Source organism: Bombina bombina, chromosome 2 (genome assembly GCF_027579735.1).
Source record: "Bombina bombina isolate aBomBom1 chromosome 2, aBomBom1.pri, whole genome shotgun sequence".
Classification (NCBI taxonomy): domain Eukaryota; kingdom Metazoa; phylum Chordata; class Amphibia; order Anura; family Bombinatoridae; genus Bombina; species Bombina bombina.
This window is the reverse complement of record NC_069500.1, coordinates 392,610,353-392,682,441: the sequence shown is the minus strand read 5'-3', so window position 1 is coordinate 392,682,441 and position 72,089 is coordinate 392,610,353. Positions and strand designations below refer to the sequence as shown.

Below are 72,089 nucleotides of genomic sequence, written 5' to 3'. Positions count from 1 at the left end.
TAATCTTTTATTGAGGTTATGCGGGAAGACAAAGGACATACATTAAATGTCACGAGAAATAAATGTCAACAGTTTTCATGAAGCACATATCAATAATATAAATAGAAAAAACAAACTGATATATAAACTATGAGCTCTTGAAACCTCCATTTTGTAGTTTTAGAAAGCTTCCATGGACAACTAATTAGCTGGCCAGTTATGACCTCTGTGATATAGAAAACATTGGTGAGGTAAGTTAGTTGTATATATGATACAAATAGCGCTTTGATCTTATAGCTGGTCAAAGTAGAGCATAACAGTGGGTAAACACCGCTTGGGAATAAGTGAGTAATAATATAGCTTACAATCAAATTCTAATGTGGATGAAGCCCACCAGGGGCCCATGGTAGCATATGGGGGGAGGGGATATTCTGTTTAAATTATCATCTATTGAAGATTAAGAGAATTCACTACCATGTTACAGGGATAACAGTCATAAACAAATATTGAAGCAAAGGTAATTTGACAACGTACATTTGAAAACTATTTATTATAACTATTATACCCTCGCCGGCGTATGATATATATTATCTCTTATGGACCTATGGTAACTTAAAATGAATAGATAAAATTCTTTATATAGAAAAACAACGGAGAAAAAGCCGCTAAGTTGAAGAAATCTGGTATAATTTATACCTCATAACTAACAGTACCAGTTACAACATTGGGAATGTAGATAGACATACACAATAGAAAAGTCAGCATACAAATACGTCAGGATATTCATTATTCACAAATAGTGTTATACTGGTTCTATGCTTTGTTTCTACATGCCTTTAATAACTCAAGTATTTCTATCAATTAGTTTTGATGTTCTCAATGTCCCATTCCTCAGATCACAACATCGTCATACGGGCATTGACTCTCTCATAGCATAGGTCAAGTTATATCAGTTCATATAAAAATGTGGAATTCCACAGATAGCGCTGTGAAAGTTTGCTGAACTGCCAATTATTAACCCACTCCGGTTCTTAACATACCAGTCCGCATAATGATCCGTGAGAATTTGCAGCTGAGGGCCCAAGATAATTTTTTTTTTTTTTTTTGAATAATTGTTTTTTTATTATTATTAAAGGTCAAAAAAGAATATACAAAAAAAAGGGGGAGAAAAAGAGCTACACAATCAATGTTACAATTATGTCATTTGGAACCAAAAAGCAAAAAGCAAACATAAAGATTAGATATACATAAAAAAAAAGAAAAAGAAAAAAATGTTCCGACATTTAGACACAAATCATAACCTTTTCAGATATTAGATATTTAACTTTTCTCCCTTTATCACAATAGTCATTAACACAAAACTTACCCTAACTCATTATTATAAACCTACAAAAAGGCAAATCATTACAACAACAGATAACAAATTCGAATAATCCAGTGTTAACTTTTAGTAATTTCAACCTTTAAATTATTAAGGAAGATGGAGCCACCTACAAATCAATTGTCAAATTCCTGACCAAATTAGAAGAAAGCTTTTTAACTTTTAAATTTTTTTAGGGGGGGCAAAGGAGGAGAGAAAAAAAAAAAAAAAAAAAGGGAGGGGAGGTTTGTATCTTAACTCAAATTCTCTAATGGTGATAGTAACTGATTCTGTATATTGGTATTTTTATAGTGTCTAACAAAATCTAACCACTTTAAAATAAATCTATTTTGTTGCCGTTCAGAATTAATTACATTATCAAATTGTTCTATTGTATATTGCCTTTGTAATAAAAAATGTTAAATTGTTTATAGTAGGTGTATTTTTTTGGTGCCAATTTTTAAGAATGAGGTATCTTCCACCCAGGATTACCGTATTACAGAAAGCTCTGTTTACCAATCTATCCGATGTATCCAATAGGAAAATTATGTGTTGTAATTCTATTATGTGTTTTGTAGCTGTCACCTTAGTTAACCAAAATTGTACACGTTTCCAAAACTGATTAATTTTTGGGCAGCTCCAAAACATGTGGGTTAAGTCAGCATCGGTTGAAGAGCAACATGGACATACCCTTAAACCTTGTGTCGACCATTTATTTATTTTAGCAGGCGTAAAGTATATCCTATGTAAAAGTTTTATATGCATTTCTCGCCAGTTTGCCGCGAGTGTGGCCTCGTCCAGGAGAGTTATGCTTTGTTTTACTTGTTCTATGTTTAAGTCTACAATCGTTGCTTGCCATTTTGAACATATCTGAGCAATATTTAGTTCCCCTGTCTTAGTAATAATCATATTATACCAATATTTAATAGAGCGTTTGCCTGCCTTAAATAATGCTAACCCCATTTTCACTCCTGGATGGCTCCATGGGAACTTATTATCTTCCATAACTTTAAGAAACCAGTGTTTCACTTGGAGGTATGCAAAAAAGTCCGCATTCTGTAAATTAAAAGACTCTTTAAGTCTCTCAAATGACATTATACTTTGTAGATCAGGCTCTCTAAGTTGTGTTATATAAGTAAGCCCTACAGTAGCCCAATTCCTAAATACTTGACTGCTAATACCAGGCGGAAAACGTGGGTCACCTCTAATAGGGAGTAGATCTGAAAAATGGGGATCACTATCTACTCTACGTCGTATGTCTTGCCATGCAATTATAATATGGTATAGTGATTGTTTATTTTTAATTCTCTTTGGAATTACTTTTTTAGGACAATGCAGGAGCGCATTTAATGAGAGGGGGTATACTAAATTTTGTTCTGCTTCCGTAAATGCAATATAGTTCCCACCCGTAACCCAATCCATTGCGATTTTTGCAAGACTTACACTATTATAAATAGCAAAGTTGGGTAGTGCCAATCCACCATATTGCCTTAGTTGTGACAGTTTATATAATGATATTCGATTCGCGCCCCTCCCCCATATAAATCGTCTCATTAATTGATCTAAACTATTAAGATTCTTTTTTGGTATAATTATAGGGATGTTTTGCATTAAGTATAATATCTTAGGTAAGACAATCATCTTAACTACGTTGATTCTTGCTGTAATTGAAAGTGGGAGATTATCCCATTTCATCATCTCAAATTTAATTTTCGCAAATAGGGGTAGGTAATTCAAACTAAACCAATCTTCTGGATTGACACTAATCTGGATTCCTAAATATGTGATATATTGCGAGGCTACTTTAAAAGGGGGTGTGTATTGGTTTTGATGATGTTTACTCAGCCAGAGAAGTTCTGATTTGGATATATTAATTGTATAGCCTGAAAAAGAGCCAAAATCTTTTATAATTTCCAAAATTTTAGGAATTTCATTCTGGGCATCCTTTAAAAGTAAAATCAAGTCGTCTGCGTAAAGTAGGAGTTTAACAGGAATTTTGCCTATCTTGATCCCCCCTAAATTATCCCTTAAAGTAACTGCAAGAGGTTCAATTGCTAAATTAAATACTAATGGTGAGATTGGACATCCCTGTCGTGTTCCAGACAAGATAGGAAAGGGTGTAGTATTTGAGCCATTAACCATCAAAATGGAAGTTGCATTGGTATATAAGGCACGAATACATTCAAGAAACTGATCTTTGAACCCAAAATTCTCCATAGAGTAGAATAAGTGGTCCCAAATAATAGAGTCAAATGCTTTATGGGCATCAACTGCCAGAATGGCAGAGTTTTGTTCACTCTTATTTTTGACATCTGCAAGGAAGTCTATTAAAAGAAAAATTTTGCGTATATTTGCTGACATATTTCTCTTAGCCATAAAGCCGACCTGATCTTCATGTATTAACGGACTCATAGTTAACTTCAATCTATCTGCTAAAATTGCAGTAAATAATTTGTAGTCGGAGTTTAACAGTGAGATTGGGAGATAGGAGTCTATTGATTCAGGATCTTTCCCTTTTTTTAGAAGTAAAATTATTTTTGAAATTGCAAAGTTAGGTGATGGGGTCTTATAGTTAATTAAATAATCATTGAATAAATCCGTAAGTACACCTATTACTTCGTTTTTAAGAATTTTATAGAATTCTGCTGGTAGGAGGTCAGGTCCAGCAGCTTTATCCAACTTAAGACTATTTATTGCGTTTAAGACTTACGATTCCTTAATTGGTGCATTAAGTTTTTCTAAGTCTTCAGCCGAAAGTTTAGGTAATGTAATTTTTTCCCAAAAATCCTGTTTATTTTTTAAATTAATATCCGCTACTGAATATAGGTCCCTAAAGTATTTGTAAAATTCTGCTTTGATTGTATCAAGATTCAATATTTTTTTCCCATTAATATTAAGTGATTTAATGTGGTGAATCGGTTTCCTAGCTTTTACAGATCTCACTAATAACTTCCCTATTTTATTTCCAAATCTATAGAATCTACTTTTATTCTTCAGTTCTTGGATGGCAATTTTTTGTGATGAAAAAACTTCCCATTCTTGTTTGGCCTTCATATAATTTTGCCAGTTGGTCTGGGTATGGGATGTAATATATGCGTTATATTTATTTTTTAAATAATTTGAAATTTCAGTCTCTCTTAAATATAACTTTTTCTTAAACCTAATAGTAAATTTTTTAATTTCTCCTCTGGCTACTGCCTTAGCAGTTTCCCAGAAGATCTCTTTCTTATGCATATAATCTTTGTTCTGTTGAACATATTCGTGCCATATAACAATGAGTCGGTTTCTAAATTCCAAGTTGTTTGCTAAATAACGTGGGAAGCCGTAGCTCTTAACTGGGTCATATCTATCTGTTTCCCACCGTGTCTCTAGTGATAGCGGGGCATGGTCTGAAATAGTAAAGTTATCTATTTGTGCTTTTATATCTAAGTTAATAATTTTGTCTGACCCTAAAAAAAAGTCTATCCGTGAGAATGTCCGATACTTTTTAGATTCACATGTAAATTCTCTACTATTAGGATATAACAATCTCCAGATATCTTTAATATTTAATGCACTAGCAAATACTTTAAGAATCCTGGAGGATTTTTTTGGGATCTGTTTAGTTTTATTTCCGATTGTCTGTAATCTATCAATATTGTTAAAAACCATGTTAAAGTCACCTGCGACTATAAGATTCGTATTTATAGAATCATGTAATTTTAGTTTTAATTTTTCCCAAAATTTTACATCTGGCACGTTTGGACCATAGACATTACATAACGTAAGCATACGTGAATTTATTATGATTTTCAAAATAATAAATCGTTCCCCTGGGTCTATCTCTTGCCCTATAATTTGATAATCTAAATTTTTGCTGATTAAGACTGCAACCCCCCTTTTACGTGTAGCACATGGAGTATAAATAACTTCATTAACCCAATTAGATTTAAGTTTCTTATGTTCTGTTTCAGTCAAGTGTGTTTCTTGTAAAAGTGCAATATCCACTCTTTTATTTCTAAGGTATGTCAGAATCCTCTTTCTTTCAATTGGGCTAGTGATCCCTCCCACATTCCAAGAAATTAGTTTTAGGGTTGCCATTTATGATTTATTCTGAAACGGCAAACCAACAACAAAACAGAAAAAAAAAAAAAAAAAAAAAAGATAATATCTGTCCTCCTTGCCCCTCCCTCTGACCTGAACCTTTATCTTTAATAAAACATAAGTATTTAAAGTAAAATGGGCTGTCCTTATTTTCAACCATTTTTTCATTTTTATACATTTCTTAACCTTAGTTATCTTGTTTATTATAAGAAAGTAAAATAAACTTATCCAGCTTGCCATACTAGTAGCTACATATGCACTAGTAGGCGAAAAGCACAAAAGTAAAAAAAAAAAAAAAAAAAAACTGTTTTTTAATGATTACCTAGATTGAAATTTATTCAGGAATGCCTTGGCTTCTGTGATTGTTTCTAGTGTGGTTGTCTCATTATCCATATAGATCTTAATTTTAGCAGGATATACTAAATGGGCAGCTAGGCCCATGTTTATCATACTTGTACAAAATGGGGCCATGCCTTTACGTTTTGCTGCCGTCTGGGCTGAATAGTCTTGGAAGATTAAAATTCTGTTATTGTCAATCTCTAGGTTTTTCATTTTTCTGAATGCTCTGAGTATTAATACTTTGTCCTGAAAGTTCAGAGGGCCCAAGATAATTGAGGTTTGACTCTAAATGTATCTGGCCAACTGAAGTCTCCTTTTATCTGTGCATCTAATGCTTGTGTAGATAGATAAAGAGCTGGTTTGCCATTTTGAGAAGGTGAAAGATCAGGCAGTCCACAGTTTTCCAAAGTGAGTAATTCAGGATAGTTAAAGTGGATGTATCCCTGCAGGATCTCAATGTCGCTAAATGACTCAGCGGAGGTTTCTCTCAGAAGCTTATGTGTGGAATCACTAATTGCAATGCTGTAGACCAGCGGCAAAGACTCATCCCGACTCCAGATCTCGGAAGATATGCTCGCCCATCCGATTCACGTGGGGAACACTCTCTGTGCGATCAAGTGCTTAACTTGCTGCTCCAAGTGGCCGGCCACATCCCCTGGAACAGGGCCGTTGCAGAGTAAAGTGGGTCCTTTAGAGACACTGGGTAACCTGACGTTAAGGCCTACCATAGTTCCCACAATCTGTTTCCCTTGTAAAAAGAGTTGTTATTTGCGAGTATGCAGATTGGCGTTTCTCATCTTGTCATGCATCAGGGTTACATATTGTGTCATAATAGTCCTTATGCTGACTGATAGGTCAGCGAACCCGGATGACATTTGTATATCGAACTCCTTCAGAGCTGCTTGGATAGCTGAAGAGACTTCCTCCTCACTTGATGCCATAACTGTTGAAGGCCATAAAAAACCTGGGTGCTTCCCATTTGGTGGTGGCGGTCGGGAGGAGAGTCTGTTATGGCAGTAGAGCAGAGGGGTCTGCTAATGATGTAGATATTATCCTGCTTGTTCAGGGCTAGTATTGGGGCAAATTGCAGAGGATTAGTCCCAATTCACCGTTATACTGGATAAATAGCTGCAGGAGCTCTCTCAAGTATGTCTTCCCTGCTTGGCTGCTGACTCCGCCCGATAATACAGTTTTAATAAAGTAAAAAATGTCTTTTTAAAAAGTTGAATGTGTATAATTGTTTCTCGCAAGAGCACGCTTTCATAGGCTTCTATGGGAGCCCCGTTCTGATGCCGTCACATGCTGGCATCATTACCTTGCACAGCAAAGGGGGTAAGTAGAGCAGCATATATGATTATATACACATATTAAAAAATAAATGTATATGCATATAATCATATACATATATATTTACATTACGGTCTATAGGAACACACAGATCCCATAGCTCCCAAAGTAAAGGCACTTTTAAGCGCTGTTGTTTTTTGTAACACCCCACTCCCACCAACTTTAGACCCTAAAACTGCCTAGTGCAGTTGTTTTTATTTTAAAAAAATGCTAAATTTTTTATAATTAAAAGCTACAATGCCCTCTAATTTGAGGGCATTTGGGGCACTTTTAGAAAATTAACCAGAGATCTAATCTCTGATTAATTTTCAGAACGCTAATTGCTACCGCAAGCTCGTAATGGCACTTGTAATGGCTGGTTAATTATTGCACTCCAGCAAATGGGCAAATTTGCCCACCTGCGAGAATGCAATAATTTAGCTCTACACTTGTAATCTAGCCCTGTGTCTTTATCTTTATGCACTGCTGGTCCTTGATGCCCGAGGAAACAGCTAGATCGGCTGAAAAACCTGTTTTTAAGAGCTGTACACAGTATTGATGCTCTACTTATTTTAAAGTGTTTTAATAAATTGTGATTCTCATATCTATGATCCGGATTGTTGATTAGCAGGTCAGCAGGGAGTAGACGACTCCACGCCTGGTATCAGTAAGCTGGGACACTGAGAGACCCCAGCAGGCTCTAATAAACACATTTTCTGCTGCTCCGCTTGCCAATTAGATTGAGCTCGCATTCTATTGGCTGTTCCGATCAGCCAATAGAATGCGAGCTCAATCTGATTGGCTTATTGGATCAGCCAATCGGATTGAACTTGAATCTGATTGGCTGATTCAATCAGCCAATCAGATTGTTCCTACCTTAATTCCGATTGGCTGATAGAATCCTATCAGCCAATCGGAATTCGAGGGACGCCATCTTGGATGACGTCATTTAAAGGAACCTTCATTCAGACTTAGGACGTCGGAAGAAGAGGATGGATCCGCGTCGGCTGCTTCAAGATAGAAGATGCTGCTTGGATAAAGATGTTTGCCGGTCCGGATCTCCTCTTCTTGCCGGATAGGATGAAGACTTCGGACCCTCTTCTGGACCTCTTCTAGCGGATAGAGGAAGACTTCGGACTATCTTCTGGACGGATCGGTGATACCCGGCGTGGTGAAGACAAGGTAGGAAGATCTTCAGGGGCTTAGTGTTAGGTTTTTTAAGGGGGGTTTGGGTTAGATTAGGGGTATGTGGGTGGTGGGTTGTAATGTTGGGGGGGTATTGTATGTTTATTTAAATGCAAAAGAGCTGTTTTCTTTGGGGCATGCCCCGCAAAAGGCCCTTTTAAGGGCTGGTAAGGTAAAAGAGCTGTTAAATTTTTATTTTAGAATAGGGTAGGGCATTTTTTTATTTTGGGGGGCTTTATCATTTTTTTAGGGGGCTTAGAGTAGGTGTAATTAGTTTAAAATTCATGTAATCTTTTTTTATTTTTTGTAATTTAGTGTTTGTTTTTTAATTTAGTTTAGTTGATTTAATTATAGATAATTGTAGATAGTTTATTTTATTAATTTATTGATAGGGTAGTGTTAGTTTAATTGTAACTTAGGTTAGGATTTATTTTACAGGTAATTTTGTAATTATTTTAACTAGGTAGCTATTAAATAGTTCTTAACTATTTACTAGCTATTGTACCTGGTTAAAATAAATACAAAGTTGCCTGTAAAATAAATATTAATCCTAAAATAGCTACAATATAATTATTATTTATATTGTAGCTATATTAGGGTTTATTTTACAGGTAAGTATTTAGATTTAAATATGATTTAAATATGAATAATTTAATTAATAAGGGTGTTAGGGTTAGGGTTAGACTTAGCTTTAGGGGTTAATACATTTATTAGAGTAGCGGTGAGGTCCGGTCGGCAGATTAGGGGTTAATACTTGAAGTTAGGTGTCAGCGATGTTAGGGAGGGCAGATTAGGGGTTAATACTATTTATTATAGGGTTTTTGAGGCGGGAGTGAGGCGGATTAGGGGTTAATACATTTATTATAGTAGCGGTGAGGTCCAGTCTGCAGATTAGGGGTTAATAATTGTAGGTAGGTGGCGGCGATGTTGGGGTCGGCAGATTAGGGGTTAATAAATATAATATAGGGGTCGGCGGTGTTAGGGGCAGCAGATTAGGGGTACATAGGGATAACGTAGGTTGCTGCGGTGTACGGAGCGGCAGATTAGGGGTTAAAAATAATATGCAGGGATCAGCGATAGCGGGGGCGGCAGATTAGGAGTTAATAAGTGTAAGGTTAGGGGTGTTTAGACTCGGAGTACATGTTAGAGTGTTAGGTGCAGACTTAGGAAGTGTTTCCCCATAGGAAACAATGGGGCTGCGTTAGGAGCTGAACGCTGCTTTTTTGCAGGTGTTAGTTTTTTTTTCAGCTCAAACTGCCCCATTGTTTCCTATGGGGGAATCGTGCACGAGCACGTTTTTGAAGCTGGCCACGTCCGTAAGCACCGCTGGTATTGAGAGTTGCAGTGGCGGTAAATATGCCTGTACGCTCCCTTTTTGGAGCCTAGCACAGCCCTTCTGTAAACTCTAAATACCAGCGTTGTTTAAAAGGTGCGGGGGGAAAAAAGCATGCATAGCTAACGCACCCCTTTGGCCGCAGAACTCTAAATCTAGGCGTTTGAAAATATTCCCCTATGTGCATTGAAATGTGATTTTTTTTTTAAAGTAAATATTCAGTATAACACTTTATTAAATATGAATATTGTGTAAATATGTTTATACATGTTTTCATCTACAACTGCAAAGGGCTCCAAAGCACTTATATATGTCTATATATGTGTACATATGTATTTATGTGTTTATATGTGTTAATATGTACAGTATATATTTATGTATCTCAATGTTAAAGCCCTTTGCCTGCTTTTTTTATTCTAACACCTTAGACCTCACATTGTTGAGCCTTTCTAACTTTTGTGTGCAATTTTTTTTTTAAATAAATTTTATTTGATGATGTTATATGAGTTTAAATGTAATTTGTAATTAACCAGAGCTCTGATGTCACAATATTAAGGGCCAGATTAGAAGTGGAGTGCTAATTAATGCTTGAGTGTAAACTGCGCAAGAAGTAAGCTTTTTGCGTTTGTTGGGATATGTTCGTATTATGAGTTGAATCAAAAAATTGATTCACTCTTGCGCTAACCTAACCTAACGAGGGCAAAAAGCCCAACTTAGAAAAATGTGTGCAAATTCATGCATTCTCCTATAGAAGTCAATGGAGCTAAAAAAGTGGGGGGAACACCCTACCTGCAAACCCGATAGCATACTCTCATGTGCCCTAACCTGACATGAATATTTTACATTCTAATGAGCTTCACATAGAAGAACATGTTCAATTTATTCATAAATACATATTTCTACATGAATCTGATGGTATTTTGGTACAATATATATATATATATATATATATATATATATATACATATATATATATATATATATATATATATATTTACATATAGGTATAGATATATACAGTTATATATAGGAATATCTACTTAAAAATACTTAGAACATATTTCCCTATGCGAAGAGCATTGGAATATAAAATATGTAAGGTACAAACACAGTTAAACACTTTATTGAATATGATTTTTCAGGTTTTCAGCTTCTTGACTGTAAAGGGCTCCAATACACAGATATATATATATATATATATATATATATATATATATATATATATATATATATATACACAGTATATACAGGGTTTAAAATTTCCCCTAGCCAACTAGCCATTGACAAGTGGAATTTTAACAGTGTCGAGTGAAAGTTAGTGAGCGGATGTCTACAAAGGGATATTATATATCCGTGAAAGGGCAAGCATTTGCTGTTCCTCTAGGGTTATAGGGACCCCATTAATGCTTAGAATGTTATTTCTGAGAGGGTAAACTCAGGTAGTGAGAGATTTGTGATGAAAAGTGAAAGTGGAGAAAAAAGAAAGCATTAAGAAAGAGAAAAAAAAGAGAGATTGAAGAGAGGGGGGAGTGGAGAAAGATAGAAAAGAGATGCTAGTTATAAAAAAAAATTCAAGGTCTACTATGTCCTCATATTAACACTCTCTGCTTTCTCTTAATTCAACAACTTCCTTTTTCTGTCCAGCTGTTGTCTTCCCCAGAACCCTAGTTGATGTTGCTAACTACTAAGCTCTTGTTTTTGTTAATTTATTACTGTATGTAGCATTATTTAATTTATGGTATAAAACAAAAACAATATTAAAAAATTACTGCACAATAAGGTGTTTCACTTTGGCTAAACATAAGAAAAGAGGGGTTGGGTTAGTGGGTGAGGTGTGGGCAGGTAGTGGGTGGGATCAAAAGTGGCGAGTAACTTAAGGCTTAAAATTGTAATCCCTGTGTGTGTATATATATATATATATATATATATATATATATATATATATATATATATATATATACGTTGATTGGAGTAGCCGTGTTAGTCCAGCGATTTAGATATCAAAATAACAAGAGTATTGCATTGAGCAATGATACTTTTTTATTGGACTAACTATACATTTATAAGTTGACAAGTTTCTTCCTTTATTAAGTCTGAAGCAATACTGACCAATTCAATGGAATGTACAGATTATATCTTAAAACGCAGAATAGCTAAGAAGACAGAAAGTGCAGGGAGAGGAGGAGGTGTCGTAAAAATCATGAGGGGGGCTTAGGTAACAGGCAGTCAGTGTCCAGTATGGGAGAACAGACAGGGGAAATATATAGCTTTACATAGAGCATATACTGACATAAAGTTATATATAAACATTGAATCAATATCCATAAAGATAAGAAATTGTATATACAGGGGGAATATAAAAGTTTAAAAAAAATATATATATTCCACATGTAAAGAATGTGGAATATACAATGTAATTGACTGAATGAAAGTACATTACAAAAATGTTTGATAATGTGTTAAGAACCCAGAGTCTGCATTTAGTCCAGAAATAAACAAGTTGAAGTGCATTATCATTTTCATTTCAAAGGATTTTCTTTCCATGGCGTTTTTGAAGTTGCCTCTGAGAATTTTGATTTTGAGGTTTTGGATGGAGTGGTCAGGTTGGGTGAAATGGTGCCCAACAGGGGTACAGTATTTTGTTTCGCAGTGATTTTTGATTGAGTGCTGTGTAAGTTCATCCGAAGGTGCAGTTCCTGGCTTGTTTCTCCAATATAGCATCCCACTTCACATGCAGTGCAATGTATCATGTATACCACATTTGCAGATATACATGAATATGCCTCTTTAATGTTATAGGATTTATTATTGTGATTTGCTGTGCTGCTTTCACAAACATGTTGACACAGTTTGCAGAGAGCTTTATAGCAGCACTTGGTTCCATTCTGAGTGTTCTTTTTCTCAAGGGGTAGCTTCCTATGGACCAGTTTCTGCTTTAGGTTAGGTGGTTGTCTGTATGCCAGGATTGGGGGTTTTGAAAATATTTTTTTGAGTGTGGGATCCTCTAAGAGTAGTGGCTGTAAGTCTTTTATGATTTTTTGTATCCCTTCCACAGCAGGGTTGTATTTGACTACTAGTGGGATACGTGATATGTTTTTCTTCTCCCTGTATTGTAGTAAGTGTTCACGTGGAGTATTGAGGGCAGAGTTAATTTTTTTATTTATAATCCTTGTTTTGTAACCTTTTTCTCTGAATGATTGGGACAATGTGATGAGGTGTTTGTCATGGTCCTTGATATCTGAGCAAATTCTGTGGTATCTTGTAGCCTGACTGTAGATTATGGATTTTTTTAATGTGATTGGGGTGGGAGCTGGAGCTGTGGAGGTAGCTGCGTCTATCTGTTGGTTTCCTGTATACAGATGAGTGCAGTTTGCCATTTGTGATGGATATTGTTGTATCCAGGAAGCTGACACAGTCTCTAGAAAAGTTAATTTGAAGCTTGATTGATGCATGAAATAGATTAAATGATTTATGAAAATGTTCAAGTTTTTTTTCTCCTTCTGTCCATATGATGAAAATATCATCTATGTAGCGAAAGTATTTGAAGGGTTTGTGAGGGTGAATGGCTAGGAATCTCTGTTCTAAGTCAGCCATGATAAGGTTTGCGTACTGTGGTGCCATTTTAGTGCCCATGGCTGTTCCCATGGTTTGTAAGTAGATGGAGTGGTTGAAGATGAAATAATTGTGAGTAAGTATAAATTCTGTATGTTTACTGACTGTAGATGCACTATATGTCTGGTTAGGGCTGTCAGAGGAAAGAAAGTTTAAGCAGGAGTCAATACCATCTTTATGTGGAATATTGCTGTACAGGGATTCCACATCCATTGTCACAAGTAAAGTATCCTCTGGCAGTTCTGTTATCCGACTGATTTTGTTAAGAAAATCAGTGGTGTCTTTTATAAAGCTAGTGGTGTTAATAACTAAGGGCTTAAGAATATTCTCCACTAGGCAAGACAATTTGCTCAGTCAGAGTGTCCATGCCTGTTATTATTGGTCTTCCTGGGTTCCCTGGTTTGTGGATTTTTGGAAGCATGTAGAATGTCCCAAAAGAAACACATATCAACAGTGATATATACTTCCTATCATCCTGCAAAAAAATGAATCTCATTCCAAATGGACTGAAAATTAAGAATCCACTTGCAAACACTCATAACTGTGAGTATGCTGAAAAACTTTGCAGACGCACCAGTGAGAAACTGAGAAATAACCTAATTCATCAACTATACAGCAAAAAGCAAAAAATAAAAGACCAAAAGCAGCTCCTACTACAAAAACTACAAGAAAATAATGGGTCCAATGAAGAAATTAAAAAAGAAATGCAACACTTCCACAAAGCACAACAAGAAAATTTTATCAAGAAGAAAAAGAATAAACTTGCATGCCTGTCACAAAACAGAATAAAACACCAAATGCAAGAAAATAGAGCTCCAGGTTACAGATCAACTACAACTTCAACAACAAATGACAAACATCCACAGACAATAACAGCACCTCATTCAAAACACAAAGGGGGGTAGTTATCAAGCCATCAACCTCAAATACGCTGGAATTCCGCAGCGTATTTGTGGCGAGGCTGATTCGCCTTAGTTATCAAAGGCTAGAGACCGGCAAAAGTAGAATTTTGTGACGTAAGCTTTGATCCGCCGGACTCAGTCCGACACAGATCGATTCTTACGTCACTCCAGATGTTCCGCACACAAGTGCGGAACAATCTGACTACTTTTGCTAGTTATCAAAAAACTAGCCGGTACCTGGTTTTCAATCCGCCGCCCTGGAGGCGGCGGATCCCATAGGAATAAATGGGAGTCTGACCATAGCGAAAGTTCGCTGCTGCCAGACATCCCATTGATTCCTAAGGGAGATGTCTACACCTAACACCCTAACATGTACCCCGAGTCTAAACAACCCTAATCTGTCCCCCCTACACTGCAGCAACTAAATAAATGTATTACCCCCTAATCCGCCGCTCCCGGAGCCCACTGTAAGCTACTCTATACATATTAACCCCTAAACTGCCGCTCCCTGACCCCGCCACAACTATAATATATGTATTAACCCCTATCCTGCCGCTCCCAGACCCCGCCGCAACCTACATTATACCTAGTAACCCCTATCCTGCCCCCCTATTCCGCCGCCCTCTATAATAAAGTTATTAACCCCTATCCTGCTGATCCCGCACCTCGCTGCAACTAAAAAAAATAGTTTAACCCCTAAACCGCCGCTCCCAGACCCCGCCACAACTATAATATATGTATTAACCCCTATCCTGCCGCTCCCAGACCCCGCCGCAACCTACATTATACCTAGTAACCCCTATCCTGCCCCCCCCTATTCTGCCGCCCTCTATAATAAAGTTATTAACCCCTATCCTGCTGATCCCGCACCTCGCCGCAACTAAATAAATAGTTTAACCCCTAAACCGCCGCTCCCGGACCCTGCCGCAACCTATATTAAATTTATTAACTTCTAATCTGCCCCCCCTACACCGTCGCCACCTATAATACATTTATTAACCCCTATCCTGCCCCCCACTACACCGCCACCACTGTAATAAATTTATTAACCCCTAAACCTAAGTCTAACACTAACCCTAACACCCCCTAACTTAAATATTAATTAAATAAATCTAAATAATATTTCTATTATTAACTAAATTAATCCTATTTAAAACTAAATACTTACCTGTAAAATAAACCCTAAGATAGCTACAATATAATTAATAATTACATTGTAGCTATTTTAGGATTTATATTTATTTTACAGGTAACTTTGTATTTATTTTAGCTAGTTAGAATAGTTATTAAATAGTTATTAACTATTTAATAACTACCTAGCTAAAAGAAATACAAAATTACCTGTAAAATAAATCCTAACCTAAGTTATAATTAAACCTAACACTACACTATCATTACATTAATTAAATAAATTACCTACAAATAACTACAATTAAATACAATTACATAAACTAACTAAAGTACAAAAAATAAAAAAAGCTAAGTTACAAAAAATAAAAAAATAGGTTACAAACATTTAAAAAATATTACAACAATTTTAAGCTAATTACACCTAATCTAAGCCCCCTAATAAAATAACAAAGCCCCCCAAAATAAAAAAATTCCCTACCCTATTCTACATTAAAAAAGTTCAAAGCTCTTTTACCTTACCAGCCCTTAAAAGGGCCTTTTGTGGGGCATGCCCCAAAGAAAACTGCTTTTTTGCCTGTAAAAGAAAAATACAACCCCCCCAACATTAAAACCCACCACCCACATACCCCTAATCTAACCGAAACCCCCCCTTAAAATAACCTAACACTAATCTCCTGAAGATCATCCTACCTTTAGCCGTCTTCACTCAGCCGAGCCACCGATGGAACTGAAGAGGAGATCCGGAGCGGCAGAAGTGATCCTCCAAGGGGCGCTGAAGAAATCTTCCATCTGATGAAGTGATCCTCCAGGCGGCGCTGAAGAAGTCTTCCATCTGGGAGATGTCATCTTCCAAGCGGCGCTGAAGAAGTCTTCTATCCAGGCGATGTCATCTTCCAAGCGGGGTCTTCAATCTACTTTCTTCAGGATCCATCTTCCTCCCGCCGACGCAGAACATCCTTCTTTCCCAACGGACTACCGACGAATGAAGGCTCCTTTAAGGGACGTTATCCAAGATGGCGTCCCTTCAATTCCGATTGGCTGATAGGATTCTATCAGCCAATCGGAATTAAGGTAGGAAAAATCTGATTGGCTGATTGAATCAGCCAATCAGATTGAGCTTGCATTCTATTGGCTGATCCGATCAGCCAATAGAATGCGAGCTCAATCTGATTGGCTGATTCAATCAGCCAATCAGATTTTTCCTACCTTAATTCCGATTGGCTGATAGAATCCTATCAGCCAATCGGAATTGAAGGGACGCCATCTTGGATGACGTCCCTTAAAGGAGCCTTCATTCGTCGGTAGTCCGTTGGGAAAGAAGGATGTTCCGCGTCGGCGGGATGAAGATGGATCCTGAAGAAAAAAGATTGAAGACCCCGCTTGGAAGATGACATTGCCCGGATAGAAGACTTCTTCAGTGTCGCTTGGAAGATGACATCGCCCAGATGGAAGACTTCTTCAGCGCCGCCTGGAGGATCACTTCATCGGATGGAAGATTTCTTCAGCGCCCCTTGGAGGATCACTTCTGCTGCTCCGGATCTCCTCTTCAGTTCCATCGGTGGCTCGGCTGAGTGAAGAAGGCTAAAGGTAGGATGATCTTCAGGGAATTAGTGTTAGGTTATTTTAAGGGGGGTTTGGGTTAGATTAGGGGTATGTGGGTGGTGGGTTTTAATGTTGGGGGGGGGTTGTATTTTTCTTTTACAGGCAAAAGAGCAATTTTCTTTGGGGCATGCCCCACAAAAGGCCCTTTTAAGGGCTGGTAAGGTAAAAGAGCTTTGAACTTTTTTTAATGTAGAATAGGGTAGGGAATTTTTTTATTTTGGGGGGCTTTGTTATTTTATTAGGGGGCTTAGATTAGGTGTAATTAGCTTAAAATTGTTGTAATATTTTTTAAATGTTTGTAACCTATTTTTTTATTTTTTGTAACTTAGATTTTTTTATTTTTTGAACTTTAGTTAGTTTATGTAATTGTATTTAATTGTAGTTATTTGTAGTTAATTTATTTAATTAACCTTTTAACGCCGTTATGCCGTTCTATTCCGTCATATTTACACTGGGCTTTAAAGCCGTTATGACGGAATAGAACGTCATATCAAACGGCTGTCCTGAAGCCTTCTGCGCTTCAAGGACTTGATCGCGGTCTGGAGGGCGTTCCTAGGGTTGTAGGGACGCCCCCCAGATGCGATCCAATAATTGAAATCTCGCGATTGTATGCACGATCGCGTAGTTTCAATTTGTCTACATCGGAACAGGTGTTCCGATGTAGACACTTTTACACTGTCACGAAAGGGTTAATGTAATGATAGTGTAGTGTTAGGTTTAATTGTAACTTATGTTAGGATTTATTTTACAGGTAATTTTGTATTTCTTTTAGCTAGGTAGTTATTAAATAGTTAATAACTATTTAATAACTATTCTAACTAGCTAAAATAAATACAAAGTTACCTGTAAAATAAATATAAATCCTAAAATAGCTACAATGTAATTATTAATTACATTGTAGCTATCTTAGGGTTTATTTTACAGGTAAGTATTTTGTTTTAAAAAGGAATAATTTATTTAAGTATAGTGTAGTGTTAGGTGTAATTGTAACTTAGGTTAGTTTTTATTTTACAGGTAAATTTCTCTTTATTTTAGCTAGGTAGCTATTAAATAGTTAATAACTATTTAATAGCTATTGTACCTAGTTAAAATAAATTGAAAGTTACCTATAAAATAAAAATAAATCCTAAGATAGCTACAACATAATTATTATTTATATTGTAGCTATATTAGGGTTTATTTTAAAGGTAAGTATTTAGTTTTAAATAGGATTAATTTAGTTAATAATAGAAATATTATTTAGATTTATTTAATTAATATTTAAGTTAGGGGGGTGTTAGGGTTAGTGTTAGACTTAGGTTTAGGGGTTAATAAATTTATTACAGTGGCGGCGGTGTAGTGGGGGGCAGGATAGGGGTTAATAAATGTATTATAGGTGGCGACGGAGTAGGGGGGGCAGATTAGGGGTTAATAAATTTAATATAGGTTGCGACAGGGTCCGGGAGCGGCGGTTTAGTGGGTAAACTATTTATTTAGTTGCGGCGAGGTGCGGGATCAGCAGGATAGGGGTTAATAACTTTATTATAGAGGGCGGCTGTATAGGGGGGGCAGGATAGGGGTTACTAGGTATAATGTAGGTTGCGGCGGTGTCCGGGAGCGGCGGTTTAGGGGTTAATACATTTATAAGAGTTGCGGAGGGGTCTAGGAGCAGCAGTTTAGGGGTTAATACATTTATAAGAGTTGCGGCGGGGTCTAGGAGCGGCGGTTTAGGGGTTAGTAACTTTATTTAGTTGCGGGGAGCGCCGGTATAGGGGGTAGAACAGTGTAGTTTAGTGTGGGTGCTTAGTGACAGGCTAGCAATAAAGCTGTAAAAAAGCCGAAGAGCAGCGAGATCGGATGAGTGATAACTCTCACAGTCCGCTGCTCATCGCCCCGTACTTGGTGCGTGGCTTTTGACAGATTTATTGATAACTTAGGCGAATTTTTTGAGGTCCGCGGCGGCAATGGTAGGCGAGCTTAGGCGGGCGTATTGGGCAGGCGAAGTCAGGTAACGTTGACACGTTGATAACTATGCCCCAAACTGTCACCAACCAAGAAAGCCATGCAGAAAACTCAGGGATTGTGAACCTTTCAAACTACCACCTGTCAGGGCCAGAGATATCAGTACTGTGCAAAGGATTATCATTCTGTCCAAGTACAAATCTAGACAAAATCCAACTGTACTCAGACTTAGAAGAATTATTCAGGAGATTGCGGCTAAAAGAATTCTTCTATGACAAAGAAAATACCAGCACTATGGAGGACTATAATGGAAGGAAAAAGAACACAATCTTCACACCTGCACCAGGACGCAACACAAAATTGGACAGCTATATTGAAAGCTTCCGGTTGAGAACTGCATCTCTGCTCAACACACAGCAGAAAAAAATAATGTATAACCTCTCACACTTAGAAAAACACGCTATCAAAAACTTAAGAAATAATGAAAATATTACCATTAAGCCTGTGGACAAGGGAGGAGCAGTGGTGATCATGAATACACAGGACTACATCACAGAGGGAAATAGACAATTATAAGATCAAACTTATTACAAAAAACTGGAAAAGGACCCCACCCAGGAATACACTTTTCAACTTAGAAAACTAATTAAAACATTCCCTAAACACACGCAACATAAACTGGACAAACTGTTGCCCTCTAACCCTAGCATAGGGACATTCTACATGCTTCCAAAAATCCACAAACCAGGAAACCCAGGAAGACCAATAATAACAGGCATGGACACTCTGGCTAAGCAAATATCGGGCCTAGTGGAGAATATTCTTAAGCCCTTAGTTATTAACACCATTAGCTTTATAAAAGACACCACTGCTTTTCTTAACAAAATCAGTCAGATAACAGAACTGCCAGAGGATACTATACTTGTGACAATGGATGTGAAATCCCTGTACAACAATATTCCACATAAAGATGATATTGATGCCTGCTTAAACTTTCTTTTCTCTGACAGCCCTAACCAGACATATAGTGCATCTACAGTCAGTAAACTTTCAGAATTTATACTTACTCACAATTATTTCATCTTCAACCGCTCCATCTACTTACAAACCATGGGAACAGCCCATGGGCACCAAAATGGCACCACAGTACGCAAACCTCTTCATGGCTGACTTAGAACAGAGATTCCTAGCCACTCACCCTCACAAACCCTTCAAATACTTTCGCTACATAGATGATATTTTCATCATATGGACAGAAGTAGAAAAAAAAAACATCATTTAATCTATTTAATGCATCAATCAAGCTTAAAATTAACTTTTCTTGAGACTGTGTCAGCTTCCTGGATACAACAATATCCATCACAAATGGCAAACTGCACTCATCTGTATACAGGAAACCAACAGATAGACGCAGCTACCTCCACAGCTCCAGCTCCCACCCCAATCACATTCAAAAATCCATAATCTACTGTAGATTATCTACAGTCAGGCTACAGGATACCACAGAATTTGCTCAGATATCAAGGACCGTGACAAACACCTCATCACATTGTTCCAATCATTCAGAGAAAAAGGTTACAAAACAAGGATTATAATAAAAAAATTAACTCATGTGGTATACATGATACATTGCACTGCATGTGAAATGGGATGCTATATTGGAGAAACAAGCCAAAAACTGCACTTTCAGATGAACTTACACAGACTCTCAATCAAAAATCACTGTGAAACAAAATACTGTACCCCTGTTGGTCACCATTTCACCCAACCTGACCATTCCTTCCAAAACCTCAAAATCAAAATTCTCAGAGGCATTTTCAAAAACACCATGGAAAGAAAAACCTTTGAAATGAAAATGATAATGCACTTCAACTTGTTTAATTCAGGACTAAATGCGGACTCTGGGTTCTTAACACATTATCAATAATTTTTGTAATGTAATTTCATTCAGTAAATTACGTTGTATATTCTACATTCTTTATTTGTGGAATAAATGTTTTTTTTAAATTTTTGTATTCCCCCTGTATATACAATTTCACATCTTTATGGATATTGATTCAATGTTGATATATAACTTTATGTCAGTATATGCTCTATGTAAAGCTATATATTTCTCCTGTCTGTTCTCCTACACTGGACACTGTCTGCCTGTTACCTAAACCCCAATCATGATTTTTACGACACCTCCTCCTCTCCCTGCACTTTCTGTCTTTTTTAGCTATTCTGTGTTTTAAGATATAATCTGTAAATTCCATTGAATTGTTCAGTATTGCTTCAGACTTAATAAAGGAAGGAACTCTTCAGAAAGCTTGTCAACTTATAAATGTATAGTTAGTCCAATAAAAAAAGTATCATTGCTCAATGCAATACTCTTGTTATTATATATATACTTTATGTATTTATGTTTTTATATGTGTATAAATGTCTGTAAATACATACTGTATAAATGCATATAAATACATATAGTAATATATGTACACATATATAGACATATATAAACATACATATATATTTTTAGACATGTATGTATTTCTATGTTAAAGTGAAGGTCCATTTTGATGAATTAGTGCCTGTTTTTTAATAAACCTATTAAAAACAAGGGCACTTTAATTCATCAAAATTGACATTTCACTGTTTTTCTTCAAAAACGTACCTTTTAATCCTGGCAGCCGCTCAAGCACTCCTCCACCCGTCGCAAGCTGTCTTTGCGGGTCCAAAATGACAAATCCGGCTTCCTCCAGGGGAAGCTGTGATTGGAGGAAGCCTGATTTCGTCATTTCTGATGTCTGCAGAGGCTTCAGACAGCCGGGGGAATCGCTGGAGCGGCATTCAGGATTAAAAGGTAAATTTTTGCACAAAACAGTGAAATGTCAATTTTGATGAATTAAAGTGCCCTTGTTTTTAATAGGTTTATTAAAAACCAGGAGCTACTTCATCAAAATGGACCTTTACTTTAAAGCCCTTTGCCTATCTTTTTTGTCTAATACCTGAGATCTCATATCTTTGAGCACTTATAACTTTTGTGTGCAATTTTTTTTAAATAAATATTATTAGATGGAGTTATTATGATTGTAAGTGTTCTTTGTAATGTATTTGTTTGTGTTCTATGACACTTTATTGTTTTGTGAAACAGTTAACCAGAGCTCTGAGGATGCGTAATCATTCTAGTATAAATCAAGTTGCGCTTAAGTGATCCAGTTTTCATTCATTTCCTAATGCAAGCAGTAAGCACAATGAGTGCAAACACTCATGATAAACCCCCTATCGCTCACACACAAACGTTTGCATTCAACTCATAGGGGCCAATTTATTAAAGTGCAGACGGACATGATACAATGTATCGTATCATGTCTGCCGCACATGGATAAATGCCGACTGCTTGTGCAATGCAACTCCCTGCAGATTCAAGGCCAATCAGACGCTAGCAGGGGGTGTCAATCAGTCCGATCGTATAGGATTGGGTGGATTATAGACAGCAGATAAGTTATGGAGCTTGGAGCAGCGGTCTTTAGACTTCTGCTTCATAACTTCTGTTTCCAGCAAGCCTGAAGGCTCATGCGGAAACCGGGGATAATTTGCGGCCCCAAAATCTGGTTCTAAATTTTTTAAATTTGAATTTTACATGTCAAAAATAATGGAAAAAAATATTCTAAGAGCAGATAAATAAAGAAGCCTGGACTTTGTAAAAATAAGAGGCTGTTTGGGCAAATAAGGAAGATCACTAGAAATAAGAGAGGGTTGGTAATCCTAGTTTATTTTGTCTTAATTTGGCTTTTTCTTGTCACATTTCTTGTACACCATTTATGTGTCTTTATAAGGGTATCTTCTCTAAGGAATTCAGCTAATTCTTAATTTGACACATTTAAGCCATGTTATTTAACTATACATGCTGATAGAGATAGAAGTTTGTTGATGCACTAATTCACTAAAACAAAATAAATAAATAAATAAAATAAAATAAATTGGTTACAGTTCAAGGTTATCAAAGAATGCTTGATGGAAGTCAATTAGACCAAGCCGTAATATATGCACTAGAGAGTAGTGAACGCTGGGCATCCATGAGCAGTTTTCTCTAATCTGAAATCTTTGGAGTCACATATCTTTGTGTTCTCTCTTTGGTCCTGAATTCAAAAGCAGGTGCTGCAATATTCCTATATCTTCATTACCAATCTTCTTTTGATTTGATTACTGAGCCAGGGCTCTAAAGAGAGCTACCACTCTTGTAGATATAAAACAAATGAACAGTCCTGAGAGTGCACTGGAGATGATTACGGTCATTCAGGCCTGAAACATTACTTATTATTATACATCATCTACACATTTTTCTCTCTCTCTCAAAGTCACCCAGTCGATGGCATTTTCTATGTAATAGACTAAGCACACAGGGAGCATGCTCTGTTTTATAACCCATTGATTGCTGAGTTGCCTCCAGTATAAGGAAATATGTTTTGCTTCCTTTAGCCAATAGCCATCATTCATCCACTTCACAAACCATAGGAGTTTATCAGTTCATCTGCTCCAAGGATAAGACCCATTTCCTTTCAAAATGTCTTGAATACATTTTGTATTTCTCGTTCTTCGTTTGCATAAAAGCATATTTACTTTGAAAGTAGTTAAAAAGGGCATGGTAAATTGGTAATGTATAACAAACAATAAGTGAATACTATGCTGCAAATAATAGATATTTCAAAGTACAGTTTTTAAATGGAAAAAAAAGTGTTCCATTTCAAGGTTTCTCTAACAGGCAAAGGATTACAATATGGGAGGTAAATCTAATGATATTTTAATGAAAGTTCTTTTAGCTTAGCACTGCAGAGTAGGACAAAGAAAGTATTGCTGTGTTTATCACTAAAATAAGCATTAAAGCTTCAGCTAAAATTAGCATTTTAGTAGCACAAAGGCAAATGTTTTGCAGCTCCAAGGGAGAAAGTGTTTCTGTGCTAATACAGAAGAATAACACCATAGCTATATGAGATGTGCTTTTTTAGTAATTCGCTAGTTAAACTCATTATAAGTTAGCTTCTATTGTTAACTTGCGTGTGGTGTTAAAGTTATGGGAATTCATTAGGAATTCTAGAGAAATAAAAAAGCAAAATATTAAAAAGCATCAAATAACCTTCAGACTAATATATGAAGATTCTAGATATCATCACCTATAGAGCTTAAAGAGATACAAGTTAAAAAAAAAATCAAAATGGTGACACTGATAGAAAAATAAAAGTAAGCTGCACATTTGTCTGGCCAGCCATGTCAGAGTTCATGATATACTATGCATAATCTGAAATAAAATTATTTATTTTCTAGGGACATTAAACAAATCTGTTTTTGGGTACAGCTTGTGCTGTGTCTCCATAGAGAGCTCAAAAAGCAAAATCTGTAAACTAAGTTTTTATAATGCTACAAGTTGTCTTAAAGCAGCTTTTTTTTTATCCACTGCATTTGCAGGTTACAGAATTTGATTTGGGCCTCACTGCTGAGTGTAGGATAAGCGCACCACCTGGAGGTTGGGTAATGGGGCCTCGCTAAATCCCTCACCTAATTGGGCGCTCTACAAGACTCAGGCCCTGCCTTTTACTTGAGTGCAAACCTCATATAAAATTATATATATATATATATATATATATATATACATATATTTTAAAAATAAAAGTGTGTTTAAAGTGTTTTAAAGGGATATGACAAGGATGTGGCTTGTGGAAGGGTGTACATAAATATGCGTGTATGTATATATGTGTATGAATGTTTGTGTAAATATGTATGTGTATGTTTTAAATTACTTATTTCAAGCAAAAGAATAAAGCTAAAAACTATCTTTAATTATTATGATTACTAAAAAGACAAATTATCTGCTGCTATGCTTAAGTTAAAAACATGATAATTTAATCACAACTATTAGAGCAAGAAAAACAAATAATATAATTTTGAAAAAAAAACAGTGTAGATTATACCATTAGTATGCTGTATTACCTTAATTAACCACTTAATAAAAGGAAACATTCCCCCTATACTTCGTTCTTTCCTTGCTATCCTTCTATTCAATATATTATTGTTGAAAAAAATAATTATTTTGATTAGACTAATATATCAACGTTTAACAAATACTGAGCAGTTAAAAATTAACAGGACCACTAGTGGTATTGGTTAGTTGATTTAACACAGCATACTAGTATAATCCATGCTGTGCATTTTCCAAAATCAGGTTAGCTGGTGAATATATTCTTAGAATGATACATTCTTGCTTTCTTTATACCAGTTCCTCTCCTCCATTGCTATCCCCTGAACCCCCTTAGCATATAAGCCTAAGAGCCCAGCTGTTTGTAGATCACCTTCTTAAGAGCTGACTACAACAGTGCGACTCTTGGCAGGGCCCTCTACCCATTTGATCCCTATAAATGTTTTGTTGTACTCTGCATTTGTTTATAGCGCTGTGGAATCTGTTGGCGCTCTACAAATAACAATAATAATAATGCTGTAATAACTGTGATTAAATTATATAGCAATCTAAGTGGGGCATATTTTGAGCCCTGTGTATATATATGTGTATATATATATATATATATATATATATATATATATATATATAAATATATACATATATATATACCTTTGAGCTCTTCCCAGTACAACACCTTGTCATATACCATATGCCTTTAAAACACTTTTTTAGAGCATCCATGCATAAAAGAGGTCTTGATTCTTTGCACAACCCCACTCTCTTATTTTTTCTTTGTAAGGGCCAACGGGATGGCAATGGGGATTTGTCATGGATGAATAATTAAGCACTATCAACTATTGGAGCCCTTTGCAATTAAGTAGACGAAAACATGTAAAAGTATATTTATTAAATATTAATATTTAATAAATAATTTAATTGTGCATTTACTGTAAATATTTCACATTTCAATGTTCAATTTTGACTTATACCATATAATCTAATTGTTGGGCTCAGATACAGGCAACTAGAGAAATGACCACCTATCGTCAGAAAGCATTTTAATGGTGAATTGGTATCCTTAATGCTCTACATTTTCCTACCTGTAACACTAATAAGTGAGAACATTTGACTGGGACCATATATGATTGACAACAAAACTGATTTTACTCTATGTTGTTTTAGTCTTTGGAGTCTGTTGCAATCCTCATATGGGTGTTTTTTTTTAGTTATCATACTGTGCTAGTGTTCTGTTAAATATTTCCTGCCAGGTCACTAATTTATTTCTGAGAGCAAGATAGAAAACAGCACAGCTCCAAGGCAACCCCTGGGATCAACAAAGAACTCATGTGCAAACACTCCTGAAAAGCCAGCTGAAGCGGAGAGGTGCACACCACAAGGAAGGATGAGTCAGTCCGGTAAATCACAGAAGAACAGAAGAGGCAGCTCACTTGATCTCTCAAACAAGACGGAAAATGTATTCCAGGATTGAGGTTGTTAAACAAACATACCAACAAGAGGAAACAAAAGGCGGTGTCCTTACGCGTTTCGTGCCATGCAGCACTTTAGTCCTAGTGACTAAGTGCCGTATGGGCACGAAATGCTTAAGGACACACCCCTTTGTGTTTTTGTGTTTCCTCATGTTGATATGTTTGTCTAACAACCTCAATCCTGGTATACATTTTCCATCTTGTTTGAGAGATCAAGTGTGCTGCCTTTCTGTTCTTCTATTTGTTTGTGAGACTCCATCTATCCTGGAATACAAGACTCGCCCATTTTCACCCACATTTATGTTTGATCAGGTTAATGTTGATTATATATGGGTATAGAACTTAAAAGAGTGGCCTTCTGGTTAATGGGAGGACCTTAAATTACAAAATAGAGGTTCCACATATGTTTGGTTTCTCCTTTTCACAGATATTTCTCTATTTTATTGTTGATGATGTTTTCTTGTATTCAGTTAAGCACGGCTTACATGGTAACTATAAACTCTTCCATTGTTTATTTGTCACCGTGCATGTAAAGGTGGATATACCTCCCTATTAATATCCAAGCATTCTGAGCCCTTTAACATGTTTTTGAAGGTTATTATTATTGGAGATCACCTGTTTTTACTTGTATTATAATGTTTGCTCCATAATTATAGCAGCCTGGGCTCTCCTCCTAGATCTCTTTTTGAGCTCCCACTCCTGTATCATAACAGACTAGATTTAATTTTTTTCCTCTATGTGGCATTATACAGATGCTGGTAAATAGAATCTATATTTTACCATGGGCCAAAAAGTGGTCCTTTGTGTTATATAACCCTCAGTATTCTCTGCTGTCTTTTGGACCCGAAAGTTGCCTCTACTTTTAAAGCTTTAAGTATCTTGGGGGTTAAAATTCTTGAAAAATGAGAAAATTTGAGGTAGAATATTTTCTGTAATATTCAGGCACTATTTCAGCACTTTTTTAGTTTTATTAGAACTGTACACTGTTAGTTGTGATATTGACATATATATCACCATAGATTATATTGCATTTTCAACATTTATGTATTTTTTACATATGTTCATATGATGATGCCATTTCTCCTGATACTATTTGATTTTTCTGTAACACTTTGTGTATTTACCTCAATATTTACCTCAATAAAAATAAAATAAAAAAAGCAGAATCTTAAAAAAGTTCCCCTATTGCTGTATTGGTAGTGTACATTAGGGCCCTTGATGAGTTGCAGGCAGCACTATCTGCTAATGTGAGTACAGAAAAAGTGTCCCTCTATCTGAATCTTATGGCAAGGCAATCTGGCTAGAATCTGTCCTCCATGGCTTTTTGCTTTTACAATACTTTCACTTCTCTCATGAGTAGGAACTAGAAGGGGGTGCAGTGCTGCATCACCCATGCATTGTAGGAGATGCAGCCTAGAGGACTATGCACCCAAATTTAGGGAAACAACAGCTTCTTGCTCTGGAGGCAGCAACAGTCAACAACAGTCCAGTCTCATACCCAGCAGACTAAGACATATTATCTTCTTGTTCTGGGGCAGCTAGCCTAACTAACCAAAATGAATGAACAGTCCAGTCTCATACCCAGGAGTCTGAGAAATATTATCTTCTTGTTCTGCAGGCAGCTAGCCTAACTAACCAAAATGCATGAACAGTCCAGTCTCATACCCAGGGGACTGAGAAATATTATCTTCTTGTTCTGCAGGCAGCTAACCTAACTAACCAAAATGCATGAACAGTCCAGTCTCATACCCAGGAGACTGAGAAATATTATCTTCTTTTTCTGGGGGGCAGCTAGCCTAACTAACCAGAATGCATGAACAGTCCAGTCTCATACCCAGGAGACTGGGAAACATCAACTTCTTTCTCTGGGATTGAGCCTAACTAATCTAATGAAAACTTCAGTAAAATGGTGTCCTTCACCACCTGCTTGTAAGCTGACTACTCCTGCAGCAGCTTCTCTGAAGTTAGGAGACACCACCCCATGGATTCTTTTTAGATGAGGACTTCTATGGAAAGTAGACTCTGTTGCTGAGTCCTTTGACATACTGGGGTGAACGCAAGATTTTTCCTCATCACCCCTATATGATGCACAGTACACTGTGAAAGCACGTGAAATGATTGAATCTCACAAAACACATGACTTAACCTTTTATGTTACTTTTACAACATTTCAATTATTTATTTATTTTTTAAAAAGTATGTATTGGGTTTGCAATCTGGGGAGAATTTTTTTGTGTATGAATGCCAGAAACAGAAGTGTCACCCTGTTTTTATGTCCATTTAAGATTATGTTCTATAAACTAATGTGATATATAATTTTGCTGCTCACTTACAGCAATTCCAAAGCATCATTTATTGTGCATATAATTTATACAGATTGTGTATATTAGTGTAATAACCTTTTAAAGAGTGCTTCCTAATAAAGTGTACTGCTCTTGATATTGCTATTAAGTCTTCATTAGATAATAACTATTCTTATTATGTGCCAGTCATTAGCTAACAAGACTTCTAAGGTGAATAATATGTCATTGACTCACCAGACTCTCACTACACTTTGAGTTATTGGCCAGTATAGTTATCCACTATGGCCCCTATTTATGAAAGTCTGGCGGACCTGACAAGAGCTGCTGGTGCAATGCCGCCCCCTGCAGGCTCGCCAGAAACACGGGCATCAAGCTCCATACGGAGCTTGATAAATATGCCCCTATATGTCTAGACTTTTCGGCATCAAACACTTTTTTCAGTGATGAATTGTTATATTTTAATAAAATAGATTGATTTTAAAATGTGATTTTAATAATTACTTCACATTTCAGGATCTGTTACACATCCATAAGCCAGCGAGGCTGCACCAACTTATGGGAAGTTGTTGCAGCTCAAAAGAAAAAACTAATGCAAAGACCAAGGGGGATAATTCAAGGTAAAATATGTTTATTTGTATTTAATAACAGATCATGATATAATGATAGAATATAATCATTAACATATGGCTTGTGAAATTAAAAAAAAAATGTTTTACTGTCTACATTTATTTTATAAGGCTCTTAAAAGGATGTGAAATAAAACAATGTGACGAGTGACAAACATGTTAACACGTTTTACATAAAAAACGTTATGGAAGCTGATTTCACTACATGCCACTTATCACATTTCTACCTAAAAGCCATGCAGTATGGAAGTCACTCAGAAATTTGACAAGTATCATGCTGCTATATGCGACAAGAAGAAGCTGCATCACAAGACATATTAACCCCTTTGCAGGACCTACAACCCTCTTAGCATGTAAGCTCCACAGCCTAGTTGTCCTGTTAAACACCTTCAGGTGAGGTGATCTACATAGATAGATGTACAACTAATGCTGCTGATGGGATCAGCAGCGCACTGCGGGTCATCAACACTATTTCTACTGCAAGCGTTAGACAAACAGTAGTGCAGGGTCCATAGTCCCAAAATGACATGCTCCAATGAATTCGAACATGCAGATTTTTATTAACATGGCCGTTTAACAAGAAAAAAATCACTCTTTTGCATCCAAATTATTTTTTATTTGAATTCTACCATTTAACAGAATTTTTTTAAACTTTCTCATTGATTTTTTTCACTTTGCTTGCTTTAACTCCTGATTCTATGTAAATGTGGGTTTTTTTTCAGAATGGGAAAGTGCTTTCTGTTACAGAAAGATAAAATGATATTCCTGAAATTGCTTCTTTTAAAGTCTCTTTTGACAGATTTAATATGGGTTTCAAATCAGAGATGATGGCTTTATGTCCCTTGTCCTAGGGATTTATAAGACGTTTCATAACTGTGCTGAATAATAGACATCTCTTTCTTAAGTTTTTCACAATGCTCCACTATGTTCTCCGAAAGCTTGTATGACATACTAGGTTTTTCATAGAAGGAATAGAAAAGATACGTATAATACAGTCTGAAAAAAGACAACTGTTTCTATTCTTCTTACATATTATCAAGAGCCTCTTTAATCTCAAACTACACGTTATTGCTGTACTTTTGAGCACATTTGCTTCAAGATTTTACTCTGCACCTAAAATTAAAAGTTACATTTTAATACAAAACAAGTGTATCAGAAGCTATGTGGATGACCAAATTTATATCTATCTAAGCCTGGTTTTAGCTAGGCTTAGTTGTTACCGTAGCATCCATTCTTACCGTAGTATGGAGGTGCATTTTGTCATTTTTCATACCAACAATAGAAAGAGAACAATATAATTTCCTGCTTGTGAACAAACCCCCAGATAACCTGATTGCTAAAAACAGCAAAATCATAGCTGAAAAAATATTTTTTTAAATTATGATATGTGCAATAACAATACATAAATACATTGGGGTCAATTTATTAAACCCCGCGTGGACATGATTATAGCAAATCATGTCCGCACTGCATTGCTAAATGCCAACAACATACGCTGTCGGCATTTAACATTGCACAAGCATTTCACAAGAAATGTTTGTGCAATGCCGCCCCCTGCACTAGCAGGGTCTGTCAATCATCCCCATCCTAAAAAGTGGCGGACAAGTTAAAGCGCAGCGGTTTTACGACAGCTGCTTCTTAAGTTTAGTTTCCGGATCGCCGGAAACTTCGGGCGGATTAAGCAGCATCCGGTGCTTATTAAATCCGCCCCAATATATTAACGTACTTGATATGTATTTTACCTAAAAACACATAAAACAATAATTTATTAAATTGAATTCAGAGCTTAATCACTCTAAAATACTAATAGATAATTTAAAAATCCATAGCATCTCTCTTTAGATTAGGTCAGTCCAAGTGTTTCACATACAGCATGGTAGGTCAATGCAAGTGTTTCACATACAGTATGATAGGTCAGTGCAAGTGTTTCACATATAGCATGATAGGTCAGTGCAAGTGTTTCACATACAGCATGATAGGTCAGTGCAAATGTTTCACATACTGCATGATAGGTCAGTGCAAGTGTTTCACATACTGCAAGGTAGGTCAGTGCAAGTGTTTCACATACAGCATGGTAGGTCAGTGCAAGTGTTTCACATACAGCATGATAGGTCAGTGCAAGTGTTTCACATAATGCATGGTAGGTCAGTGCAAGTGTTTCACATACTGCAAGGTAGGTGAGTGCAAGTGTTTCACATACAGCATGGTAGGTCAGTGCAAGTGTTTCAAATACAGCATGATAGGTCAGTGCAAGTGTTTTTACATAATGCATGGTAGGTCAGTGCAAGTGTTTCACATACAGCATGGTAGGTCCATGCAAGTGTTTCACATACAGCAGGATAAGTCAGTTCAAGTGTTTCACATATAGCATGGTAGGTCAGTGCAAGTGTTTCACATATAGCACTGTAGGTAAGTGCAAGTGTTTCACATACAGCACGGTAGGTCAGTGCAAGTGTTTCACATACAGCATGGTAGATCAGTGCAAGTGTTTCACATACAGCATGGTAGGTCAGTGCAAGTGTTTCACATACAGCACGGTAGGTCAGTGCAAGTGTTTCACATATAGCATGGTAGGTCAGTGCAAGTGTTTCACATATAGCACTGTAGGTAAGTGCAAGTGTTTCACATACAGCACGGTAGGTCAGTGCAAGTGTTTCACATATAGCATGGTAGGTCAGTGCAAGTGTTTCACATATAGCACTGTAGGTAAGTGCAAGTGTTTCACATACAGCACGGTAGGTCAGTGCAAGTGTTTCACATACAGCATGGTAGGTCAGTGCAAGTGTTTCACATATAGCATGGTAGGTCAGTGCAAGTGTTTCACATATAGCACTGTAGGTAAGTGCAAGTGTTTCACATATAGCACGGTAGGTCAGTGCAAGTGTTTCACATACAGCATGGTAGATCAGTGCAAGTGTTTCACATATAGCACGGTAGGTCAATGCAAGTGTTTCACATATGGCATGGTAGGTTAGTGCAAGTGTTTCACATATAGCACAGTAGGTCAGTGCAAGTGTTTCACATACAGCATGGTAGGTCAGTGCAAGTGTTTCACATACAGCATGATAGGTCAGTGCAAGTGTTTCACATATAGCATGGTAGGTCAGTGCAAGTGTTTCACATATAGAATGGTAGGTCAGTGCAAGTGTTTCACATACAGAACGGTAGGTAATTGCAAGTGTTTCACATACAGCATGGTAGGTCAGTGCAAGTGTTTCACATACAGCACGTTAGGTCAGTGCAAGGTTTTTACATACAGCAAGTTAGGTCAGTGCAAGGTTTTTACATACAGCAAGGTAGGTCAGTGCAAGTGTTTCACATTTAGCATGGTAGGTCAGTGCAAGTTTTTTATATACAGCACGGTAGGTCAGTGCAAGTGTTTCACATACAGTCCTGTAGGTCAGTGCAAGTGTTTCACATACAGCATGGTAAGTCAGTGCAAGTGTTTTACATACAGCATGGTAGGTCAGTGCAAGTGTTTCACATACAGCATGGTAGGTTAGTGCAAGTGTTTCACATACAGCAGGATAGGTCAGTGTGTGTTTCACATACAGCATGATAGGTCAGTGCAAGTGTTTCACATACAGCACGGTAGGTCAGTGCAAGAGTTTCACATACAGCAAGGTAGGTTAGTGCAAGTTTTTTACATACAGCACGGTAGGTCAGTGCCAGTGTTTCACATTCAGCACGGTAGGTCAGTGCAAGTTTCACATACAGCATGATAGGTCAGTGCAAGTGTTTTACATACAGCACGGTAGGTCAGTGCAATTGTTTCAAATACAGCACTGTAGGTCAGTGCAAGTGTTTCACATACAGCATGATAGGTCAGTGCAAGTGTTTCACATACAGCACGGTAGGTCAGTGCAAATGTTTCACATACAGCATGGTAGGTCCATGCAAGTGTTTCACATACAGCATGATAGGTCAGTGCAAGTGTTTTACATACAGCACGGTAGGTCAGTGCAATTGTTTCAAATACAGCACTGTAGGTCAGTGCAAGTGTTTCACATACAGCATGATAGGTCAGTGCAAGTGTTTCACATACAGCAGGATAGTTCAGTGCAAGTGTTTCACATACAGCACGGTAGGTCAGTGCAAGTGTTTCACATATAGCACTGTAGGTAAGTGCAAGTGTTTCACATACAGCACGGTAGGTCAGTGCAAGTGTTTCACATACAGCATGATAGGTCAGTGCAAGTGTTTCACATACAGCACGGTAGGTCAGTGCAAGTGTTTCACATGCAGCACGGTAGGTCAGTGTAAGAGTTTCACATACAGCATGATAGGTCAGTGCAAGTGTTTCACATACAGCATGGTAGATCAGTGCAAGTGTTACACATACAGCATGGTAGGTCAATGCAAGTGTTTCACATACAGCACGGTAGGTCAGTGCAAGTGTTTCACATACAGCATGGTAGGTCAGTGCAAGTGTTTCACATACAGCAGGATAGTTCAGTGCGTTTCACATACAGCATGGTAGGTCAGTGCAAGTGTTTCACATATAGCACTGTAGGTAAGTGCAAGTGTTTCAAATACAGCCCGGTAGGTCAGTGCAAGTGTTTCACATACAGCATGGTAGGTCAGTGCAACTGTTTCACATACAGCACGGTAGGTCAGAGTAAGAGTTTCACATACAGCCCTGTAGGTCAGTGCAAGTGTTACACATACTGCATGATAGGTCAGTGCAATTGTTTCAAATACAGCACTGTAGGTCAGTGCAAGTGTTTCACATACAGCATGATAGGTCAGTGCAAGTGTTTCACATACAGCACGGTAGGTCAGTGCAAATGTTTCACATACAGCATGGTAGGTCCATGCAAGTGTTTCACATACAGCAGGATAGTTCAGTGCAAGTGTTTCACATACAGCACGGTAGGTCAGTGCAAGTGTTTCACATATAGCACTGTAGGTAAGTGCAAGTGTTTCACATACAGCACGGTAGGTCAGTGCAAGTGTTTCACATACAGCATGATAGGTCAGTGCAAGTGTTTCACATACAGCACGGTAGGTCAGTGCAAGTGTTTCACATGCAGCACGGTAGGTCAGTGTAAGAGTTTCACATACAGCATGATAGGTCAGTGCAAGTGTTTCACATACAGCACTGTAGGTCAGTGCAAGTGTTTCACATACAGCATGATAGGTCAGTGCAAGTGTTTCACATATAGCATGGTAGGTCAGTGCAAGCTTTTTACATACATCACGGTAGGTCAGTGCAAGTGTTTCACATACAGCACGTTAGGTCAGTGCAAAAGTTTCACATACAGCATGATAGGTCAGTGCATGTGTTTCACATACAGCACAGTTGGTCAGTGCACATTTTTTTACATACAGCATGGTAGGTCAGTTCAAGTGTTTCACATACAGCCCTGTAGGTTAGTGCAAGTGTTTCGCATACAGCAGGATAGGTCAGTGCAAGTGTTTAACATACAGCATGGTAGGCCAGTGCAAGTGTTTTACATACAGCATGGTAGGTCAGTGCAAGTGTTTCACATACAGCATGGTAGGTCAGTGCAAGTGTTTCACATACAGCAGGATAGGTCAGTGTGTGTTTCACACAGATAGCAAGGATAACTTGCCACAAACTTGTAGCTAACTTTTGCTGTAAGTCGGTATAACTTGCTGCAAGTTTTCACTGGCAAGTGTGTTTACTTGCATCATAATTGCAGCAAAAGTTCTAGTTGACACTTTTTCAACTTGCAGCAAGTTTACCTGGCAAGTCTCTAGCAAGAGCATTTCTGGCAAGTCAACTGCAAGAGCTCTGCAAGTTTGTAGCCAATTTCTGGCAAGTCAATAGCAAGAGCTCTGCAAGTCTGCTGCAAATTTCTGACAAGTCAACAGCAATAGCCCTTCAAATCTGCAGCAAATTTCTCACAATTTAACAGCAAGAGCCCTTCAAGTCTACTGCAAAAGCTCTGCAAGTCTGTTACAAATCTCTAACAAGTCAACTGCAAATCTTTAGCATATCTCTGGCACATATATCACAATTAAGAGCAGTGTCTGCCACAAGAGCACTACAAATTTACTATTATTTACGTCAATCATATTTACAAATTAATAATAAAATGTTTTTTTCCTGCAAAAGTTTATTTATGTAAGTTGTTTGTATGAATTTAATTGATCTTAAAGTTGTATCCATGCATTATCTGAGGTAATATATATTCATATATAAAACTAATATTATGACAGGTAATATATTAAAGGGACACTAAACCCACATTTTTCTTTCATGATTCAGACAAAGCATGCAATTTTAAGCAATTTTCTAGCTTACTCCTATTATCAATTTTTTTTCCGTTTTCTTCCTATTTTTATTCGAAAAAGCAGGAAAGTAAGTTCAAGAGACCATTTTTGGTTCAGCACAAGGCTATCGCTTGCTGATTGGTGGCTAAATGTAGCTACCAATATGTAAGCGCTACCCAGGTGCTAAAACAAAAATGGGCCAGCTCCTAATCTTACATTTCTGCTTTTTCAAATAAAGATAGCAAGAGAACGAAGAAAAAAGATAATAGGAGTACATTAGAAAATAGCATGCTCTATCTGAATCATAAAAGCAAAACAATGGGTTTAGTATCCCTTTAAGTTGAATACTTGATGTATTCTTATATTAGAGTTATATTATAACACTAATATCATTATCTCAGGTACAGTATGGCCCCTTTTTACAGCACACCCCTTTAAGGCATTCCACTTATAAATCAGTCTTCAGTTCTACCCATCGTTATTATGTTTCATGTTTTTACCTCCCTTTCAGTCTTTTTTGGCAGTCATTTTAATTGATTATTTTCTTTATGAATATTTGTTTTACAGATCTCTCCATATCTGTGCAGATATAAAAAATAATTATTGTATATAACTAACTGCAATTGTTACCAGAAGTTAAACTAGGAAAATCATATTTATTTTTTATATTTTACCGATTTTAATAAAATTAGCATTTGCCTGTCTGGTAAATATGATCTGTTAACCTCAATACTGTATGAAGATAAAAATATTCACCAAAAAATCCTTTAGAAATGACTCCATAAAAACAACAGCATTGACTCTTACAAAAATAATTTAAAGTTTTATTAGGCTTCAAATTTTCCAGGTATTAAAACATTTTAAATATGACATTGTAATAAACCAGAGAATAACTTATAGTATAGGCCTAGGGTACAAGTTTAATGCAGATGCACAATAATGTTGACAGAACAACAAAAATATAATATGATGTCCATCTGTATCTGTTCTATGATCTTGAATTTGGCACCGGCCTGTAAAAATAAAAACAAATATTACATAAACATGGGCATTCTGTGCTAATTGCTTAGTCTACAGCAGAACTTTAATTTGTAGAACTAAAAAAGTAAATCTGACAAAAAAAATAACACGCCTTTATTTCAACTTCAAGGTTGTGATGAATACTAAAAAAGAATTGCATTTTTAACTTCCATAAATTCTCATGTCAATGCAATTTCCATCTAGATATTAACATATTTGGCCACGTTCCTTCCTAATCAAACTACCTGCCAATGGGATGCTTAGACCTATACTTTAACCCCTTAAAGACTAGCAACGTACCCTGTACATCACTCGGCTTTGAATAGGGAAGTGCTATTAAATGCACGGTCTCGCCGCCAGTGTTGAGGCCACACTATTTACGATGACAAGAAGGGAGGGTATAATAGCGCAGTACCGCCACTTGTGGCGGGACACGTGCTATTTAAAAAAATATAACCCTTAATGAGCGGCAACATACATGGTACATCTCAGTCGTTAAAGGGTTACTATATTGAGACTTTTTTTCCTTAAGATATTTATATTTTACTTCTCTAGAAATTAATGTGCACTATTTGATACCCTATGTTGTAATTTAAATTTTTGGTTGTGTTCCTAGACTTTTGGAGATAAAAGTGGGAAAGTCACAATGTGCAGTTTATTTCCTTTTCAATTGTGTTTTTTTCCTTTTACAAAATATTAAGTAATATGCTATCTAGATGTGTCATATTCTAAATCTTCATATCCCCACTTCCCTTCCCAAAGGAAAATTATCTAGCAGAGTAGCATTTAGTAAGACAGTATTCTATTTACTTCTGTGATACTCCCATGCTATGTGAGGTGCTGCACTGCTTGCTTATTTAAAGGGACATTAAACACTAAGAGCCAGATTACAAGTGAAGTGCTAAATATTGCTTGCGTGCAAGCAATATTAGTGCTCCATTGAGTAATACCAGCGCCCGCTAATATTAGCTGGTATTACAACTCAAGTGTAAAATTACGCAAGCTCAGAATCTAAGTGCAGCAAAGGGGGTAAGTAGCTCAGCGATGCAGCAAATATAACACCCAACTCCGACCAACTTTACCCCCAAAATACTACCTAGTGCAAATATTTTATTAAAACATAAAAATAATACAATTTGTATTTTTTTTATAAATTACACTACACTGTATTTTGGGGGCATTTGGGGCATATTTATAAAATTGACCAGAGATCTGATCTCTGGTAAATTTTATAAGCGCTAGTTGCTACCACAAGCATGTAGTAGCAATAACCAGACACTTCTAATGGCTGGTTATTTATTGTGTGCCTGCAAAAGGGCACATTTGTCTACTTGCGGGCGCGCAATAAATTAGTGCTCCACTTATAATCTAGCCCTAAATAAATGCTAGATAGAATGAAGCATTGAAAGAAAAGGTTAGTCTGTGAATAACATGTAGATGTATTTTTTAAAGTTATATTTGGTGTTTAAACATTAACAAACTAAGTGTAAAGTTTTAGTGTCTATAAAACAATGGGATCTTACTTAGATTACATTATCTGCTATGGCCAATTAGGGACAGTTATAAATTTATCACTAGAGTGTGCAGCCAATGGCTGTGTGGAATATAACAGTGTTCTGCACTTCCATTTCTAACAGGAACTGAAAAGCTCACAACGTCAGAATAGAATTACAGGAAAAGGGGACAAAATAAATAATGAATATTTACACACACACACACACAGTTTATCATTTTATATTATCATCTGAAGGTGTTTATTGTCCCTTTAAAAGGGCCTTAATAGTAAAAAAAAAAAATGACATCCTTTAATGTAAATTTAAGACTATTGACCCTGCACTACTGTGAGATTAACCCACACAAAGGCTTTAAACACACAATGGAAGTACTGATTGGTACCTGCAGAGCACTGCTGGTCCAGAGCAAAAACTGCCAACTGCTGCTTATCTAATCAGAAATACTAGTTGAATGACTATTGCTCATGATTGGATCAGCAGCACTTCCGCTCAGGATCAGCAGTGCTCTGTGGTTCCAAGCGGTACTTCTACTGTGTGTTTAATCCCTTTGTGGGTTAGTGCAGGGTTGATGGTCTTAAAATGAATTAAAACAAATTAGACCATGCATTTTTTTACTAATATGCTCTTTTAAAGAAATATATATTGTTTTATCTTAAGTTGCATGTTGCTGAAACACTGAAAATTGTAAAGGGAGTTTCATTTATTGTTCTTGTGACAGGGGCATGCCTTTGTTTGAAGAATGCTTCTTTTTAGTCAAGATTTATAATTCATTAACATTTTAATTGATATTAGTTGATAGTGCAATAAAAATCCTGTCACAAAGAAGCACCACTATCAAAATGGAATATTCCTTTCAAAGGGTCAGCTCAATCCAAGCACAGAGAAAACTCCAACATGGCTGCTCTATTTATGATCATGGGAGGATCAGGGAAGTGAGTAAAACACTCCCCTGCTGTATCACATCCATATAAGCATGCTGTATAAACAGAAATAAAACACTCCCCTGCTGTATCACATCCATTTAAGCATGTTGTATAAACAGAAATAAAACACTCTCCTGCTGTATCACATCCATATAAGCATGTTGTATAAACAGAAATAAAACACTCCCCTGCTGTATCACATCCATATAAGCATGTTGTATAAACAGAAATAAAACACTCCCCTGTTGTATCACATCCATATAAGCATGTTGTATAGACAGAAATAAAACACTCCCCTGCTGTATCACATCCATATAAGCATGTTGTATAGACAGAAACAAACACTCCCCTGCTGTATCACTTCCATATAAGCATGTTGTATAAACAAAAACAAACACTCCCCTGCTGTATCACATCCATATAAGCATGTTGTATAGACAGAAACAAACACTCCCCTGCTGTATCACTTCCATATAAGCATGTTGTATAAACAGAAACAAACACTCCCCTGCTGTATCACATCCATATAAGCATGTTGTATAGACAGAAACAAACACTCCCCTGCTGTATCACATCCATATAAGCATGTTGTATAGACAGAAACAAACACTCCCCTGCTGTATCACATCCATATAAGCATGTTGTATAGACAGAAACAAACACTCCCCTGCTGTATCACTTCCATATAAGCATGTTGTATAAACAGAAACAAACACTCCCCTGCTGTATCACATCCATATAAGCATGTTGTATAGACAGAAACAAACACTCCCCTGCTGTATCACATCCATATAAGCATGTTGTATAGACAGAAACAAACACTCCCCTGCTGTATCACATCCATATAAGCATGTTGTATAGACAGAAACAAACACTCCCCTGCTGTATCACTTCCATATAAGCATGTTGTATAAACAAAAACAAACACTCCCCTGCTGTATCACATCCATATAAGCATGTTGTATAGACAGAAACAAACACTCCCCTGCTGTATCACATCCATATAAGCATGTTGTATAGACAGAAACAAACACTCCCCTGCTGTATCACATCCATATAAGCATGTTGTATAAAAAAAACAAAAAAAACAATTATAAAAGAAATGACTCAGTGGGGTGATTTAAACAAGAAAAAACATAACTGCTTACCTGTGACCACAAACAATTCTTGTGTGGGATTGGCAATCCCCTATGCATCTTCTCATTTCATGGTCAGTAATGTCTTTATAGACCCTTTGACATGTTTCTGTAATAGAAAACAACATCAAATAAATGAGTATAAAGTTAGATATGCAAAATAATTAGATAAAGTCTGTTCAGCAATAGTCTGTCCCGTTACATGGGCATAATACACTTTGTGATTATAACATGAATTATTTAATTATAAATAATAAGACAACTTTGCATTATACTTTCATTATTTTGCCCGCTTTGCCTGTAATGTAATGGTCTATGCAAAAGTTTTCCAGTGGCCAAATTTCACCACCATTTTCCTTATTTGGAGGAGCTAATCCTGATGTACATCATGTGACAGTCACTCTAGTCACATCATACTGTCAGTAGGCTTTTCCTCGTTTTATGTATGTTATCACAAAGTCACATCATACTGTCAGTATGCCTTTCCTTGTTTTGTTAGCACAAAGTCCATGCTAAAGCCAATTAGAAAGATATACAGACTATTGTTAATCATTTGAGGTCTGAAGCCTGCATTACCAATTTTCAGCATAGTAAAAGCCCATATTATTCAGAGTTAAAGGGACATGAAACCCATTTTTTTTTCTTTCGTTATTTAGAAAGAGCATGTCATTTTAAACCACTTTCAAATTTACTTATTTTACCTAATTTGCTTCATTTTCTTGATATCACTTGCTTAAAAGCATATCTAGATATGCTCAGTAGCTGCTGATTGGTTGCTGCACATAGAGGCCTTGTGTGATTAGCTCACACATGTGCATTGCTATTTCTTCAACAAAGGCTATCTAAAGAATTGAGCAAATTAGATAATAGAAGTAAATTGGAAAGTTGTTTAAAATTACATGCCCTATCTGAATCATGAAAGTTTAATTTCGAATAGATTGTCCCTTTAAAGGGACATGAAACCCATCATTTTTCTTTCATAATTAAAATAGAACAGGATTCTTCAAACCATGGGTCGGGACCCATTACTGGGTCACAACACCATGTGTACTGGGTCCCGACTTGTGTGTGTGTTGTAGGAGTGTGTGTAGTGTATTGTATGAGATTGTGTGTGTGCTGTGCATGTGTTGTGTATGAGTGTGTGTGTGTGTTGTATTAGTGTGTGTGTTATATGAGAGAGTGTGTGGTATGTGTGTTGTATGAGTGTGTGTGGTATGCGTGTGTTATGAAAGTGTGTGTATGTGTGTGTTGTAAGAGTGTATGGGGTGAGTGTAAGTTATATGAAAGTGTGTGTGTTGTATGAGAGTGTGTGTGGTATGTGTGTTATATGAAAGTGTGTGTTGTACGAGAGTGTGTGTGGTATGTGGGTTACATGAGAGTGTGTGGTGTGTGTGTTGTATGAGAGTTTGTGTGTGGTATGCGTGTGTTATGAAAGTGTGTGTGTATGTGTGTGTTGTAAGAGTATATGGGGTGAGTGTGTATTATATGAAAGTGTGTGTGTTGTATGATAGTGTATGTGGTATGTGTGTTATATGAAAGTGTGTGTTGTATGAGAGTGAGTGTGGTATGTGTGTTACATGAAAATGTGTGTTGTATGAGAGTGTGTGGTGTGTGTGTTGTATGAGAGTTTGTGTGTGGTATGCGTGTGTTATGAAAGTGTGTGTGTATGTGTGTGTTGTAAGAGTGTATGGGGTGAGTGTGTGTGGTATGTGTGTTATATGAAAGTGTGTGTGTTGTATGAGAGTGTGTGGTATGTGTGTTACATGGAAATGTGTGTTGTATGAGAGTGTGTGTGTTATTACGTTTTACAACGCTTTCATATTTGACTATAATCAGGAATAAAGCATGCACATATTTTAGTTTCTTTGCCAAAAATTGCAGCTATCATGTTATTTATTTCTTACAAAATTATTTCAAGACCAAGTATAAAAATTGGGTCCTAAAGGTATGTGGTATCATGGCACTGGGTCTTGGGGGGAAAAGTTTGAAGAACCCTGAAACAGAGCATACAATTTTAAACAACTTTCCACTTTACATCTATTATTTAATTTGCTTAATTCTCTTGATATCCTTTTTTGAAGAAGCAGCAATGCACTACTGGGAGCTATTAAATTCATTGGGTGAGCAAATAACGTGAAGTATACATGTGCAGCCACCAATCAGCAGCTATTGAACATACTTAGGTATCCTTTTCTATAAAGAATACCAAGAGAACAAAACAAATTAGATAATAGAAGTAAATTGTAAAGAAAATGTATGCTTACCTGATAAATGTATTTCTTTTTTGACACAATGAGTCCACGGATCATATTAATTACTAATGGGATATTCACCTCCTGGTCAGCAGGAGGCGGCAAAGAGCACCACAGCAGAGCTGTTAAATAGCTCCTCCTTTCCCTCCCACTCCAGTCATTCAACCGAAGTTAAGGATAGAAAGGAAAAACCAACCATGAATAGCCCTTGGATTCACACCAATAGAGATATTTACGCCAAATCTTATGGTAAATCTTTCTAGTTACAGGCTTACGAGTCTGAATCATGGTCTCTATGACCGAGTCAGAAAACCCCCGCTTGGATAAAATTTAGCGTTCAATCTATAAGCAGTCAGCTTCAGAGAAACTAGATTTGGGTGAAGAAAGGGCCCCTGAATTAGAAGGTCCTTCCTCAACAGAAGGTGGCAGAGATGCCTACTCCACCAGATCTGCATACCAAATCCTGCGAGGCCAAGCTGGAGCTATGAGGATCACCGATGCCCTCTCCTGTCTGATTAGAGCAATGACCCGAGGAAGAAGAGCAAACGGAGGAAATAGGTATGCTAGACTGAAGGTCCAAGGGACCACCAGAGCATCTATCAGCTCCGCCTGGGGGTCCCTGGACCTCGACCCATATCTCGGGAGCTTGGCATTTAAGAGCCTTTATTCTATCCTGGATCTCATCCAAACAAGTTTCCAAACAAGTTTCTGTCCTGAGAGCCTCAGACAGTGCATCAGACCAATACACTGCCGCACTACTGACGGTAGCAATACACACAGCTGGTTGTCATTGCAGGCCCTGGTGTACAGTGTGAGTAAACCCTCTAACTTTTTGTCCATAGGATCTTTGAAGTTACAACTATCCTCTATGGGAATAGTAGTTCGCTTAGCTAAGGTAGAAATGGCTCCTTCCACCTTAGGCACTGTTTGCCAAGCCTCTTTGTTAGAGTCGGCTATGTGAAACATCTTCTTAAAAATAGGAGAGGGAGAAAAAGGTATGCCCGGTCTCTCCCATTCCTTAGCAATTATTTCATAAGCTCGATCAGGGACCGGAAACACGTCTGTCGAGGAAGCAACCTCGAAATATTTGTTCAGCTTACTAGACTTCTTAGGAACAACCACTACCGTGGTGTCACTGTCGTCCAAAGTAACTAAAACCTCCCTAAGTAACAGACGGAGGTGTTCTAGCTTAAACCTAAAAGATACAACCTCAGAATCAGCCAGAGGAATTACACTTTCTGAATCTGAAATTTCTCCTTCAGATGCTACAGCGGTATCCTCCTCTTCGGTATTCTGGGAGGGCACCTCCGAAATTGCAACAATTGCATCAGAAACCTTGCTTACTAAATGTCTGATTTTCCTTTTTACGCTTTCCCTGCCACATTGGAAAAGCAGACAACGCATCATGAGAGAAGCTATGTCTTTTAAGGTAACTCCAGCGGGAGCTAGAGCAGAAGTGCAGGGCACTGCTTGTGAGGGAGGTAACATTCGGGACGCTTGGGGAGAAAGCTGCGGCATATTTTGAACCTCGTCATAAGACTCTTGGACAGTATCGGCTTTAGAAAAATTTTGCTCAGAAAAAATATTTTCCCTATAAAGTCCTCTCAATACATGAGGGACAGAAAGGGATAGGTGGTTCCACATTTGCATCAAAACACAAAGAGCAAGTGACATCTTGCAAGTCTCCTTGGTCCATACTGTTCACAATGAGTAAATTAATAAATAAAAAACTTCAAAAATGAATTAAAATTTTTGTAATGAAAATATGTTACTGTGTCTTTAAATTTAAACAGGTAACTTTTTTACCCAACTATGTCAATTATGAAAATATCACAATTTGAACACTACAGACACCTTTACACCTCAGTAACCCTGCTGAGGTGCCTACCTGACTGCTAAACAGGAGTCAATGTCCCTTTTCTTGTGGTGCAGGAACGATCCGGACCTCAGCAATAAGAAAAGTGCCAACGGATAATGCTAGAAACGCCTGCTTTACTGGAAACCATGCGTTTCTAGTGACACGCTACTGAACTGAAGCCCATCGTGGGCGTTACTATATGCACCTCATCTCCCGATCGGCCTGTTTGCTAAGTAAAGCCGTCGGGAGACACAAACCACCAGAGCAAATGAAAAAGCTTTACTCCCAGCCCCAGTGCCTGCAGATATGGCTGTCTAAAATCCTCTCCAGTCTAGGAGAGTCTGTAGTCCCCAAACATAAAGCGCCCCTTCCTGTATGAGCCTTATATGTTAATTTTTCCAATAAATGTTCACACCTTTATCTCTGAGATGCTATGTTTCCTGCGCCCCAGAATAAAAAAGCAGCACTTACCTTGTATCTGCCTGATAGCAAGGCAGCTCACAGGCTTGAGAGGTCCTATCCCTCACATCAACCTGTGGAAAAATAAAAGTCTGAGTAAATTACATGGGAGGCGCAGTGAGAATTATGTCCCACAAGTTCCCATTGCTCTAAAGCCACCACTGCTCTACTGAAGAGACTGATATGGACTACGGCTACACTCTAGGACAAAGCAGCACAATCTTGCACTACTTTAAAAATAATAAACTCTTGATTGAAGAATTTTATCTAACAACTCACTTTACCACTTCCTAGCACTAACGTAGGTAAAGAGAATGACTGGAGTGGAAGGGAAGGGAGGAGCTTTTTAACAGCTTTGCTGTGGTGCTCTTTGCCGCCTCCTGCTGACCAGGAGGTGAATATCCTATTAGTAATTAAGATGATCCGTGGACTCATCGTGTCATGAAAAAGAGAAATCTTTTAACCCCTTGAGTGCTAACAACGACTCTGAGCTGTCACAGGGTTTCCCACTCTGGTGCTAACAATGGCTCAGAGCCGTCGCTAGCACTCTCCCACCTTGAGGGAGATCTGGGGGCTCCCACCCGCTCCTACCCCGGCGATTGGGCCTGCATAGTGACAGGCATCACCGGGGCTTCACGTTATGCATGGTGATGTCACACGCAATGACTTGATGACGTCACCGTGCAACTTTATTTAACATTAACAATGTTAAATATCGAAGCAGGGGGCATGCTGCTTAGAAGCCTGTATCTCAGGCATCTAAGCAGCTATAGACCCCAAGACCCACTGTTGTAAATGTAATCGTCTAACCTTTCCAACAGTGTAAGTCTTGGGGATCTGAAAAAAAAAGGAAAAAAATAAATATATATTTTAAAAAATATAAAACAAAAAAAACAACAACTAAAAAAGCTTAGCACCAAGGTGGGAAAGTGCTTAGCACTGAAGGGTTAAAATCTCATGCTCTATACTGAATCATGAAAGACAGAAAAACCTTGGGTTTCATGCCCCTTTAAATTATAGTAAATGGTGCAAAATAAAAAGTATATTGCAAAGTTGCATAACTAAACATTTTATATTGTGATCTCAATGTGTGTTATGCCCCTTTAAAGCATATATGTCTATATGTGTGTACATATGTATTAAAGTGATGGTAAATCCTAGCGTTTGTGAAACGCTAGGATTTACCATTGGAACAAATAAAGTGGACTTTCATTCATGACGTATAAAATACTTCATGCTGAAAGCTCCTTTTTTTGTTTGCAGCGTTTGCCGCACTGAGCTGCTAAGGCAACCTACGGCAGAACGGTATTTGACTGAGGTGACGTTTCCACCTCTTAGCCAATAGCCTTGCAGGAAATTCGAGGCCTGTCACTTTAATGTTTTTATATGTGTATATATGACTGTAAATACATATATACACATATAAATACAATAATATATGTATACATATATATATATATATATATATATATCCATACATACATACAAAAACATCTTTAGCAATGTATGTGTCTCAATGTCAAAGCCATTTGCCTGCCTTTTTTTTTTCTAGCACCCGAGATCTCATATCTTTTGAACCCTTAAAAGGTTTTTTGTGCAATATTTTTTTTAAATAATTTTTTATTAGACTTTCGGCTAGATTGCGAGTTTTGCGTTATGAGTATAACGCTGCTTTTACGAGTCTTGTAAGTACAGTTGTACCGCACACTTTTTTGGCCGTGACGCAACGTAACTACAACACCTTTCAAAAAGTCATTTTTCAATGGGACTTCCATAGAAGTTGTTTGTATTTTATTTTTTTATTACAGGCAAAAGAGCTGATTTATTTGGGGCAATGTCCTGCAAAAGGCCCTTTTAAGGGCTATTGGCAGTTTAGTTTAGGCTAGGGGTTTTTTATTTGGGAGGGGGGCTTTTTTATTTTGATAGGGCTATTAGATTAGGTGTAATTAGTTTAAATATTTGATCATTTATTTTTTTATTTTGTGTAATTTAGTGTTTATTTTTTTGTAATTTAGTTAATTGTATTTAATTAATGTAATTTATTTAATTTTAGTGTAATGTTAGGTGTTAGTGTGAGGCAGGTTAAGTTTTATTTTACAGGTAAATTATTTTTTTATTTATTTTAGCTAGATAGTTAGTAAATAGTTAATAACTATTTACTAACTAGTCTACCTAGTTAAAATAAATACAAACTTAGCTGTTAAATAAAAATAAAACCTAAGCTAGCTACAATGTAACTATTAGTTATATTGCAGCAAGCTTAGGGTTTATTTTATAGGTAAGTATTTAGTTTTAAATAGGTATTATTTAGTTAATGATGTCGGGGGCAAAAGATTAGTGGTGTTTAGACTCGGGGTTTATGTTAGGGTGTTAGGAGTAAACATAAATTTTCTTTCCCCATAGGAATCAATGGGGCTGCGTTACGGAGTTATTGCAAGTGTTAGGCTTTTTTTTAAGCCGGCTCTCCCCATTGATGTCTCTGGGGAAATCGTGCACGAACACGTAAAACCAGCGCTGGTATTTGTGTGCAGTATGGAGCTCAACGCTGCCATATTGCCTGCTAATGGCCGGGTTTTTGCAAACCTGTAATAGCAGCGCTATTAAAGGTGAGCGGTGGAAATAACTTGCAAGTTAGTAGCGAGCCGCTCATAACGCAAAACTCGTAATCTGGCTGATGGTTATTTACCTGCTCTCATCCAAGGTAATCCAGAAAATCTGGCCTGTTGGGGAGGCCTGGGGACAGGTTTGAAAACCACTGCCCTAGATCAAAATAATTGGCAACTGATATTAAAGGGACTGTTAACAAGGATTATTTTTTAGGGAATAGTTATTTAATCTCAGTTTCTTGCTGCAAGTCTTTTAATTTACGTTAAAGATTTTGATTACAGTAGAATCATTTCAAAAAGTAAATTAAAACATTTGCAGCAAGAAAATTAGATTAAAATCACTAATTACCTTAAAATATTTACTGTATTTTGTAATGCATGTTAAATAAAACACCCTAACAGCTCACTTGCATATGAATAATACTTTTTAATGTCGGGCCAAATTAAACATGCAAGGGTTACATTATTAACCCTTCAGCATCTACATAGCAGGACATAGTTATTTTAAACTGCACAAATACTGTAACCCACACCAAAAACAATACCAAATATTAACCCCTGCCAGGCTTCTGAACAGCATCAAAGCAATTCATAAAATACAGCTTGCACCCTTCTAGTACTGCTATATATCAGAAAGTCACAAGCAGATGCAGTTTGTTTGCTAATGTCTGTATATTTCATACACTTAACAGTAACATCTCTCATATAAAAGAATAAAACAGTGATAGATTTTACTAAAAAAGTTTTCTTATTACAAAAATGCTCATTTTCAAACAGAAAAATAAAGATGCACATGTCAATTGTATTTGGATTATCCCTTTAACATTTAAATCTAGTTGTGTTTGTATTTTCTGTGTAATGCAGTAGCAGGTGGCTTACTAATGCTGCTAAACAAATCATTAGTGTATAATTATATGTTACACATGTGTGCAGAGCTAGTGAGATAGTTGTGTTTGTATGTTCTGTGTAATGCAGTAGCAGGTGGCTTACTAATGCTGCTAAACAAATCATACACAACATGTGTGTGTGCAGCTAGTGAGATAACTCTTTTTTTATATATATATATATATATATATATATATATATATATATATATATATATATATATATATATATATATATATATATATATATATATATATATATAATCTAATGGTTGATCTTACCTGATTGCAGTTGCACATGGCTTGTCTTGTCTGCAGCGCACATAAAGTTCATGGTAGTGAGACAGTGAGTGCAGTCAAATGCCGCAGCGCCCTCTGTGGTGGTAAGACCACACTGCACACAATATTATATACTAAACACAGTCTAATGTGAACTGTAGCTAGTAGTATGGGTGACACATTTATTCCAGAACACAACAAATATACAATGCCTCACTATAAAACTATGTATTATTTAGCTTTAGAGTCAGAATTTAAAATACAAGTTAGCCATCTTAAAGGGACATTCCAGCAAAATGTGCATCATTGCATTTCTATTTTGAATAGAATCATTTTTCCAATACACATGCATTAGCAAAAATGCTCTAGAAAAATATATCACTGTTTAAATTTACCTTTCATAATAGGAGCATAAAAACTAATTTTAAAAAGTGTATCTGCGAAGAGAGCCAGTGGTTGTGTACATGACACATGCTGAGTCATTTCCCATGCAATACATGCAATACCAGCTCTGAGCACATGCAGTGTACTTAAGTATGCTTCACATGTACACTGTTTTTTGTGTACTTAAAGGGACAAACTACTCCAGAATTTGTATTGTTTTAAAAGATAAATAATCCCTTTATTACCTATTCCTCAGTTTTGCACAATCAACACAGTTATATTAATATACTTTTTACCTCTGTGATTACCTTGTATCTAAGCCTCTGCAGACTGCCCCTTATCTCATTTATATTAATATACCTTTTACCTCTGTGATTACCCTGTATCTAAGCCTCTGCAGACTGCTTCTTATCTCAGTTATATTAATATACTTTTTACCTCTGTGATTACCTTGTATCTAAGCCTCTGCAGACTGCCCCTTATCTCAGTTACATTAATATACTTTTTACCTCTGTGATTACCTTGTATCTAAGCCTCTGCAGACTGCCCCTTATCTCAGTTATCTTAATATACTTTTTACCTCTGTGATTACCTTGTATCTAAGCCTCTGTAGACTGCCCCCTTATTTCAGTTCTTTTGACAGACTTGTATTTTAGCCAATCAGCAATGACTCATAAATAACTACACAGGAGTTAGCACAATGCTATCTATATGACACACATGAACTAGCAGTGTCTAACTGTAAAAAACGGTCAAAATGCACTGAGATAAGAGGCGGTTCAATGGTTTAGAAATTAGCATATGAGCCTACCTAGGTTTAGCTTTCAACAGAGAATACCAATTGAACAAAGAAAATTTGATGATAAAAGTAAATGGGAAAGTTGTTTAAAAGTGCATTTTTTATTATCTAGTTTTGACTAGACTGTACCTTTAAGTATGCTTTGCATGCATGCTCACAGTAAAAGTTCTCACAAAAGGCACAGTGAATGATAATTTTAGTAATAGGTTTACCTACATTTGTTTAGTAGATGTCATTGTTTGTTTATTAATCTCATTTTCTTGCTGCATGTGTTTTCATTTCTTTTTTTCACTTCTTGAAAGCTTCTCCTGTGATGCCGAATAAAATCTTTAACCCTCCCATTTCAGCTGTCTCTTCAGATGTGTGCACATAGAAACTTTTGGCTGAAAATAGAAGCCTTAGTATGTTGCTCCAGGGCATTAAGATAACAGCAAAAGTCAAAAGGGTGTGTAAGCTGTTACTAAGCTGAACCAGAATGGCCTATCTCCTAATTGCACTCCTCACAATACATGCAATCAATTCTAACAGAAGAAAAAACAAGGTTGGAGAAGGCGCCAAAGGGCTATCTGGTGGGGAATAATTGAATTAAAAAAATATCTAAATGTGCTTCAGAAATAAAGGGTAAGGAACAATAAAAATGTCTTTAAAAATTTTAAAAAGGAATGAAAATCCTTGACCTCTAACAGACCAGGAAGCACTAACTAGTGTCAAGGGGAGCTCAATTTCTGACCCCTACTTTCTTGCAACTCTGAGTTTTTACAACGATCCCTAGTAACCAATGTTCCATCCAAATTTCATAACTCAAATATGTTTATTCAAATTAAATAAGAAAAAAGGGCCTTTTTAATTATATAAAGGCATTCAGGTCCATTTCACTATTCAATCCCTTAGGGTGAAGAGTATCGAAATTGTAGATAAATTCTGCTTCATGTCTGAGTAATTTCTTAACCATATTCCCTCTTCTACCATCCTGTACTATTCTTTTAATCCCCCAAAATTTTAGTGTTCCTGTATTCCCTTTATGTACCTCTTTGAAATGTTTATATAGAATAGTGTCTTCTCTCTCGTGTTCTATTGCCAATAGATGTTCACGTTTGCTGTCTTTTAATTTTCGTCCGGTCTGACCAAAGTACCTTAAGTTACAGTCACATTGTAACAGGTAAATAATATTTATATCGGTACATTTTATAATGTCCGTTATTTTAATAATTCTCCCATCTTTATCTGACTTAATCTGTTTCAGTTTCGTACTGTGTTTGCAAGACTTGCATTGGTGGCAGGGGAAGAACCCCTCTATTTTGTTACCATCAAGTGTTCTATACCCTCTCTTACAAATTTCATTCCCCCCTTTATATTCGCTCGGGGCTAATATCGTTTTTTTTTCATTAAGATAACAGCAGCTGTCCCTTTAATAACCAGGTTTTCAATATTTAAAGGGGCAGATAGCAAAATAAAATGTTGGTGGAAAGGATTATTTCATTAATATTAAAAATATATGTTTCCGTCATGAATCCTCACCTTTTTAATATATTTCACGAGAATTTGAATTGAAAGCTGACTCCTGTATTATCCCTCTGTGAGGACCTTTATGCAAAGCCTGTCACTGAAAGCTATTTACATACCCCTTAAGTGTGTGCCCTGCTCTTTTGCTATCTGTTTATGAGTATTATGACTGCGCATACACAGCGCTCATCACTTTACGCAGAACAGCAAATAATGGTAGCGATTATGCAGATCCGGATTTCTTTTTCAACAACAAGTAACTCACATGCGTTGCCCGTTACAAGAGACTGAGCATTTTGAATGGGAGATTTCTGAACCACGAGAGCGAGTCCACAGCCTATACATATTGATTCAGTCCAAATTATATGGGGTGGTGAGGAGAAGCATTGAACATTAGGTAGAAGCGACTTGCAGATACTAAAGTTGATTACCAGTGTAGTATTTGATTTGGACTTTGCAGTATTGATTTTTCCCCACAAAAAAAAGCTTTTTTTGTTTAATTTTTTAAATATACTAATTGGCTTTTACCCACTTTAACTCAGTATTTATTATAATGTATTACTGTGTGTCCCATTTAAAGGGACATGAAACCCATTTTTTTTCTTTCATGATTCAGATATAGCATGCAATTTAAAAATAACTTTTCAATTTATTTATTTTATCTAATTTGTTTTGTTCTTTTGGTATCCCTTGTTGAAAAGCACACCTAGGTAGGCTCAGAAGCTGCTGATTGGTGGGTGCACAAATATGCCTCATGTAATTGGCTCACCCAATGTGTTAACTAGCTCCCAGTAATGATTGATTTTCTTCAACAAAGGATACCAAGATAATAAAGCAAAATAGATCATAGAAGAAAATTTGGAATTTTTTTTAAAATTGTATTCTCTTTCTCAATCATGAAAACATTTTTTTAGGTTTCATGTTTTATTGCTTTAATGCTTTTGTAAGATATAGGCAAACAGAATAAATGGGTGTAGGTGAAATGATAAAAGTATATATTGTACAACTGATGGATGGTGGGGCTAAGACAGCAAGATTACTACTTTTTCTATTTATTATTGTAAGGATGGTGAGTACAGACAATTTACCTTGCTACCACATATTGGGCCAGATTACAAGTGGTGCGTTAAATATTTATTTTGTTCGCTCGTAAACACAGCTGAAAGTAAACTTTTAACATGGGCAGGTTAGCGCTTGTATTACATGTTGAAAGTAAATCATTTGAACATGAGTAAAACCTGATGCATGCTAACTTCAGGACTTTGAATATTATGATCCCCTTAACTTCTTCTCCATATAGTTTTCAATAGAGCGCGCTTTTAAAAAAATACTTATTGTTTGCGCACTAACCCAACACTGTGTAAGACCTACAGCGTTATAGCTGAAGTAAGTTAAAGCACCTTTTCATATACCATACCTTTTAACCCTTATAAAATATATATATGGGTGTAACACTTTATTTTAATGTACTTATGTTGTATTTGGTGCACATTTTTTTTAAAAACCCTAACAGTTTGCGCTAGGGGGGCGATTGACTAATGTGTGGGCGGACATGATCCGCTGTAGCAGATCATGTCCGCCGCACATCAATAAATGCTGACAACATACGCTGTCAGCATTTATCATTGCACAAGCATTTATAGTGAAATGCTTGTGCAATGCCACCCCCTGCACATTAGCGGCCGCTAGCAGGGGGTGTCAATCATCCCGATCGTATCCGATTGGGCTGATTGCTGTCTGCCACCTCAGAGGTGGCAGATGAGTTAAGGAGCAGCGGTCATAAGACCATTGCTTCTTAACTCCTGTTTCCAGCGAGCCCAAAGCCTTGCGCGGAAACAGATGCATACGGGTGTTGATAAATCGACCCCTAGAGCTTCACTCACACAAACTTGACAAATTCTGTGCATTTGCATGCATAGGTGTCTGCTCCCCACCCTGATCCCTGACTATAATAGTCCAGACTGGACTGGAGTCAGATGATTCAAAAAGAGAAGTGACCTTTTATTATGATGTGTTTTATTAAAGTGAAAGCAATATTGTTAAACAGAGTTGTCTTATCGGATGATAAAAAAAACCTGCCAGCATAGAGATAGAAGAAATTCAGATAAAAATATTGACATTCCCTTGAATATATTTTAGTTTCTAATTCAGAATGAGGATTATGGCCCTTTGTTACATAATAAATATTTAGTTTGCAGCTTTTCAAAAGGTAAATAGTAAAATTCAGTTTCATTATATATTATCTTATATAATATATTTTAATATATGTTGAAATAATTCCTAAAGGTGCTAAAAGTGACATAGCTAGTATAAAAAGATGAGTCAAAGAAATTATTACTTCCACGGTATGACTTCAATGTAAGTATAATCAATGCAAAGTATCTTCAAGTCAATAAATATGTAAAATCAAGGAATAGTGAATTTTTCGATACCAAAATTAAAATTATGTAGGGGTAACATAAAGGGCAAGAATAAGGGACATATTTATCAATGTGCGAGCGGACATAATATGAAGTAGCGTATCATGTCCGCCACACATCAATAAATGCCGACAACATATGCTGTCGGCATTTATCATTGCTTCAGCAGTTCTTGTGAACTGCTGGTGCAATGCCGCCCCCTGCAAATTGGCCGCTAGCAGGGGGTGTCAATCAACCCGATCATATTCGGACAAGTTATGGAGCAGACGGACAAGTTATGGAGCAACGGAGCTTGATATATATGCCCCTAATTTTGCACTCCTGCAAGCGTGTTATCTGCACTCAATTTTTTACTATTGTGCACCCAGTTGTGCACTTATTACAGGTTGGAAGTAATAATTTTGCTCTCTCGTTGTCGCATCCTTGTGCAGAAAAAAAGGCTATGCGAATTTGAGAGCATAGGATTGTATTCCTCCTAGGCTTTAATGGAGCCTTATTTTGAACAAGAACAAAAAAATAACAGCTGTCATGTGTGTTTTCATATTTTTGCACTCTTTTAACTTTGCAATGCAATATTTTTATGCAATAGTTTCTATCAGACAGTGTCAATATGAATGTAACTGTACTGTTACATATGTTTTTGATGTGTATCGGGCAACTATTTAGTCGAGTGTAACAGTTAATCAGAGCTCTGAAGTCACATTAATCCAAAAAACCTAAATCGTGATTGCACTCTTGCGTTCGCATTTACTTTCAATTTGCAAAATTAATGGTCTTATCTGTATGCCCAAAAGGGAGCAAACTTGCGCATTAATTCATACGCAAAAAATAGTGTGCCACTTGTAATCTGGCAGAAAATTTGCAGCTAATTTGTAAAGCAAATCTAGTCTAAAGACTTTTTATGCAGACTTGCAACAAATGTGCTGCAAACTTTTGAAGCTTGGCAAGTCTAGCAAGAGTTTAGCAATTCCATTGCAATTTTAACAGAAAAAAAAAACAAGCTATACACAATTGTGGCAAACTTGCAGCAAATTTACAAAGCAAGTCTATTCTGAAGACTTTCTACGCAGACTTGCAACAAATGTGCTGCAAACTTTTGAAGCTTGGCAAGTCTAGCAAGAGTTTAGCAATTCCTTTGCAATTTTAACAGAAAAAAACCCCACATACTATAAACAATTGTGGCAAACTTTCAGCAAATTTACAACGCAAGTCTATTCTGAAGACTTTCTACACAGACTTGCAACAAATGTGCAGCAAACTTTTGAAGCTTGGCAAGTCTAGCAAGAGTTTAGCAATATATTTGCAATTTTTACAGACAAAAAAACAAATGCTATACACAATTGTGGCATACTTGCTGCAAATTTACAAAGCAAGTCAATTCCAGAGACTTTCAATAAAGACTTGCAACAATTGCAGAGCAAACTTTTGAAGCTTGGCAAGTCTAGCAAGAGTTTAACAATTCATTTTCAAACTTGCAGCAAAAATACATGCTATCTGGGTACATCATGGTAGGTCAGTGCAAGTGTTTCACATACAGCACGGTAGGTCAGTGCAAGAGTTTCACATACAGCATGAAAAGTCAGTGCAAGTGTTTTACATACAGCAGGATAGGTCAGTGTGTGTTTCACATACAGCACGGTAGGTCAGTGCAAGTGTTTCACATACAGTATGATAGGTCAGTGCAAGTGTTTCACATACAGTATGATAGGTCAGTGCAAGTGTTTCACATACAGCATGGTAAGTCAGTGCAATTGTTTCACATACAGCAAGGTAGGTTAGTGCAAGAGTTTCAAATACAGCATGATAGGTCAGTGGAAGTGTTTCACATACAGCATGGTAGGTCAGTGCAAGTGTTTCACATACAGCAAGGTAGGTCAGTGCAAGTTTTTTACATAAAGCACGGTAGGTTAGTGCAAGTGTTTCACATACAGCACGGTAGGTCAGTGCAAGAGTTTCACATACAGCATGAAAGGTCAGTGCAAGTGTTTTACATACAGCACGGTAGGTCAGTGCAATTGTTTCACATACAGCACGGTAGGTCAGTGCAAGTGTTTCACATACAGCATGGTAGGTCCATGCAAGTGTTTCACATACAGCAGGATAGTTCAGTGCGTGTTTCACATACAGCATGGTAGGTCAGTGCAAGTGTTTCACATATAGCACTGTAGGTGTGCAAGTGTTTCACATACAGCACGGTAGGTCAGTGCAAGTGTTTCACATACAGCATGGTAGTACAGTGCAACTGTTTCACATACAGCACGGTAGGTCAGTGTAAGAGTTTCACATACAGCATGATAGGTCAGTGAAAGTGTTTCACGTACAGCCCTGTAGGTCAGTGCAAGTGTTTCACATACTGCAGGATAGGTCAGTGCAAGTGTTTCACATACAGCATGGTAGATCAGTGCAAGTGTTACACATACAGCATGGTAGGTCAGTGCAAGTGTTTCACATACAGCAGGATAGTTCAGTGCGTGTTTCACATACAGCATGGTAGGTCAGTGCAAGTGTTTCGCATACAGCAGGATAGGTCAGTGCAAGTGTTTAACATACAGCATGGTAGGCCAGTGCAAGTGTTTTACATACAGCATGGTAGGTCAGTGCAAGTGTTTCACATACAGCATGGTAGGTCAGTGCAAGTGTTTCACATACAGCAGGATAGGTCAGTGTGTGTTTCACATACATCATGGTAGGTCAGTGCAAGTGTTTCACATACAGCACGGTAGGTCAGTGCAAGAGTTTCACATACAGCATGAAAAGTCAGTGCAAGTGTTTTACATACAGCAGGATAGGTCAGTGTGTGTTTCACATACAGCACGGTAGGTCAGTGCAAGTGTTTCACATACAGTATGATAGGTCAGTGCAAGTGTTTCACATACAGTATGATAGGTCAGTGCAAGTGTTTCACATACAGCATGGTAAGTCAGTGCAATTGTTTCACATACAGCAAGGTAGGTTAGTGCAAGAGTTTCACATACAGCATGATAGGTCAGTGGAAGTGTTTCACATACAGCATGGTAGGTCAGTGCAAGTTTTTTACATAAAGCACGGTAGGTTAGTGCAAGTGTTTCACATACAGCACGGTAGGTCAGTGCAAGAGTTTCACATACAGCATGAAAGGTCAGTGCAAGTGTTTTACATACAGCACGGTAGGTTAGTGCAATTGTTTCACATACAGCACGGTAGGTCAGTGCAAGTGTTTCACATACAGCATGGTAGGTCCATGCAAGTGTTTCACATACAGCAGGATAGTTCAGTGCGTGTTTCACATACAGCATGGTAGGTCAGTGCAAGTGTTTCACATATAGCACTGTAAGTGTGCAAGTGTTTCACATACAGCACGGTAGGTCAGTGCAAGTGTTTCACATACAGCATGGTAGTACAGTGCAACTGTTTCACATACAGCACGGTAGGTCAGTGTAAGAGTTTCACATACAGCATGATAGGTCAGTGCAAGTGTTTCACGTACAGCCCTGTAGGTCAGTGCAAGTGTTACACATACTGCAGGATAGGTCACAGCATGGTAGTTCAGTGTAAGAGTTTCACATACAGCATGATAGGTCAGTGAAAGTGTTTCACGTACAGCCCTGTAGGTCAGTGCAAGTGTTTCACATACTGCAGGATAGGTCAGTGCAAGTGTCTCACATACAGCATGGTAGATCAGTGCAAGTGTTACACATACAGCATGGTAAGTCAGTGCAAGTGTTTCACATACAGCAGGATAGTTCAGTGCGTGTTTCACATACAGCATGGTAGGTCAGTGCAAGTGTTTCACATATAGCACTGTAGGTAAGTGCAAGTGTTTCAAATACAGCCCGGTAGGTCAGTGCAAGTGTTTCACATACAGCATGGTATTTTAGTGCAACTGTTTCACATACAGCACGGTAGGTCAGTGTAAGAGTTTCACATACAGCCCTGTAGGTCAGTGCAAGTGTTACACATACTGCATGATAGGTCAGTGCAAGTGTTACACATACAGCATGGTAGGTCAGTGCAAGTGTTACACGTACAGCACGGCACGGTAGGTCAGCGCAAATGCTTCACATACAGCATGGTAGGTCAGTGCAAGTGTTTTACATACAGCATGGTAGATCAGTGCAAGTGTTTCACATACAGCATGGTAGGTCAGTACAAACATTTCACATAAAGCATGGCAAGTCAGTGCAGGTGTTTCACATACAGCATGATTGGTCAGTGCAAGTGTTTTACATACAGCATGGTAGGTCAGTACAAACATTTCACATACAGCATGGCAGGTCAGTGCAGGTGTTTCACATACAGCATGATAGGTCAGTGCAAGTTTTTTCAAATATAGCATGGTAGGTCAGTGCAAGAGTTTCACATACAGCATGATAGGTCAGTGCAAGTGTTTTACATACAGCAAGGTAGGTCACTGCAAGCTTTTTACATACATCACGGTAGGTCAGTGCAAGTGTTTCACATACAGCACGTTAGGTCAGTGCAAAAGTTTCACATACAGCATGATAGGTCAGTGCATGTGTTTCATATACAGCACAGTTGGTCAGTGCACATTTTTTTACATACAGCATGGTAGGTCAGTGCAAGTGTTTCACATACAGCCCTGTAGGTTAGTGCAAGTGTTTCACATACAGCAGGATAGGTCAGTGCAAGTGTTTAACATACAGCATGGTAGGCCAGTGCAAGTGTTTTACATACAGCATGGTAGGTCAGTGCAAGTGTTTCACATACAGCATGGTAGGTCAGTGCAAGTGTTTCACATACAGCAGGATAGGTCAGTGTGTGTTTCACATACAGCATGGTAGGTCAGTGCAAGTGTTTCACATACAGCACGGTAGGTCAGTGCAAATGTTTCACATACAGCATGGTAGGTCCATGCAAGTGTTTCACATACAGCATGATAGGTCAGTGCATGTGTTTCATATACAGCACAGTTGGTCAGTGCACATTTTTTTACATACAGCATGGTAGGTCAGTGCAAGTGTTTCACATACAGCCCTGTAGGTTAGTGCAAGTGTTTCACATACAGCAGGATAGGTCAGTGCAAGTGTTTAACATACAGCATGGTAGGCCAGTGCAAGTGTTTTACATACAGCATGGTAGGTCAGTGCAAGTGTTTCACATACAGCATGGTAGGTCAGTGCAAGTGTTTCACATACAGCAGGATAGGTCAGTGTGTGTTTCACATACAGCATGGTAGGTCAGTGCAAGTGTTTCACATACAGCACGGTAGGTCAGTGCAAGAGTTTCACATACAGCATGAAAAGTCAGTGCAAGTGTTTTACATACAGCAGGATAGGTCAGTGTGTGTTTCACATACAGCACGGTAGGTCAGTGCAAGTGTTTCACATACAGCATGATAGGTCAGTGCATGTGTTTCATATACAGCACAGTTGGTCAGTGCACATTTTTTTACATACAGCATGGTAGGTCAGTGCAAGTGTTTCACATACAGCCCTGTAGGTTAGTGCAAGTGTTTCACATACAGCAGGATAGGTCAGTGCAAGTGTTTAACATACAGCATGGTAGGCCAGTGCAAGTGTTTTACATACAGCATGGTAGGTCAGTGCAAGTGTTTCACATACAGCATGGTAGGTCAGTGCAAGTGTTTCACATACAGCAGGATAGGTCAGTGTGTGTTTCACATACAGCATGGTAGGTCAGTGCAAGTGTTTCACATACAGCACGGTAGGTCAGTGCAAATGTTTCACATACAGCATGGTAGGTCCATGCAAGTGTTTCACATACAGCATGATAGGTCAGTGCATGTGTTTCATATACAGCACAGTTGGTCAGTGCACATTTTTTTACATACAGCATGGTAGGTCAGTGCAAGTGTTTCACATACAGCCCTGTAGGTTAGTGCAAGTGTTTCACATACAGCAGGATAGGTCAGTGCAAGTGTTTAACATACAGCATGGTAGGCCAGTGCAAGTGTTTTACATACAGCATGGTAGGTCAGTGCAAGTGTTTCACATACAGCATGGTAGGTCAGTGCAAGTGTTTCACATACAGCAGGATAGGTCAGTGTGTGTTTCACATACAGCATGGTAGGTCAGTGCAAGTGTTTCACATACAGCACGGTAGGTCAGTGCAAGAGTTTCACATACAGCATGAAAAGTCAGTGCAAGTGTTTTACATACAGGAGGATAGGTCAGTGTGTGTTTCACATACAGCACGGTAGGTCAGTGCAAGTGTTTCACATACAGTATGATAGGTCAGTGCAAGTGTTTCACATACAGTATGATAGGTCAGTGCAAGTGTTTCACATACAGCATGGTAAGTCAGTGCAATTGTTTCACATACAGCAAGATAGGTTAGTGCAAGAGTTTCACATACAGCATGATAGGTCAGTGGAAGTGTTTCACATACAGCATGGTAGGTCAGTGCAAGTGTTTCACATACAGCAAGGTAGGTCAGTGCAAGTTTTTTACATAAAGCACGGTAGGTCAGTGCAAGTGTTTCACATACAGCACAGTAGGTCAGTGCAAGAGTTTCACATACAGCATGAAAGGTCAGTGCAAGTGTTTTACATACAGCACGGTAGGTCAGTGCAATTGTTTCACATACAGCATGGTAGGTCCATGCAAGTGTTTCACATACAGCAGGATAGTTCAGTGCGTGTTTCACATATAGCACTGTAGGTGTGCAAGTGTTTCACATACAGCACGGTAGGTCAGTGCAAGTGTTTCACATACAGCATGGTAGTACAGTGCAACTGTTTCACATACAGCACGGTAGGTCATTGTAAGAGTTTCACATACAGCATGATAGGTCAGTGCAAGTGTTTCACGTACAGCCCTGTAGGTCAGTGCAAGTGTTACACATACTGCAGGATAGGTCAGTGCAAGTGTTTCACATACAGCATGGTAGGTCAGTGCAAGTGTTTCATATACAGCATGGTAGGTCAATGCAAGTGTTTCACATACAGCACAGTAGGTCAGTGCAACTGTTACACATACAGCATGGTAGGTCAGTGCAAGTGTTTCACATACAGCAGGAAAGTTCAGTGCAAGTGTTTCACATGCAGCATGGTAGGTCAGTGCAACTGTTTCACATACAGCACGGTAGGTCAGTGTAAGAGTTTCACATACAGCCCTGTAGGTCAGTGCAAGTGTTACACATACTGCATGATAGGTCAGTGCAAGTGCTTCACATACAGCATGGTAGGTCAGTGCAAGTGTTTCACGTACAGCATGGTAGGTCAGTGCAAGTGCTTCACATACAGCATGGTAGGTCAGTGCAAGTGTTTCACGTACAGCATGGTAAGTCAGTGCAAATGTTTCACATACAGCACGGTAGGTCAGTGTAAGTGTTTCACATACAGCACGGTAGGTCAGTACAAGTCTTTTCTGCTCAAGGGCTGCATGTGTTTTTGTATGTACGTTGCTGAAAAAAACATCCTCTTAGCATGGAGGCAAAAGTTAGGGAAGGTGAAAGCATATACTGGCTATAAATAAAATTTACCCCATAATGCATGTATATCAAGTACTATGCAAATTAATGCCTGCAGTTGTGTGTGCCAGTATTACCTGTATAAAAACTGCTTGTGTTTGTACACTCTATTTAGAAATGTATCTGTTATCAAAAAAACATACAACAAATTGTATATGGAGATGTAATTGAGGCAGAGTTTTGCTCAATCTGTATTATAATGTGTTTTGTTTGGGTGTGTGCATGGCTACCTATGAGTGCTTGTATATGTGTGTGCATGTGGCTGCTTATGGGGGCTTGCTAGTGTGTATGTGCATGTGGCTGCCTATGGGGGCTTGTTTGGGTGTGCATGTGGCTGCCTATGGGGGCTTGTGTGTGTGCTTGTTTCTGCCCATGGGTGTGTGAGTGTGTGCATGTGGCTACCTATGGGGCTTTGTTTGTATTTGTGCATGTGGCTGCATATGGGGCTTTTGCGCATGTGTGTATGTGGCTGCCTATGGGGTCTTGTGTGTGTGTGTGTGTGTCTGTGGCTTCCTATGGGGCTTTTATTTGTTTTTATGCATGTGGCTGCCTATGGAGCTTTGTGTGTGTATGCATGTGGCTTCCTATCGGGGCTTGTTTGTGTGCATGTGGCTGCCTATTGGGGCTTGAGTGTGTATCCATGGGGCTGCCTATGGGAGCTTGTGTGTGCATGTGGCTTCCTATGGGTGATTTTGTGTGTTTTGTGTGTGTGTGTGCATGTGACTGCCTATGGGTGCTTGTATAAATGTGTAAGAGCCTTGTGTTGCTGTACTGATCATATTTTTAATAAAGAGGACTGTTTATTTGTGCTCTGTATTACACCATTTATTCTTATGTGTTTAACTGTGTATGTCTGTGTGGATGCCTATGAGTGCTTGCGAGTGTAATAACACCTAGTGTGTGTGTGTGTGTGTGTGTGTGGGGGGGGGGGGTCTCTTACTGAAAGTTTCACTAAAAGGGTGGTTTACTGTGTAAGACTTTGAAAACCACTGGTTTAGAAGATTCAGTTTAGTTCTTTACATTGGGACATTATACACTTTGAATTTATTAAAGAGGAATAAAAAAACAAATCCTTTCTGATTTTTTTCCCTAGTTCCTTTGCACTTTCAATACTTTTTGTATACACTGCTGGTGGACATTCAATTGGGATTCACAGTGTTATTAAGTATATAAAAGTATATAAAATGATATTAACATCTCTGAAGAAGTGTGACCTTTTCACACGAAATGCGTAAATGGATTGTTTGCTGCACATTTTGGGGAGCTCTTACATCCTGTGTATATTTACAAGATCACATGAATAAATCATCAATGTTTACGCACACACTGGATTGCTGTTATTTCTTCTGATTATTAATAAATAACATAATTTATGTAAGAACTTACCTGATAAATTCATTTCTTTCATATTGGCAAGAGTCCATGAGCTAGTGACGTATGGGATATACAATCCTACCAGGAGGGCAAAGTTTCCCAAACTTCAAAATGCCTATAAATACACTCCTCACTACACCCACAATTCAGTTTTAACAAATAGCCAAGTAGTGGGGTAATAGAAAAAAGGAGTAAAAAGAATCAAAAAAGGAATTGGAAATATAATTATGCGTTATACAAAAAACATAACCACCATAAAAATGGTGGGTCTCATGAACTCTTGCCAATATGAAAGAAATTAATTTATCAGGTAGGTTCTTACATAAATTATGTTTTTTTTCATGTAATTGGCAAGAGTCCATGAGCTAGTGACTCCACACAAGAGTCACTAGAAAGGGAGGGATTAAAAAACCCCAGCTATTTTCCGCTGAAAACATCAAATCCACAACCAAAAAAAATAGTTTTTCTCATAAATGAAAGAAAAAACTTAAAACATAAGCAGAGGAATCAAACTGAAACAGATGCCTAAAGAACTTTTCTACCAAAAACTGCTTCCGAAGAGGCAAATACATCAAAACAGTAGAATTTAGTAAATGTATGCAAAGAAGACCAAGTTGCTGCTTTGCAAATCTGATCAACTGAAGCTTCATTATTAAAAGCCTACGGAGTGGAGAATGATCTGGTAGAATGAGCTGTGATTCTCTGAGGCGGGGCCTAACCCGACTCCAAATAAGCCTTATGAATCAAAAGATTTAACCAAGATGCCAAGGAAATGGCAGAAGCATTCTGACCAATCCTAGAACCAGAAAAGACAACAAATATAATAGAAGTCTTTCTGAAATCTTTAGTAGACATAATATCTCAAAGCTCTTACAACATCCAGAGAATGTAGGGATCTTTCAAAAGAATTCTTAGGATTAGGACACAAAGAAGGGACAACAATTTCCCTATTAATGTTGTTAAAATTCACAATTTAGGTAAAAATGTAAATGAAGTCTGCAAAACTGCCATATCTTGATGGAAAATCAGAAAAGGTGACTCACAAGAAAGAGCAGATAATTCAGAAACTCTTTGTCAGGTTAGGAAATGTCCAGAAGATGACCCAAATGCTAGGCGAACTTAAACAATACCCTTGCACTCTGAGTTTAATCCAGGACGTGACCCCACGACAACCTCTAAAAAACAATGTACTCACAATATGGAGCAGGGTTAGCCTGAGTCCAAAGTAATTCAAGATATCAGCCAAATAGACTTCTGAGTAAGGAACTTGTTTCAGGAAAAGTCTTCCACAGAATCAGGAGAGCAGGGATGGTCACTTATACTCTGACAGAGGAAGGGTAAACAAGAAACAGTTAAAAATGCAGGAGTAGGTAACTTGTTATCAGACAGTTTGAGGGTTAATACTGTGTAGTCAGTCTTTGAAGAGTTTGGCAACAGGTTATCAGGCAGTTTGTAGGTTTATATTGAATAGTCAGTACATGCAGAGTTAGATAACAGGATAACAGGTAGTTAGAGGGTTAATACAGATTAATCAGTACTTGCAGGGATTGGCAACAGGTTGTCATGCAGTTTGAGAGTTTCACAGAACAGACAGTCTTTGCAATGTTTGGCAACAGGATATCAAACAGTTTGAAGGTTTACACTGAATTAACAGTATTTGCAGAGTTTTGGCAACAGGTAAACATGCAGTTTGAGAGTTTCACAGAATAAACAGTCTTTGCAATGTTTGGCAACAGGATATCAAGCAGTTTGAAGGTTTACACTGAATTAACAGTATTTGCAGAGTTTGGCAGGTAGAGAGATTCCACAGTGAAGTCCTCACAAGAGCCACAAAGAGTAACAAACAAACGGGCACTGAAGAAACAGGAAGCCCGGAATAAAAAGGCTGGTTGTGACATCATCGGGAAGGGGCGGCTCAGACTACCTGTCAATCAAGCACACAGAGAGGACTGCCAGAGCTTCCCAGGGGCTGAGCGTGACACTCTTCTAGCAGAAGAGATAGCCAAAAGGAACAACACTTTCCAAGAAAGTAGTTTAATATCCAAAGAATGCATAGGCTCAAAATGAGGAGCCTGCAAAGCTTTCAAAACCAAATTAAGACTCCAAGGAGGAGAGATTGATTTAAAGACAGTCTTGATACGGACCAAAGCCTGAATAAAACAGTGAATATCAGGAAGCTAAGCAATCTTTCTGTGAAATAAAACAGAAAGAGCAGAGATTTGTCCCTTCAAGGAACTTGCAGATAAACCTTTATTCAAACCATCCTGAAGAAACTGTAAAATTCTAGGAATTCTAAAAGAATGCCAGGAGAATTTATGAGAAGAACACCATGAAATATAAGTCTTCCAAACTCAATAATAAATTTTTCTAGAAACAGATTTACAAGCCTGTAACATAGTATCAATCACTGAGTCAGAGAAACCTCTATGACTAAGCACTAAGCGTTCAATTTACATACTTTCACATTAGCAGTTTGAGATCCTGATGGAAAATGGTCCTTGAGACAGAAGGTCTGGTCTTAAAGGAAGTGGCCAAGGTTGACAACTGGACATCCAGACAAGGTCCACATACCAGAACCTGTGAGGCCCTGCTGGAGCTACCAGAAACACAAACGGATGTTCCATGATGATTTTTGAAATCACTCTTGGAAGAAGAACTAGAGGCCGAAAGATATAAGCAGGTTGGTAAAACCAAGGGACTGCTAACGCATCCACCGACTCCACCTGAGGATCCCTGGACCCGGATAGGTACCTGGGAAATTTCTTGTTTAGATGAGAAGCGTTCAGATCTATTTCTGGAAGACCCCACATCTGAACAATCTGAAAAAACACATCTGGATGTAGAGACCACTCCCCCGGATGTAAAGTCTGATGGCTGAGATAATCCGCTTCCCAATTGTCTATACCTGGGATATGTACTGCAGAAATTAGACAAGAGCTGTATTCCGCCCAAGCAATTATCCGAGATACTTCTTTCATAGCTAGGGGACTGCGAGTCCCACCCTGATGATTGACATATGCCACAGTTGTTACATTGTCTATCTGGAAACAAATTAATGGTTCTCTCTTCAACAGAGGCCAAACCTGAAGAGCCCTGAAAATAGCAAGGAGTTCCATAATATTGATTGGTAACCTCGCCTCTTGAGATTTCCAAACCCCTTGTGCTGTCAGAGTTTCCCAAACAGCACCCCAACCTGAAAGACTTGCAGAGAAAGTTGAACATTGGGATTTGAGGATATTAATTGTGATATATTTGTATAATCCCTGCACCATTGCTTTAGCATATAAAGCTGGAGTGGTCTCATATGAAAACGAGCAAAGGGGATTGTGTCTGATGCTGTTGTCATGAGATCTAAATCTTCCATGCACATAGCCGCTAAAGGGAACAATTGAGACTGAAGGTTCTGACATGCTGAAATCAATTTTAATTGTCTCTTGTCTGTTAAAGACAGAGTCATGGACACTGAATCTATCTGGAAACCTAAAAAGGTGACCCTTGTCTGAGGAATCAAGGAACTTTTTGGTAAATTGATCCTCCAACCATGTCTTTGAAGAAACAACACTAGTTGATTCATGTGAGATTCGGCAGAATGTAAAGACTGAGCTAGTACCAAGATATTGTCCAAATAAGGAAACACAGTAATATCCTGTTCTCTGAGAGTAGGGCACCGAGAACTTTTGAAAAAATTCTTGGAGCTGTCGCTAGGCCAAATGGAAGAGCGACAAATTGGTAATGCTTGTCTAGAAAAGAGAATATCAGAAACCGATTGTGGTCTGGATGAATCGTAATATGAAGATATGCATCCTGTAAGTCTATCATGGACATATAATGACCTTGCTGAACAAAAGGCAGAATAGTCCTTTTAGTCACCATTTTGAAAGTTGGCACTCTCACAAAACGGTTCAAAATTTTCAGATCCAGATCTGGCCTGAATGAATTTTCTTTCTTTTGGGACAATGAATATATTTGATTAAAACCCCAGTCCCTGTTCCTGAAACAAAACTGGTAATTAAAGCTGAAAGCTCTAGATCTGAAACACACTTCAGAAAGGCCTGAGCCTTCACTGGGTTTGCAGGAACGCGTGAGAGAAAAAAATCTTCTCACAGGAGGTCTTACTCTGAATCCTATTCGATACCCTTGAGAGACAATGCTCTGAATCCATTAATTTTGGTCAGAATCTCCCTAAATGACTTGGAGATATTTTAATCTGCCCCCACCAACTGAGCTGGAATGAGGGCCGCACCTTTATGCAGACTTTGGGGCTGACTTTGGTTTCTTAAAAGGCTTGGATTTATTCCACTTGAAGAGGGTTTCCAATTGGAACCAGATTCTTTGGGGGAAGGATTGGCTTTCTGTTCCTTATTCTGTCGAAAATAACGAAAACAATTAGAAGCCTTAGATTTACCCTTAGATGTTTTATAATGAGGTAAAAAAAACTCTCTTCCCTCCGGTAACAGTTGAAATAATTGAATCCAACTGAGAACCAAATAAATTGTTACCTTGGAAAGAAATAGATGAAAGAGATAGCAATCTAGACTTAGAAACCATGTTAGCAATCCAATATTTAAGCTACATAGCTCTTCTAGCTAAGATAGCTAAAGACATAGATTTAATATTAATTTTGATGATATAAAAAATAGCATCACAGATAAAATGATTAGCATGTTGAAGCAAGCAAACAATGCTAGACAAATCAGAATCTGTTTCATGTTGCGCTAAACTTTCCAACCAAAAAGTTGATGCAGCTGCAACATCAGCCTTAGAAACGGCAGGCCTGAGAAGATAGCCAGAATATAAATAAGCTTTCCTTAGATAAGATTCAGGTTTCCTATCTAAAGGGTCTTTAAAGGACTATCTTCCATAGGGATAGTAGTACGTTTGGCAAGAGTAGAGATAGCCCCATCAACTTTGGGGATTTTTTCCCAAAACTCCAATAAAATTGCTGGCAAAGGATACAACTTTTTAAACCTAGCAGAAGGAATAAAAGAAGTACCAGGCCTATTCCATTCCTTTAAATCATATCAGAAATAGCATCAGGAACTGGAAAAACCTTTGGAGTAACCACAGGAGGTTTATAAACAGAATTTAAATGTTTACTAGTTTTAATATCAAGAGGACTAGTTTCCTCAATCTCCAAAGTAATCAACACCTCTTTTAACAAGGAACGAATATACTCCATCTGAAAGAGATAAGTAGATTTGTCAGTGTCAATCTCTGAGGTAGGATCTTCTGAATCAGAAAGATCCTCATAAGAGGAGGATAAATCAGTATGTTGTCGGTCATTTGAAATTTCATCAACTTTATGAGAAGTTTTAAAAGACATTTTACGTTTATTAGAAGGCGGAATAGCAGACAAAGCCATCTGAATCGCATCAGCAATAAAATCTTTTATATTCACATGGATAACATGTACATTAGATGTTGAAGGAACAACAGGCATTGTACTAGTACTGATGGATACATTCTCTGCATGTAAAAGTTTATCATGACAACTGTTACAGACTACCGCTGGAGATATAATCCCTACTAATTTACAACAGATACACTTATCTTTGGTAGAACTGTTATCAGGCAGCAGGAATCCAACAGTGGTTTCTGAGATAGGATCAGATTGAGACATCTTGCAAATGTAAGAGGAAAAAAACAACATATAAAGCAAAAATATCAATTTCCTTATATGGCAGTTTTAGGAATGGGAAAAAATGCAAACAGCATAGCCCTCTGAGCATAAAGAAAGGCAAGAGGCATATAGGAAGTGGAGTTTAAATAATTAAATTATTTGGTGCCAAGTATGACGCGCAATGCAAAATGAATTTTTTTGGCGCTAACAACATCTGGAAATGATGCAACTTGCATCATGCATCATGGCAGACGCAACCTTGTGCAAGGAAATGGCAAACTTGCGTCAACGAACGTACCTTTGCACCAAAAAAATTCTCGCGCCAAGAATGACGCAATAAATAATAGCATTTTGCGGCCTTGCAAGCCTAATTTTGCCCATGAAAATGAAAAAAAACAGTCAATTTTGAAGAAAAGACTATACCCCAGGTAAGAAAAAATAACTTCCTAAATAGGTTTTTCCCAATTTTGAAACTGATAGTCTGCAAAAGGAAATATACATAAACCTGACTCATGTCAAATATAAGTAAAATACATATATTTAGAACTTTACATTGATACATAAAGTGCCAAACCATAGCTGAGAGTGTCTTAAGTAATGAAAACATACTTACCGAAAGACACCATTTACATATAGCAGATCGCCAAACCAGTACTGACACAGTTATCAGTAAAGGTAATGGAATATGAGAGTATATCGTCGATCTGAAAAGGGAGGTAGGAGATGAATCTCTACGACCGATAACAGAGAACCTATGAAAAGATTTCCTGCGAGGAAAACCATAGAATTCAATAGGTGATACTCCCTTCACATCCCTCTGACATTCGCTGTACTCTGAGAGGAATCGGGATTCAAAATGCTGAGAAGAGCATATCAACGTAGAATCTAAGCACAAACTTACTTCACCACCTCCATAGGAGGCATGGTTTGTAAAACTGAATTGTGGGTGTGGTGAGGGGTGTATTTATAGGCATTTTGAGGTTTGGGAAACTTTGCCCCTCCTGGTAGGATTGAATATCCCTACGTCACTAGCTCATGGACTCTTGCCAATTACATAAAAGAAATATACAATTGAATTCACATACAACTTTTTTTAATGTCACACATTTAATTGTGTTTTCTCTTATTTTCATATCATAGTTTATATATATTTATTGTTGATCATATATGAACATATTTTTTCTGTATTTGTTTTTAATTAATAACTTTATGGTTTATTACCCCAATAACACCTAAGTCACTTTAGATTTCATATAGTAAATTATGTGGTAGAAGGAGACCTTTTTTTCTTGAAAGGCTCACATGGGTCCTGTGATCCAGGAGTTGGGAACAGCAAGATTTGTAACAAGGTCAAAATAATTTGAAAGCATATATAAAACAAGATGTCAGTGTCCGTACAGTGACTGGAGAAAGTTGCAATTGAAACTCAGAACATGACAAAGGTGATATTTCAGTTAAAATAGCTTTCATTTTATATGTCTTAACATAAGGTAAGCTTCCTCTTTTAACCCAAGTCCAGAGGTGCACTTCTAAAGTCATGAGTGTGTTTCTACAGGAGCTGGTCAGAGAACACCTGATACCTGTGAATATGTTAAGTATTTTAAAGATGTCTTCTAGTAAGTGTTCACATATTACAGGTTATGAGTGTGTCTTGGTGTGTTAGCTCTATTATTCCAGTATAAAGCACTTGCTTTCCATCATGGTTCATATTAGTTTTCAGGTTCCTGATAAACTGACTGTGGATCTTTTTCTTTCTTTGACAATATGCCTGTAACTATATCAGCTCCTGACATTCTATGGCTCCTGACCCCTTTACACAACATTTGAGGCATAAACATCAAATGCCAATGGAAATAAATATTTGGAAGAAATTAAACTAATGGATCAAGAACTACTGTCATAAAACGTGTAATTTAGCACGGTAAGTGGTTGTATAGTGCTCCTACTGTGCTCCTATTTTTCCTTTAGTATTTTGGATGATCTAAATTTAGGACTATTGCTCCTCCATTCCTACTTCCTCTATTTAAGCTCATCTTTCCCTCAAATGAATCCTAAGACCACCCCAAACTCCCACTTTGATATGCCTACCTAGGTGCATACCTAATCTTAATCCCTTCATAGTTCTACCTGCAGAAGACCACTTGTTTTTCTGTTGCCTCTAACTGCGAAATGTTGAAAGGTATATATATTAAAAGCTGGGTGTACAAGTCAGAAGCAATAGAAGCATAAACATTACTTGAGAATTCAACAACATTAGCTGTACTGACTACGTTAGACAGTTCTGCAATTAATAGATATGCAGCTTTATCTTCCACATTAAAATATATATGATAAACAGCTGTGATGCAGAACAGTGGGAAGTAAAATGAATTCAGGATTTAATATTATTCTATTTACACAGCTGGCAATGTGAACTTGGCTGATTTACGTTGAAAAATAGGCAAAAAAAATTCAAAGAGAGGCAGAATTCTGTGGCTGGCACATTCTTATGAAATTCTTTTCCTCGCAATTTATTTTGTAATAAGGATCCTCAATGCCAACAGGCAGTGCTGATATTGGAAGATCCGTGTTTGGCATCTGAGAAATTTGCCTAGAAATTAATCCAAAAAGCTTACTAACATAATGCTGCAAACAATATCAGAGATGATAATTGTTTCAATTATATTGACATTATTTTTCTATTGTTTATTTCCTCTATTTCACTGCCAGCAACTATTAAAGGGCCATAATAGTGAAAAAATGAAATGCTCTAATCTGTTAGAGGATGTCATTTTACAAGTATCGACCCTGCTCTACTGTGTGTTTAACCCCCTCAAAAGTAAAAGTGGTGCCCTGCTGGTCCAAAGTGGAATTTGACGCAGATTCCGTCAGCAGCACTAGTTTCACATCTCGGTCATGCAACTTGCACTGCTGATTAGATCAGATCACAAAATATATGTAGAACTATAGTAACAAGTAGTGTTCAAGCTGAGGGGTCACTGCACAAACCCCAATATAAACAAACAGTCCAAACCTGCGAGCGTTAAAAGTTTACTTGTAGCAGTGTTTGCGCACAAGCAGAAGTGCTAAAAGGTGTTCCATTTGTAATCTGACCCTCTATTTATCAAACTACTGGGAGCTGAAACCCAAGTGGATTCTATGATTCCCTGGGGGGGGGGGGGCTATTTGAAGTGTGCTTTCACAGCGTAAACAGTGCACTCACTGAAACTAAAATTCAGTGAGACAAACAGTCCAAAACAGCAGCACCACTCAGAGTTTAAAATGCAAAATGCCCTTATAAATGTCCAATACTATGGAATAAATTTATTTTTATTTTAAGCTCATAACAATGCTGCTGTTTGGGACTGATTGGATCAGAGACTGGTTCCACTCAGGATCAGCAGTGCAACAATATTACATGCTATCCAGGGAATCATAGAATCCACTTGGGTGTCAGCTCCCAGTAGTTTGATAAATAGAGGGTCAGATTGCAAGTTGCACACCTTTTAGCACTTTTGCTTGTGCGCAAACACTGCTACAAGTAAACTTTTAACGCTTGCAAGTTTGTGCGCATTTTACAAGCTGAAAGTTTAATCTAAAATGTGTATCCTGCCTTAGGTCCTTTGTGTCGTCACCATGTGTGTATGTGGTAACATCGGACGGCACTCCCATGAAGCCTGGGAGTGCCGTCATCTAGCCCCCCCAATGATCCCCAGCTTGTAGTGCAGGAGATCACAGAAAACAGCATTTGATTAGTGATCCCCCTTTATAATGAGAAGGACTTGTCATGGGCCTACAGGTAGCGATGCGCATGACAAGAATGCCTCGTCATGCGCATCAAAAGGGTTAATTAAACTTTACCCCTTTGTATGCAGACAAATATTTCTTGCAGTTAGTTTAACTTTAATTTAAAAACTGTACATTTAGTTTTGCTTTGGGGACAAAGCCTGTGTGTGACTGGTAGGTAAAGGCTTTGAGGGGGGTAAAACATTTTTTTTTTAACTTTAACTCTTTGGCCTTGATGTTCAAAACATTGATGGACCGCCGAGAAACTGCATTGATTGCCTCATTGGCATCGCAGTCCGACGGTCTGTCGGAATGTTGCAAAAGGGGCATGTCCAAATAATGCCACTGAGCAGCGCGTCCGATCATCACTGATCGTCTGTCTTTTTTACGGTGGAGGGGGGGCCCTATTTGAAGTGTGCTTATAGCTGCCGAGACCAACATGGCCCTTACCCTCCTTGCAACCTGTACTTCGCTGTTT

The 72,089-nt window shown here is 37.6% G+C and overlaps 1 long non-coding RNA gene across 1 annotated transcript; it reads right to left on the bottom strand.

Moving 5' to 3' along the window:
- Window positions 1-36,180: 36,180 nt before the first annotated feature.
- On the bottom strand, window positions 36,181-48,384 carry LOC128647785 (uncharacterized). The gene is made up of 3 exons (XR_008400415.1): window positions 48,319-48,384; window positions 39,990-40,086; window positions 36,181-36,397 (listed from the first exon to the last, which is right to left on the bottom strand). It is a non-coding gene; the product is annotated as an uncharacterized LOC128647785 (long non-coding RNA).
- Between the last annotated feature and the right edge of the window lie 23,705 nt (window positions 48,385-72,089).